At 37.1% G+C, this 72,089-nt stretch overlaps 3 protein-coding genes and 1 long non-coding RNA gene across 10 annotated transcripts; 3 read left to right on the forward strand and 1 right to left on the reverse strand.

Annotated features, from left to right (window-relative positions):
* Positions 1-15,623: 15,623 nt before the first annotated feature.
* LOC110802646 (pentatricopeptide repeat-containing protein At1g08610) lies at positions 15,624-25,403 on the forward strand. 7 transcript variants are annotated; one of them, XR_008918928.1, is made up of 6 exons: positions 15,631-15,784; positions 15,870-15,982; positions 18,379-18,419; positions 19,464-21,377; positions 22,437-22,580; positions 25,136-25,403. XR_008918928.1 is itself a non-coding variant. In XM_056826934.1 (3 exons), exon 2 carries the CDS (start codon positions 19,562-19,564, stop codon positions 21,338-21,340), a length of 1,779 nt encoding a protein of 592 aa, XP_056682912.1. In that variant the 5' UTR covers positions 15,633-15,982; positions 19,464-19,561; the 3' UTR covers positions 21,341-21,377; positions 22,437-22,585. The 7 variants fall into 7 exon arrangements, 1 of the variants encoding a protein (XP_056682912.1); XR_002537268.2 differs by lacking the exon at positions 15,870-15,982 and having other exon boundaries at positions 15,624-15,784; XR_002537266.2 differs by lacking the exon at positions 18,379-18,419.
* LOC110802647 (pentatricopeptide repeat-containing protein At3g04760, chloroplastic-like) lies at positions 23,221-25,233 on the reverse strand. Its single transcript, XM_022008081.2, has one exon. It carries the CDS (start codon positions 25,231-25,233, stop codon positions 23,488-23,490), a length of 1,746 nt encoding a protein of 581 aa, XP_021863773.1. The 3' UTR covers positions 23,221-23,487.
* Positions 25,404-50,648: 25,245 nt separating the features above from the next.
* LOC110802643 (uncharacterized) lies at positions 50,649-51,464 on the forward strand. The gene has a single exon (XM_022008078.1). The coding sequence runs from the start codon at positions 50,649-50,651 to the stop codon at positions 51,462-51,464; it is 816 nt and encodes a 271-aa protein (XP_021863770.1).
* Positions 51,465-56,292: 4,828 nt separating this feature from the next.
* LOC110802648 (uncharacterized) lies at positions 56,293-58,340 on the forward strand. Its single transcript, XR_002537270.2, has 2 exons — positions 56,293-57,809; positions 58,113-58,340. It is a non-coding gene; the product is annotated as an uncharacterized lncRNA (long non-coding RNA).
* The last annotated feature ends 13,749 nt before the right edge of the window (positions 58,341-72,089 follow it).

Consider the following 72,089-nt stretch of genomic DNA (forward strand, 5'->3'; position numbering starts at 1 on the left):
AATCTCCTGCTACTCTTTATCCTAGCACAGCAGGCCGAATTACTAGTGAATTCATTTTGTTTGTAGCTTTGCTTAGAATTCAAAATGTTAGAATTCAAAATGTTACTGGTAGAAGCTACTTTGCAGACCACTTGTATTAAACATGGTTGTTACGCAACTTTCTTTCTTTTGATAGTATAAAACTTACTGGACTAGCCATTTGAATCAAATTCTGCCGTTTAAAAGCAGTTTGGGTATTTCGTGCAAACAAGTTTACAAGTAGGTGTATATTGTGTAATACGTTTATAAATAGGTGCATTTGATGAATTATAAACATGACTTAACGGAGGACTAACGGAAGGTCGGCTTAGGGGTATTTGGTGCAAACTTAGGCAAAAATAGGGGTATATTATGTGATTCAAAAGACGCGAGGGTATTTGGTGCGTTTTTGCAAACCTCAGGGGCATTTCATGAAAAAACCGAAAAATAAATAATCATTCATAGTTTCTCTTAATAAACTTAAATTCTAGCATTCATGCATAATTCAATATTTATTAAGCATTTTATTCGAGTTTTGTGTTCTGACAAGTGTGAATAAAATGAATCCAAGATCCTAAAATCATTGAAGAATTAAGCACATTATGTATTTAGACTCAATTCTAAAATATTTTAGGTAAGCAAATCCTTTGCTAATAGTTTAGAAACTACTCTTGGTTGATAGGTACGTCTAAGAACTTATTAGCTAAACCTATCTCATTTTCCACGACATAAAAGGACTCCTTACTTATATCGTTGAGTTTCACCAAAACTAACATGTACTCACAATTATTTGTGTACCTTACCCCTTTAGGATTAACAAGTAACACCTCGCTATGGCGGAAAACTATTACCTAGATTGATGTAAAGGTTATCCAAGTAAGTGTTATTTTGGCATGGCAGTTTTTAACTCAATTTTTAAAGTTTGGAACTTAAGGCTCTTACTATGTTGGTTAGACTTTAAGTGAACTAAAATCCTTAATCATGCAACATAATCAAGCCATAATCTCATGCATAATTAAGACATATTTAAAGCAATAAATAACTTAAAGCATAAGATTTAAATGTGATATAGTATGGTCCGACTTCATCTTGAAGCTTCAACTTCAAACTCCGTCTTTGAAAATGGATTGGAAACTCCGTCTTGAATTTCACCATGGGAGGCGCCATTTTCTTCAAATAGGATATGCTATAATTAAAACTAATTACAACTATTTGATGGTACGCAAACCATATTTAAAATAACAACTTTGGTGGATTAGACCAATTTTACATTCAAATTAATGGTACGCATACCATATTTTCTATCCTATTTGGGCCATACTAGTCACTTTCCATAACCTGCAAAACAGTACATTTATAATATACCATTCACCCATTCATTTATCAATGAATGACCCACATAGAAAGTTAGTAGAAAAAACCATGCATCACATAAACATTTGCGGCAACTAATTAAAGGTTCCAACATTCTACAAATTATTCAACCTTATTAGTTCTAATCGAGTTGTTTTAACCTTAAATGAATGTAGACCTAATCAAGAGTTTAATGACTAAAAGCTCCCACTAAAACCAAGAAATTTACATGCTTTACAAATTTTAAACATAAATTTGTATTTCCTAGTTCAACCGAAAATTTTCAAATTTAATTAAAATTTAAAGCTCGTATAAAATTAATGTTTAAATCACTTAATTTTATTTTCAGTTGATAAAAACTAATTAATTTTAATTTTATCAAGGTTTTAATTTTAGTACAATAATTAGTATAAAATAATTTATAATAATTAAATTAATCAAAATTAAATTCCGAGAAAAAATTAAATTACGAAATTAAATTTAATTAAAATCGTTTTCAACCGAAACATAAACAAAACGGCCCATATGTGCCAAGGAAAGGCCATAGGCCGAAGCCCATGCCTCGCCTAAGCACCAACGCCGCAGCGCCCAGGGCCTGCATTGCTGTTGGCCGAGTGATGCACCACAGCAGCGCACCAGCTTTGTGTTGTGTCTGCTGGCTGCTGCTCGCTGGCTGGGCGATGGGCAGGGGCTTGCGCAGCGGCACGCAAGCTCCCTTACTCGTTGTGCTGCTGCCTTGCCTCGTGCCTTGCGTTACGATGCATCGTAGCCCTTTTTGTCGACCACCCGCACAACACACACCGCACAGGGCCTAGCCTGCCGCGCATGCTCGTGCTTGCTCATTGCTTCGTACCGCATGGGCGACGAGCTCCCTTGCTCGTCGTCGCATGCCCGCACTATGCAACACCCATTAAGGGTAACACTTAGCTTCCATTTCTTCGTGCGTGCAAGTTTGGTGATCGTTTTATAAAAATTAATAATTTTTATATTTTAAATTTAACGACAAATTAATAAATCATATTAATTTCACTAAATTAAGGCGAAAAATCGAAAATTTATTATTCAAATTAATTTCCGATTACATGTATTTTTAGGGATTAAAATCTAGGTCATAAAATTTTAAAACTTTTCAATTTTAACAAATTTTATGGTGGTTTTTAATCATAGGATCCTAATTAAATTGTCAATTAATTATGAAATTCAAAACAAATTCTAAATTAATTGAAATTCAACAAATTAATTACAATTACAAATTAGGTTGTATAATTAACAAGATTAGGCTTTAAAATTGTTAAACATATACAGTAGGTCAATCACAGATTCAAGATTTACATACAAGATTCGCAAATATTTAATTTAACATCATAAAAATTATAAATTTTGCATTCGAAAAACTAAAACCTCCGAAACGTCATAGTTAGGCTTCGAATTTGGGAATTCTGGGTTCGGCGTCAAATCTTTAATTTTTGTCAAAAATTAAAAACGTCGTTTACATGCGAAATTAACTATAAAAATATAAGATTTCGACCATTATTGACAAAACTGCCGAAAAATCCTGCGAACATATAATCAAATAATCGCACGAATTTGCAATTAATTACATACACGAAATTAATTAATTGCAAATTTATAAATTTAATCCATGTTAACTATAATTGATTATGGAATTAATTAGAGGCTCTGATACCACTGTAGGGCTATGAATAATACAAACAATATAATTCATGCGGAAAAACCATAAAGCCAGGAATCCAAATTAATTGTCACATAGTCAATTAGCATAATTAGTATACATACAATGTGATGCGTGCCTTCCCTAGCTGCTCCCGAACCGAACAAGAACAAGTATAGTACACAAGTGTCGCTCCTCCGTAGATAGTCCACAGCACGTTCGGATCCGCCTTAGATTCAACCAACTAGAGTATTCTCTAAGGTTTTATGTGCATTGGGGAAACTCACAATAATGTTAGGCAAATACTAAATTCTCTCTTGAACTTAATAAGTTAGAATAGTATATTGAATTTCATTATAAATTGTGATCATGAACCACATATTTATAGGGTGGAAATAGAGGATTTTGAATTCTATTAGGAATTGATTAACTAAATCCATTAGCATTCTAATTAATTAATAACATTAGAATTCTAGGGATAGTCAAATACTAAGTATTTCAGATTTACCTAAAACATCTAATTTTAGTAGAATTAGGAAAACACGATTACTTGACTCGCAAGCAATCCTAGCCGGCCAAGGATTTATACGTGTGGCCTTGAGCCCACGTTGCTTGGTCGTGCAACACGCAGCCCGCAGCCCACGAATAGGCGCTGCTGCCTTGCTCGGCTCATGTGCGCTGGGCGTGGGAGCAAGCAGCACGCGACCCACTCGTTGGGCGTTGCTGCCTATGCTCGGCCCATGCCTCGCTGCTCCGCGCGGGCTTGCTTGGCGCTGCGCCTGGCGCTTGCGCTGGGCCTTGCGTCTCGCAAGCTCGTTCGTCGAGCGTTCGCACGTCGCGCTTCTGATTCGTTTTCCGATTCCTGAATTCGTTTCCGATTCGAACAAATATTTACGTTTCCGTTAATATTTCCGATTCCGGAATTTATTTTCGATTCCAAAAATATTTCCGATTCCGGTAATATTTCCGTATCCGGCAATATTTCTATTTCCAATAATATTTTCCGGTACGAACCATGTTTCCGTTTCCGGCAACATCTACGACTTGAATAATATTTTATATTTCCGTCATGATCCATATTTCTGTTTCCGGCAATATCAACATTTCCGGAGCATTCTATATTTTGCCTTATGACGATTTCAGCTCCCATTGGAACCGAGATCTGTCGTTTCCGAATGTTCATAAATAGAGTATTTAATGAATAATATATTCACTTAAATACTTGATCCGTTCACGTACTATTTGTGTGACCCTACGGGTTCAGTCAAGAATAAGCTGAGGATTAATATTATTTATTCCACTTGAGCTGAACCGGCCTCTCGCTAGGCATTCAGCTTACTTGATCTCACTGAATTTATTAACTTGTTTAATAAATACTGAACCTCATTTATTAGACTTAACATTGAATGCATACTTGGACCAAGGGCATTATTTCCTTCATCTACAACTACTAATTTACGACAAAAGCTACCCAACCACTAATTTACCGCTAACCGTCACCTAAACCGCAACATTGTCAAACACTTACAATTTTTAGAACTAGCATCTTGACCAAGTCAAGACGCTACCCGTTACCTCAAGCGCTAACGCCGAACACACCCTAAGTTGTGCTTGAATAATATGATTTAAGTCAATATCCACTTTAAAAAAAATAGAGTTACTTTGACTAAAAAAATGGTTATTATATCTAAAAGGAGTGTGTTTAATTATTAAAGTCACTATGTAAACCATAGAGGTCATTGTGTATGTAAAAGTGTTGTTATAATAAATTGTTAGATTTGGGACAACACTAATATTATGGATCAAGTCCACGCAATAACAACAAGGTGTTATAAACATATTTTAGTGTGAATGCCCATTATACCCTTACCTTATATGATGTACGTCTGTGTATACATTATGCCTCTAGAATAGTAGATATCTGATAGTTTTTAATAAGGCAACATTTCAAGCGCATTATGAAGCATTGCATTGTTTAGATAACAGACATTCAAGGGGGGGGGGGGGGGGGGGAGAGTGTTAGAAAACATATTATTAGTGTAGATGCCCATTATACCCTTACTCTATGTGATTTATGTCTATATATTATTCGTCTGGAATATTAGATATCTACACTTTTCTCTCTTTCTATCTTCTTTTTTTCTCTACTAGCTTTTTATGCATGCAATGCGTGTTTGTAATTAAAAAATACACACACAACAAACTTAATTTTGCCATTTTTGTCGATTTTTCATTGATTATATTCTACGAAGTATGTTAATATAAATGAATATTTGTCAGAAATGATCTTTTATAGTCCGAAAATTGTGATTGACAAATTTGTATCAAAAAGCTTGAAATTGATTCAGAGATTTCATTTAGTTTTTATTTTGAGCAATTTGTTGGGCGAAATAAGCAGAATCGAGGTATAATAAGGTATGAATTTAGATCCTTTGTTGAAATTTCGTAGTTACTTTCATGTTGAAATTGATGATAATTTGAAAGAAATTGAGCCAATATTTGTGCGTGAATGATTTGGGTATGTGAATTTTATATTTTGGTTTGCTGAATTATCAATTCAATCAATGAAATTTACCCCAATTTTTCCCAAAAAAAAAGTTAGGGTTCATATGAAATTCAAATTGGGGATTGTTGAATGCTTAATGTATTTACAAATTGAGGTTAGGTAATGTTGATTCGTGTTATTAGAAACTAATACAAATCTTTATTTAATGTCAATTGTAGGAGCTCATGTCTACATTGAGTTTTTCACCTTCAAAAGAGAAAAAAATGTGCCTGTGGAGTAAATTCAAAGCTTGTCATCTTATGATGTTAACTGGTTGGACTAGGGAGAAAGAAGAAGAATATGCAAGCTCTATGATCCAATAACAAAAAAAAGGGATGCAAAGATTTTGAGTGGGTGGATGTCTACATTGTCGTTGTTGTTGCCATTTGCTGTTTTTTCATGATCTTAAGAATATTTTTAGTGATTAAGAAAGGCTAGTATTGTTGCTTAGGGTAAGGGGATAAGAATCAGTCATGCTCAAATGAAGTAGAGTATTTAAGTTGTTGAGTTGAAGTTGTAATGGGTTGAAAAATGTAAGCTTTTGGTGTTTGGATGAAATAAAACTTCAAGTTTCTTGTTTATTAAACTTGCATCACTGCTTGTTGTTTGATGTCTACGCAAAACAGATTCATGACCAAGTCAACCTAAGTCAATCGTGGTCATGGATTCTGGCCATTTGAAACACCACATGACAGGCTAAATCGCACTCCTATCAAAGATAAACCTAACGTTCACCAACTAAAAATATAGTAAGGGAAGTAGGATCGTATCCACAGGGAAACAATGTTCTTTCTACTATTAAAGTAAATGTCTAGACTACTGGGAACAAGATTATAGTTGGTTTGGATATTAAACTACGACGATAATAAAGCGGAAGAATTCAGATATCACTAGAGGAAAAAACATCATAAGTTGCCCTTAAAATAGGCTTATAAGTTGCCCTTCATAAGTGCCACCTTTGGGGGGGTCACTTTTGTAAAATTATTAAAAGTTGCCCTTAACAATGGCAACTTATAAGCTTCACCTAAGTTGCTCTTGTTGCAAACAAGGGCAACTTTTGAGTTTTTTTTTAAAAAAAAAAAAATCTACAATATAATTTCTGATTTTGCACTATAAAATTATGCATTATAATTTATAGAATACTGTTTCACCAAACATCAGCTTGACATTCCTCAAAAATGATATAAATTTCAAATTTCCAATAATATTACCGAATTAATTCAAATGTAATTAATTAAATCGATAAATAACAAAATAATGTAAGAGTCACGGACAACTACAAGCCTGCTCTATTTATTACACCGAGAGTAGTTCACAGTCGTTGAAGTAAGTAGCCCACTTGTCTCGAATTTCATCCAACTCCTCTTTGGTAAAGGGCCCCTCCCTTGGAGTTTTGAGAACTTTTAAAAGAACAACGTACATGCAAACCAATAAATTAAATTAAGTTTCATATGCGAAAACAGAAATTATATTGGTCGTGAAAACAACTTTCTGAGTGTACTAAGATTCATTTCAAGTTCTTTATGCACATCTAAGGCTCATTTGGCTCGATATAGATCATATTTGGCCAAAAATGGCATTTTCTATCCCAAATATCAACAAATGAACCTAAGGACACTTTCTAAATCTTTTTCGTGATTCATATGATTAGTTATATGTTTATAAGACTCATTTCAAGTTCGTTATTCACACCTATGGGTCATTTGGGTCGATATAGGTCATTTATGGCCAAAAAATGGCATTTTCGATCCCAACTACCAACAAACGAACCTATTTCCACATTCTAACCCTTTTTCATGATTCATATGATTAGTTATATGATAATAAGACTCCTTTCAAGATCGTTATGCAGCCCAAGGGTCATTTGGGTCGGTATAGGCCATTTATGGCCAAAAATGGCATTTTTGATCCCAACTACCAACAAACGAACCTATTTCCATATTTTAAACGTTTTTCATGATTCATATAATTAATTATATGTTTATAAGACTTATTTTAATTTCGTTATGCACGCCTATGGGTCATTTGGGTCGATATAGGTCATTTATGGCCAAAAATGGCATTTTCGATCCCAACTATCAACAAACGAACTTATATTCAAATTCTAAACCCTTTTCATGATTCATATGATTAGTTATATGTTTATAAGACTCATTTCAAGTTCGTTATGCACGCTTATCGTTCATTTGGGTCGATATAGGTCATTTATGGCCAAAAATGACATTTTCGATCTCAACTACCAACAAATGAACCTATTTCCATATTCTAAACGTTTTTCATGATTCATATGATTAGTTATATGATTATAAAACTTATTTCAAGTTCAAAAAGGGAAAACAATAATAATAGAAGAATAGGAAAAAGAAGGAAAAAAGAAAGTAGGCATACTCTCCTTATGGAAGTTGTTTTTGTGGACTATTAATTTTTCAACCTCAATGATCAATGAAATATCTCTCTCTCTCTTTTTTGGCATTCATGGTGGACAGGCTCTTCACCATATAGAGCTCTCTGCAAAGCATCCACCTCTTCTTTGTAAGTACTGCAAGTACCTGCAAAAGATCACAAAGAGGAACTGGAAAAGAATAATAATCCTTTTTTTTTCAAAGAGAAACTAAAGAAAATAAAATATATACGTGGTCTCAAAGAACTGGAAGTTCTTCTATACTCAAGAAAATAATCTAGACCACAAAATTAATAGCAGGAAATAAAACCATTTTCCCGGCAACGGCGCCAAAATTTGACAGGCTAAATCGCACTCCTATCAAAGATAAACCTAACGTTCACCAACTAAAAATATAGCAAGGGAAGTAGGGATCGTATCCACAGGGAAACAATGTTCTTTCTACTATTAAAGTAAATGTCTAGACTACTGGGAACAAGATTATAGTTGGTTTGGATATTAAACTACGACGATAATAAAGCGGAAGAATCCATATATTAAAAGGTTTAGGGCATAGGTTCACCAATGAACAACAATCCAGGATGATAAACAATCAATAATAATAAATAAAGCAGTTAATTAGACTAGCATGCTCTCTCGAATCGATACTAATCATAGACATAGAATTAACGGGCTCTCGCTACGTATTAATCCCAATTCTACCTACTGAAACAAGCCTAAATAACAAATTGCATCTCTCGAATCTTAACCTGATATTGCTAGACTAATACAATTAAATCTGCGCAAATCTAATCGCATAGTAAATGAAACCAATCAATAGGAATTTTCCACAATACCAACAATCAATAACATTCAATCATCCATTCATATTAATTCATGGATTCCCAAAACCCTAGAATATAAACTACTCACACATATTTAATTTTAGTTTAAACAAAGCAAACATGATTAATGAAAACATAATTAAAATTGAATAACGAAGGAAAGAAATAAGAAATACCAAATTGAAGAACAAAGGATGAAATTTAAAGCTTGAAACTTGAATTGAATAATAAAAGTAATTAACAAAAGTTTAGAGAGAGAATAAAAACTAAGCAATAAAGTAAGGTACTAGAAAATAAGATGCTGAAAATAAGATGTCTAAGGGCTATATTTATAGTCTTGCCCAAAAGTAGAAGAAAAAATCGGAAATATAAGCTAAAAATCGCGCCCAGGGGTTGTCGTCGCCTGATCGGGCAATGGGCAACCCGATCGGGCGATCTGTTCGTCAAACTGCACGATCCCGTATCTTAAAAACACCATATCTCCTTTGTTATAAGTCGGAATTAGGCGAGTGACTACTCTTTGGAAAGCTCTTAAAGTCCAGAATCCAACCCAATTTGAATCGATGAATTTGAAGTTGTATAACTTGAGTTATAATCAAAATAGTGGACGAGATTCAGTTTTCTACTTCTTTCACTATTCGCTTTGCTTGAAAATTCTTCCAACTCAATGTTTGCGCTCTCGTAAGTACATAATCTCTTGTAGTGATTCAAATGACTACAATGATGAACCTGAAACTACAAACACACTACAAGGAGCACATTAGTACTAAAAATCGCTCCGAAGAGCTCATTTGAGATAAAAAAAAGTACTAAGGAACGGGGGTAAAAACACTATAAAATATGAGCATATCAAACTCTCCCAAGCTAGATATTTGCTTGTCCCTAAGCAAAGAAATCATCGATGAATACATAAATCAACTTCACCCCAAACGCAACTTAAAGCAATGGATACGATTCAAGGTAAAATCCAACAAGTATGCATCAATGTTAACCAATCAAATCTATTCGACCATAAATCCTCCCTAACAATCGTCACGCAGAGCAAACCACAAGTGTACATGGAATACAAGACTATTGCTTTCACACTCTTCACTCATTTATGTGGCGGGTAAAAAATGTACCCGTTAGCTCTCCTCCCAACAATGTATGTGAACAATGCCCTCCCAAACTCACAACACTCGTGTGTTTAAAAGGACATGCACTCAACATAATAGTCGACTCGGAATATGTCATGTCATAACTTGCATTGATAAACAACTACTTTCACATTAATATGACTCTATGCATAAAGGTCGGAAGGTCTTCAAAGCTTGTAATGTTAGGCTTAGGTAAGGGTGTGGTAAATTTGGATAAAATGTGAGCTTAAAGCTTCAGCTTTGGGGAGCATAATTCCTAGCAAAACCCATGATCAAACATAAATGATGACCGCAAATCTCCCACTCAACACATGATAAAGTAACAAATGAACCACATCATACTTTTTCGCCTTTCTTCCACAACTAAAACAGATCACTCATAAAAATATGAAATTACAACACTCGAGTGAAATTATGCTTTGAGTTTTTCCGAAAGTAATGATTTTTTTTTCTTTTTCCGCTCAATTTCTTTCTTTCTCTTTCTTTCTTTTCTTTTTTTTTTTTTAGGAAACCTTCACATTTTCTATTCTTCTCATCTTTTTTCTTATCAATTTTTTTTTAATCACCACACAAGAACAAGAAGAACTCCCTTTCCTTTTCAATATCCAAATTGTGCTCAAATGAAGCACACTACAACTCCCTCGCCTCACTCACTAATAGCTCCCCCAAGTCAAGCTTGGGACTGTTAACCAATGGGGCTTAATGGGCTTGTAATGTGTTTTATCACCGAATAAAAGGGCACAAGCAACAACATGGGTAGAAAGAAGGGAGCAAATGTATCTAAAATCGCCTGAAGGCCACCTAAAAGAAGAAATACCTTCGTCCTCCTCAATGTGCATGCACGTGAGCCATAAAACATTACTAACAATTGCAAACCAATACTCAAAATCAATGACATACCAGGAATCTAACACACATTCCTAACCTAATCAACTAGCCAAGCACCAAGTCCACAAACAGTTGGTCAAAGTTGACTCATGCAAAGGCATCAAAATAGTCGAATCTCAAATCATGGTCAACAAATCAACAATGCTCGTCATAAAAAAACCAAGAATCAAAACAGTTTTCAATCAAGGGGCACAGGGAAGCATGTTTTTTGTATTCATCGGAACGTATTTTTGTTCTTTTTTTTTCAAAAGCGATAAACTACTCTAGAAAGCAATAACACATACCTCCCCCAAGCCAAACTCATCAATGTCCTCATTGCTTGAAGGAGTGGAGATTAAGGGTCTCAATCTTCATTGAACCCCTCCGGCTCTAACTCTTATGTGCCTCCTGCAAAGCGATTGGTTAGTAAATAACCAACCAACGAGGGCAGAAGCTTGTCATGCGCACTCGCACATCTTTCGTGCAACAAGACATGCACGATAATCAACAACAACATTTGCAAAAAGTCCGAACGAACTCGATGCCAGTAAGAACTGGGATGCCTAAAGGAAGAAGAACAAAAAGGGAAAACAATAATAATAGAAGAATAGGAAAAAGAAGGAAAAAAGAAAGTAGGCATACTCTCCTTATGGAAGTTGTTTTTGTGGACTATTAATTTTTCAACCTCAATGATCAATGAAATATCTCTCTCTCTCTTTTTTGGCATTCATGGTGGACAGGCTCTTCACCATATAGAGCTCTCTGCAAAGCATCCACCTCTTCTTTGTAAGTACTGCAAGTACCTGCAAAAGATTCACAAAGAGGAACTGGAAAAGAATAATAATCCATTTTTTTTCAAAGAGAAACTAAAGAAAATAAAATATATACGTGGTCTCAAAGAACTGGAAGTTCTTCTAGACTCAAGAAAATAATCTAGACCACAAAATTAATAGCAGAAAATAAAACTGTTTTCCCGGCAACGGCGCCAAAATTTGACAGGCTAAATCGCACTCCTATCAAAGATAAACCTAACGTTCACCAACTAAAAATATAGCAAGGGAAGTAGGGATCGTATCCACAGGGAAACAATGTTCTTTCTACTATTAAAGTAAATGTCTAGACTACTGGGAACAAGATTATAGTTGGTTTGGATATTAAACTACGACGATAATAAAGCGGAAGAATTCATATATTAAAAGGTTTAGGGCATAGGTTCACCAATGAACAACAATCCAGGATGATAAACAATCAATAATAATAAATAAAGCAGTTAATTAGACTAGCATGCTCTCTCGAATCGATACTAATCATAGACATAGAATTAACGGGCTCTCGCTACGTATTAATCCCAATTCTACCTACTGAAACAAGCCTAAATATCAAATTGCATCTCTCGAATCTTAACCTGATATTTCTAGACTAATACAATTAAATCTGCGCAAATCTAATCGCATAGTAAATGAAACCAATCAATAGGAATTAACCACAATACCAACAATCAATAACATTCAATCATCCCTTCATATTAATTCATGGATTCCCAAAACCCTAGAATATAAACTACTCACACATATTTAATTTTAGTTTAAACAAAGCAAACATGATTAATGAAAACATAATTAAAATTGAATAACGAAGGAAAGAAATAAGAAATACCAAATTGAAGAACAAAGGATGAAATTTAAAGCTTGAAACTTGAATTGAATAATAAAAGTAATTAACAAAAGTTTAGAGAGAGAATAAAAACTAAGCAATAAAGTAAGGTACTAGAAAATAAGATGCTGAAAATAAGATGTCTAAGGGCTATATTTATAGTCTTGCCCAAAGTAGAAGAAAAAACCGGAAATATAAGTTAAAAACCGCGCCCAGGGGTTGCCGTCGCCTGATCGGGCAATGGGCCGCCCGATCGGGCGATCTGCTCGTCAAACTGCACGATCCCGTATCTTAAAAACACCATATCTCCTTCGTTATCAGTCGGAATTAGGCAAGTGATCACTCGTTTGAAATCCCTTGAAGTCTAGAATCCAACCCAATTTGAATCGCTGCATTTGGAGTTGTATAACTTGAGTTATGATCAAAATAGTGGATGAGATTCAGTTTTCTACTTCTTTCACTATTCGCTTTGCTTGAAAATTCTTCCAACTCAATGTTTGCGCTCTCGTAAGTACATAATCTCTTGTAGTGATTCAAATGAGTAGAAAATTCACACAAATATGATAATTACTACAATGATGAACCTGAAACTACAAACACACTACAAGGAGCACATTAGTACTAAAAATCGCTCCGAAGAGCTCATTTGAGATCAAAAAGTACTAAGGAACGGGGGTAAAAACACTATAAAATATGAGCAAATCACCACACAAGACCAACAACAATGCATCACTATGGTTGGCAGAAACATAACGTAACGTAAAATTGGTTGGCTGAAGTAGCATGATAGTTATTGCATAGCATAGTAGCAACACTAGATAGTTATTGCATAGCATTGTATTGGTTTACAAGATACCTCTTTGCAAATAAACCTTGAGGCACTTTCAGAATATTACCAAAGTTGATAGTATTCTGTTGAAGTACATCAAACGCAAGGTTTCTTGATGATATTTCATCTATAAATTATGTCATAGTTGAAATTAAACACTGATACAATGATATGGTTAACTTATATGCATTTTTAGGTATAGAAAACTTTATCTTACTATTTGATATCTTAAACCATTTTAAGATATGACAATTTCTTGATCCTAACGTCAGCTTATCCTGTTGATGCTATGTTGGAATGTAAACTGGATGATGTAAATGGTAGTCAAATTTTGTATTTGTATATGCTTCTTCTTGCCTCAAACGTTACCTTTACAACTCAAATGAAGAAGAAAATCAGAATTATACAGCTCCACTACAAACCAAAACTAAGCAGCTCCATGACAAACCATAATTATGAATACAATAGATCGCACAGCAAATCAGACAACAGATCATACAACAGATCAAACAACATATGCAGCCGATCAGACAACATATGCAGCAAACCAGACAATATATCAAAAGATCAGACAACATATCAGCATATCAAAAAGCAGCAGCAACAGAACTAACTGCAACAGACTTGTATAAATCAACTTTGGTACAATATAGGACGCCACACATAGGCTGCAAGTGAAACAGAAAAATAAACGTGCCTGAGCAAGAATCATAACTGAGCAATGACATAAATATATCTGTTTTTCTTAGCCATAAATAGGCCATACATTAACTACCATATATGAATAAGTTGTTCACTTAACTTTTCTCAAAACAAAATACATATTAGATGATGTAGTACATTGGTTTCAACATACATAATAAAAAACCGAGAAACCTAATCTAATCATTGAGTGATCCTAACTACTGAAAGCTTAGAATTAGTTTGAATTCTTGGGGGAGGTGTTGTGCTTGTTGATGTTGTCTAGTTGCTTCTGTAGGTTGCCTTTCTTGGGGAAAAGTCTTGTTAGCGATGTTGTTTGGCCCCGTCCCTTGAGAAGCCTGTGGAAATGAGAAAAAGATAACCGGTTAGAGTATGATCATAAACAAGAACAACCACAAAAAACACAAGACATATGCAATTTAAGTTGTTCCTTTAAAGGTTGAATTCATTATAAGAAAATATATAGTCTGACTTTGTAAATTATATATGTTATAGTATACTTCGTATAATTATCATTCATTTAAGATATACTGGTTTATTAAACTTAAAACTTCAAGGAAAATAATGAAACAAAAATATGAAAGCATTGGGGAATGGACATACCTCCACTAAGACAATGCATAAGGCCAAAACAATTGGACCAAACAAACAAATTTTTTTACTAACTTAGCAGCATCGGAATACATAATAGCATCAACAGAAGGGTAGTAATAGCAACAACAGAATAGAAGAAACAAAAAGCAACAGAATAGCATCAACAACCGCTACATATATTTCACTCACTTCAGCATTTTCTCTAGCTGCATTCCAAAACAGTTCCTTGAATGTAGTTCCCATTTGTAAATACATTAAGCATTCAACAAGTCCCCAATTTGAATTTCATATGAACCAAAACTTTTTTTGGAAAAATTGAGGTTAATTTCATTGATTGAATCGATAATTCAGCAAACCAAAATACAAATTTTGCATACCCAAATCATTCACACACAAATATTGGCTCAAATTCTGTCAAAATTATCATCAATTTCAACATGAAAGTAACTACGAAATTTCAACAAAGGATCTAAATTCATACCTTATTATACCTCGATTCTGCTTATTTCGCCCAACAAATTGCTCAAAATAAAAACTAAATGAAATCTCTGAATCAATTTCAAGCTTTTTGATACAAATTTGTCAATTACATGAAAATTTGATGAACACATTAGTTGAAGAAGCAGGTTAAGAAGCAGTTGAAGAAGAAGCCCGTTGGAAGTGGGCCCACTTAACGGAACTGTTAACAAAACCGTTAACAGGTGGTGAAAAAGAAAAAAAGGAATATTTATAGGTGGCTATTTAAAACTTTGAGATTTTAAGGTGGTAAAACATAAAGTTGGGTTTTTTTTAAGGTGGTAAAACACAAGAAATCCTAATAATAATAATAATAATAATAAAATGCTAAAATAAAGTACGAACAAGTTGTTGACTTTATTTTAAGACATAATCCACAATAAATTTAGTGTGTACCACGTTCATTAAAAAATTATGGAGTAATATTTAATTAAATACCATTCGGTTAAGCTTCAAAGAACGGGCTTAACTCACGTGTACATGGAAGAGTACAATGTTGTTTTTCATCTTTTGGGTGGGTGCACCAGCCCCGTTGAAAGTACAAACCCTCCTTAATTCTTTCGTTCCCTTTCTCCCACCGTTTTCTTCTCGTGCACAGCCCTCCCATCACCGAAGTTTGTATTGTGACGACCCTACAACAGTACGGCACCACCTTCCAACGCTGTCATTTCCCGGTAAGCCGCCACAACTCCCTCCTATATAGAGTATTGTGTCCTTTAATCTCATATACTGTTGCAATCCTCCCCTTACCCCAAATAGCGCCGCTACCCTGCTGCGGGGAACCACCGGTACGCCACCGTATATATTTCTCTCTCCTTCTATTTCCTCCGAGTGGAAGTTGCCTCTGCCGCCTTCTCTTCTCTCGCTTCCGGGTATTTCCCTCTCCTCTGTTCCATTTATTAAATTGAGCAAGTGAGCAGCCGTCCCTACTGTTGCTTCTGCGCTGCTTCTCACTCTTAAGTTTTTATTTTTATTTTTGGTTTCTACTACTAGTAGTTTCCACCGCCTTGCGAGTGGACTAATCTCCCGCTGGAGTTTGCATGAGAACCTCTCGATGGCAGTATCCCCGCCAGTTGAGATACTCATACCCACCTCAATGGGTCGTAAAACATTTTTTTTGGAAAATGATTTGCCCCTTTTTGACCATTTAACCATTTTACCTTGTTTAGTTTGGAAAAAAATAAAAGAACAAATTTCCAAAACTCCATAAAGTTGTAAACCTTTGAAAGGGATGGATAACGCTTTTCCTCCTTTCTTTCTTTATCTTTCTCTCCTTTCTTGCCCTCAATCTTCACCATTTCTTTAAAGGAACCAAATAAAAGGAAACTGGCTTATGAATTTTATACTGAAAACGTTTTACAACAAACAAACGGAGGCTTAATTAAACTACTTCAATAGCCATCTTCAATAGCCATTTTCATTTTTTCATACATTAATGTTTAATTATTAAGAATGTTGTTAAATTTAGTTGAAATGACCTTGGGGTATTCTAAAGTGACATCTAATTTCCGTTGATGTTATAGGGAAATCTATACTAATATATTAAAAGGCGTTGGGGAGAAAGTTTATGTGCCATGTAGAACTCTATTATTTACGCCTAATCATCTACCCACCAAGGTTATGAGCTGTTGTTGATAATAAAAAATCAATACAATAAGGTTCGAATACAAAAGCTCAAGTTTGGAAAATAACTCTCGTTACCATCTTAACTAACCACTAAATGTAGTTTATCTATGCACATTAACTTATAAATACATGTTAACATGAAGTTGAAAACAACTAAGTTTTTAGGTTACCATTTAGTATTTCTTATGGGCAATACTGGAATAAAACTGACAATTAAAGCATTAGGGAAAACATGAATTAAACATGATATCATAAGTCTCATAAGCATTGATTATAGAAATGTCTTGCATATATCTAATTAATTTAGTGATTATTAATTTGAATCACTTAGTTCCATCAGAAAATAACTTAAACGAATTCTACGATGATCTAATTGAAAATTACTCGGCATAGTAAATGACGTAGTGTACATAAGTAGTTTATGAACTTAATACTTTTATGGACTATATGTATTTTGGTCAAACATTGAGCTGAAGAAGAATCTCGAATTTTAATTATTCAAAGTAGCAATCAGGGCATCATTTCAGGCCACACACTAGTGTATTTATCAATAAGTGTGATTTGCGAACCGTGCCAAAAACATGGCATTTTCGCAATTATATCGACAAGAAAAATGATAATAAGGCGGAAATAAAAAAACAAAAAAATGAAATGAATAAATTTGAGATTATATGAATAAATTTTGAGCTTAAATGAATAAAATTTGAGCTTAAATGAATAAAAATTGATTTTTTTGGGCAAATAAATGAATTTTATTAACCAAATGAACAATAAAGCTTTTCAAAATGTCAAAGAAACAAGAGAAACAAAGAATCAAAGAAAGCATTAGAATGAAGACTTCCCTACCTTCTAGGAAGGGCTGGAAGCCTCACCCTTCATTTGCTACTGACCAAACAACCAAAACCAAAAGCCAGCAGGCTTACAAACTTAAGCTAACGACGTAAATCTTTGTTGATCGTTGCTCTACACGCCACCTTAAATTTGACTTCTTTAACGACTGCATCAGGGCTCTTGCAAGATCTTCTGGTTCCTTTGAATCCATATATTGTAAACACACTTTGTAAAGAACATCACATAAAGCTTGTATATCTCCAATCTTCTTGCCATAGCAATTGAATTTAAATGAATAAATATTGAATTTAAATGTATATCTTGAAAGTCTATTTATTTACAATTGTGCTATGTGATTAGTACTCTTCATCAATAACTGTTATTGATTTGGAATCACCCATATTATAATGACCTATGTTACTATATATATTTGATATTTGTATATGGTAGTATGGATGGGAGAGTGTAAAATGATAGTTTTCGCCATTGTAAATATGTAGTTGTAGTAAATAACTTTTTTAAGTGAGTTTTCAATTGGTTTTATTTTCTATCTTAGGAACACTGATTTAAAGTTTTCTTTGCAAATCTGGATAATTTAGATTTATGAGCAATTGAGCTTTGTATTAACTTTGGGGGAATTAGATCATTTTTAGGTGGAAAATTGGTATATCTGGGTATGAGGAGGTTTTCCTTTGCTCTTGAGTTGTGTGGAATAAGGAAATTTTAATGCTTGTGATTTTCATCGTATATCATGTTCGAACTTTATTCCACATGTGTAACTTGCTTGGCCTTTGTGTTGTCTTTGATGCAGACGATGCTGATTTTTACATAGAAAATATTAACAACCATGCTGTAAGTTATTGTGGATATGCTAGTTGGATTTGAATCTAAAGAATGATTTTATGTCATGACTTCCGCACCTACTTTACAGTGTACTTTCATTAGTTGTAATAGATTTTGTGTTTGGCATCGAGGTTATCAACCATGGGGGAGTGAGTAATAAGTCTTGTCGTATGATTTGTTGTGTTCTGAAATGAAGTTGGACTATATAATTTTTTGATAAGGTGTAAATGAATGGATGTTGTTTGGTAATCTTGCTTTTTGTTTTCCCCGTGTTAGTGGAGTAATCTTCATGGTTATGAATGGGAACTACGTGGTAGAGGTATCTCTGTAGACCCTAGAATGGTGTATGGTTTATTTAGAATCCGTGCGTAGGAGACATTTGATGGTAATGAATGTCATGTATAATATGGGAGCTCGAATGGTGCTTGAAATGTGTATATGTGGTGTTGGAATTTTGTTGACTAAGATGTAACTTTTAAACTTTAATGAGAAAATTTGTGAAGGAAAAGATGATTTGAGGACCCATCTTGAAAGTGAGGAGAGATGGAACTTATTACTCAAAGGTAGACCATTGACACCATCTGTCGCTGAGCTTCTAGTAGAATAATTATTGAAATTATGGTATTATTTTGATGTGAATCTTCCTTCTAAATCATGGTTTTTGTGTGTGTGTGTGTATGTGTGGTGGTTGGGTGGGTGGGGGGGATGGTTTCACGTTTGTGACTGTATATCTATATGATTTATTATACAAAATTAATTTGGATCCTTACTTTTCATGCATGTGCTTGCTTGATGTTTTGTGTATGGAATGAATTTGGAGATTACCAGGTACTTCTTTCTCGTTATTTGCTTGTTGGCATTTGTTTTTCTTTTCTTGTTTTTCTATTTACTGGTTGATTTTATGGAATGGGTAATTTTTTGGATTGAGAACTAGGCATGCATTTTCTTATTTCAATATTAGAGGGGATTATGTGTAATTTATAATTGATGTTTTAAAGTTTGGTATTTTCTTTGAGTATTAATTTTAGTTTGTTGAGCTTGTGTTTCTTGCAGGTATTAAAAAGTCGAGGATTGTTGGATAACACTATTTAAGAGATTGAAGGAATTTTATGGAATTTATTATGGGATAGTACTGTTGACTACTGAAATTAATGATGGCGCTTGCTGCTGCTTCTCAGCATTATACAGTTGGAATTCCTTGTTTACAAGGACTGGATTCATGTACTAACAGAAAGGAAGCTAGTGCTAGTTTTGTCCCTTGTACAATTGTGAAACCATCTCAGTCCAACTTGGCTTCTCTGTCAAAATATAGCGATAAACTTGAATTATGTTTACTAAGGTCTGGATTTAGTTTTGGGAGAAATAATTTCCGGTTGAAGTGCAGAGCTCAACATGGTAATGTCTGCATTGACGATGTCGATGAGATTGGACGTGATAGATGGAAATGGAGGTCTCAAAGATATACATCTGGTGTACAAAAGAATGCTAGACAAACTAGTTTGAAAAGGACTGTTTCATCATTTGAAGGACCCTTTGTTGAGAATAATGAGCTAAAAAACAATGATATTCTTCAAAAATTCTGCAGCTATGGAAAGCTGTTTGAAGCAACAAGGTTGGTAGAGGTCATGGCCCGTCAAAGTCAAATTCCTCACTTCCCTTCTTGTATAAATTTGATACGTGGTCTCGTTAAACAAGATCAGGTTGAGAAAGCAGCAAAAGTCTTGCAAATTGTGGTCATGTCGGGTGGTGTTCCTGATGTTATAACATACAACATGTTGATTGGGGGATTGTGCAAAAGTGGGCAGTTAAACTCTGCCATTGAGTTCTTGGAAGATATGAGTTCAAGCGGCTGCTCTCCAGATGCAATCACATATAATACAATCATCAGAAGTTTCTTTGATAGGGGCTTGTTTGATCAAGCTATTGCATTTTGGAAGGAGCAACTTAGGAAGGGATGTCCTCCATATGTTATCACATATACAATTCTGTTAGAGTTGGTTATGAAACATTGTGGGTTAGTAAGAGCTCTTAAAGTGTTGGATGATTTTTCTGTTGAAGGCTGTTATCCTGACCGGGTCACCTATAATTCACTGGTAAACTCTACTTGTAAAAAAGGAAATTTCAAAGAAATGGCTTTGGTGATGCATAATCTAGTATCTCACGGTTTGGAGCCAAATGCTGTGACTTACAACACTATCCTCCATGCTATTTGCAGCCATGGTTATTGGGAAGAAGCTGATGATATTTTGTCCATCATGAATCAAACTTCTCACCAGCCAACAGTTGTTACCTATAATATCTTAATCAATGGTTTGTGTAAGTATGGGCTCCTGGATCGCGCCATAAATTTTCTTGATCAAATGGTTAGCAATAACCTTTCCCCGGATATAATCACTTACAACACCCTATTAGCAGCTGTTTGTAAAGAAGGAATGTTGGATGAGGCTCTTTGCATTGTTAGGCTTTTAAATGATAGAAACTGCTCTCCTGGCTTGATTACTTATAATATTGTCATGGATGGTTTGGCTAAGAATGGTTCTATGAAGAAAGCAATGCAAGTGTACAGTGAGATGATAGATAAGAGGATTAGTCCAGATGATATAACTCATCGTTGTCTAGTCTGGGGCTTTTGTCGGGCAGATAAATTTGATGAGTGTGTGGAGGTACTCAGGGAGATGGATAGAAGAAACCACAAGATTTTAAATAACTTTTACAGGTTTATGATTCTCGAGTTGTGTAAAAATGAGAAGATGGATATTGCAATTCAAGTTCTTGAAATCATGATATCCAATCAGATCAAGCCAGATGCAACTGTTTATACCAGTTTAATTAGAGGAATAGCTGCTTATGGTATGATGGAAGAAGCTCAAAAACTCTCTTCTAAGCTTGTTGAGTGGGGGGTTTTAAGAGGAGGTGTTAAGCTAAATTGAGATGCAACATTTGATATCTTCAACATTCTGAGTACAAGTATGCATCGTCTTCACTCTATGATTTTACCTAAGATACTTGAGTTTCTTACTTCCGCCAAAAATTGAGTATAAATAATTGAAAATTGACTTGATTGAGACATGTGGAAGCACTTAAAGCTCATGCTGCCTATACTCTCTAGAACCTTCTTTTCTTTTTGTAGGATTAGTATTCTTGGTGGTGTTGTCTTTTGCAGTTTGTGATTTCCATGTAGAATTGTTGCTGCTTGTATGAGGCATGTTAGGTTAAATTGGATCATGCAATGTGATGTATGGAAGCGTGGGTGTTTTTACCCTCGTTTATGTTTTTATTAAGGTGTGCCGTGATGTTGGTAACTTCCCAAGGAGGCATTAGTTGACGTGTTGATAAAATGTACTGGTATACGTGTAAAAGCAACTGCAGATTCATTTGGCTGACAGATGCACTTTCTTCTGTACGTGAAAATCGAGCCGCATCGGTTGCCGATGTGAAAGACAGAGTAGTGAGGAAGTGAGGAATCTTGAGTAACCAACTGCACTTTTTTCCATATTTTTGATTATCTTCATATGATGTATATAATCCTGTGTGTCTTTGTCCTCGAGTTTCCCCCTTTAGTCCACTAATGCACTGTGTTCCCTATTTTTGAAAGACAACAGAGAGGAACTTCATTTGTTCTTTTGGCTGTGGGATGTGATGGACTAAATCAAAATGACTCTTACTACCTCTTCGCTTCCTTTCCATGAAGTAGAAGATGGTCGTCCCGTTGTTGTCCCGTTATCGCTTTTGGGTCAATTGGAAACAACCTCTCTGCAATTGCAGGGGTAAGGTTGCGTACGTCCGACCCCCCCCCTTACCCCGCTTCTTGCGGGAGCCTCTTTGAGGCAATGGGGTAATGATAATGATAATGATGAACAGAGAGGAACTTCAACTGACTATGTGCTCTACTTATTTTCTGCCTTTCAGTTATCTTCTTGTCTGTTATTTCATGGTGTTACCTTATACATTTGAAATGTTCCATCAAAATTAAATCACTCATTTCATTACTTCCAGCTATATCTAATTAATTGATTTTGATGCCAGGTGAGCATCTTCATTCATTTAATATCTCCTGGTTTCAGACCAAGTATGGTTCCCCAACTTGATTTTGTGCCAAACAAAAGATTCCAAACATCAATCTTCACGTGGCCGATTCTTCTGCGTTGAGTACATCAATTTTCCTTCTCGGTAAACTTTCTTTCTGTCACGTTATGAAAAAGTTTGATGGTTATTATATAAGCATTTTACCATATGTTTTCTTCTGGGACTTTTTGGATAGCTCTCTATTTAAATGTAAGACTGTAAACGTCAAGACCTTCTAGACCCTGCTTAAGTGCTTATGAAGTAATTTATATTGGGTTTTAACTTTAAGTTATTTATTAAATTTGCGAAGGATTAGTTGTTGTGGAAAAAGAAAGACTTGTATAAACTCCCCTCTTTTCCATTTGGAAGATAAACAGAGTTATTACTTTGCAAGTTTCTTTTTTAAGTGGGTTTGTTTGACGTAGTGTTGTTCATGTGAAATTGTTCTAGCAAATGCTCCAGGAAATGTTTCTTGCATGTTGTTGAATTTGTATTACTGGATTTTTAGCCCATTAATTGGTAGCTTGTAGCTATGTCTGCTGATCTTCTCTTTGATGTCTTTTTGGCAAAAAGGATCTGTTGGTTTAGTTTGTGTTGCTGTTATTCCTAGGGACTAGGTTCTGACTTGGGTTTATCCTCAGCATTCTGATGCATTTCACAACGCCGATCCCCTTGTTTTATTGTAGTTGGTTTTACCCTGCCCTTTGACTGATATAACAGGTATTTCAGAGAATAAAACAGAGGGTGAGGGAAGAGGTTTTCTTCTGAATTTTAAATACAACTTTTACAGGGAAATACATGTGATGTAAGTAGAAAGAAAAATATTTACACTTATACTGAAATAGTTCTGACATATGAGAGAGTAATGGCAAACTTCAAACAGACATTGAAGGTCTTCAGAAGTAGCTGCCAACATTAAACATGTGTATGGGATTGTGGTGCTTTCAAGAAGTAAAGTTTATATACAGTATTTTGTCTTTAGACATATTGAGACAATGTTGAAATATTTAGTTCATATTCCATAGGCTGCATGTTCTTTGTGTGGAGAAAGAATAGGAAAGGCCTTACTTAAGCGTTTGAAAGAGTCAGCGGAAAGAGCATCCATTTCCATTAGGGAGTTTGCCAATTCCATAGCCTCATGACGCCATCCTGCGAATCCTACTCCTTCAATCAACAAAGTATAAGTTGTTTCATTTGGCTGACAACCCTTTTCTACCATTCGTCCCAGCATTTCAACTGCATCTGTCAGCCTTTGTTCCTTGCAAAGACCAAGTAGGACCATATTGTAGCTAATAACTGTTGGTTTAATACCAAAGTTGTCCATATCCCTTAGTAATTTCATAGCCTCATCGACCATCCTATCTCTGCAAAGACATGATAGAAGGGCATTGTAAGTGATCTCATCAGGATCAACCCCATTCTTAAACATATCCTCTACCATTTTCATAGCCCTTGTTCGTTCTCCGACATTCCATAATGCACTTATCAAACAGTTGTAGGAGCTTGCATCTGGATCACAACCCACCTCACTAAGTTTATCAAAAATTTCAAGAGCTAGATCAGCCTTCCCATTCTTGCATAAAGCTGCCAAAACAGTGTTATAATTGACAATATCAGGCAAACAGCCATTAGAAGTCATTAGATCTAAAACTCCAATTGCCAAATCCAATTTCCCCTCCTTACAAAATGTTGAAATCAGAGGATCATAGCTATAATTATCGGGTTTCAATCCTTTTTCCATCATGACTTTCAGCATAGTTAGAGCCTCCTCTACCTTGCTTGCACGACACAATGCACCTATCAGTATGCTGTATGTCACAACATTAGGCTCGCATCCTCTAGATAGCATCTCTCTCACTAATTGCTCCCCTTGTTCCCATTTTCCTCGGTCTAATAGCGCCCGTAAGAGGATGTTGTATGAGATCACGTCTGGATGAGAACCTTGGGAGGGTAAACTGCGAACAAAGGAAAACGCTTGATCAGCTGACCCTTCTTTGCACATCCCTCTAATCATGGTGTTGTAGACATACATGTCGGGTTTGAGCCCTCTTGCTAGCATCTCATGGAAAACTTTCATTGCTTCATTGGTCCCGTCTTCGTTAAGAGTAGCTTCTATCAAGATAGTGTAGGTAACAACGGTTGGTTGACATTCATCTTTCAATAGTTTTTCCAACACTCTTGAGGCCATATCAAGCTTCCCCCTGCTGCAAAGGCTACCAATCATGATATTGTAAGTGACTATATCAGGAGAATATCCTCTAGCCCTCATTCTGTTAAGCAGGTTATTAGCATCTTCAATCCTATTTACCTTGCAGAAACCGCTGATCATAGCATTATATGCAAACAAATCCGGCTCGCCTTTTGATTCCAACATATTCATCACTTGTACTGCTTTATCAACCTCTTTGCTGTTGAAGAACCCTTTAATTAGCTTTGTACTAAGGACTAAATCAGGCTGGTAACCTCTGCTCACCATATTCTGAAGATAACAGAAAGCTTCATTGAAATTCCCGGCTTTATACAATTTTTTGATTGATTTCAACAACTGATTCTCTTTGAGATCAAGTGGTTGTGGAAATGTCGTTCGAGTTTCTACAGAATATGCTTGGATTTTTGGTATATTTCTGTAGTAAATCTCATTTTGAATGGTTTTTTTGCAGGTAATTTGGCAATTCTGATATGAATGTGGTGAAGGTACTCTGAGCTCTGTAATGTAGGGAAGGCAATTAGGGAATACTTCAGTTGTATATATTGTCATTTGGGTTTTTTTGGTATTTTGTTTTTGTTGAAACTCAGTTTGTTAAACATTCGACTGCATATTTCAAGAGAGAGAAAAAGGAAGATGATTCTTGTAAAAATCTGTCACTACCAGTGGTTGTGGACTGCTGAGGGTTTTCTTGTATATTTATTTATTTTTTTTCCTTTTAATTTTTTTTTGGTTCTTGGGTAATAATCGGAATAAAGAGCTCCTATTGGTATAGAGAATTGAGATTCATGGCACTAAGATAAGGGTATCCACGTAGATGTCTTAAAGCCCAACACTTTGCTTAGTTTGGAGTCTTGGGAGTATGGGAGTATGTGTATCAGTATTACCCCATGCACAATTCTGTGAATCTATGTCGACCACGAATCTATTTTCCTTTCTCATTGACATGCTAGCCTAAACTATTGCGGGTTGCATCTTGTTCTTAGATATACCTACAGCTAGTATATGCGTGTACCTAGTACTCCATCCGTCCTTTAATATTCGCCTGCTTTTCTTGTCTTTCCTTAATACTTGCATTTTTTTTTATAATTGACAAACTTTTACTAATATTATACTTCTTATGTTCCTTAAAATATTGCACCATGATTGACTTTACTTTTCTCAATACATACTTTGATTCTTAATATCTCGAATATTATAAAAAATATATATTTAGAAAATATATATTGGTACAAATCTGACAAGATCTCATATGGTTATAATTTTTCTTAGGTAGGAATCACAAAAATTCAACAAAGGTATAGTGTGAATAGTTTAAAAAACAAGATGATGCGATATTTATGGAACGGAAGAAGTGTCATTTCTCTCACTTAACCAAGTAAAAAATATATTTATACTTCCTAAAAAAAACGAGCGATTTTCGGTAATAATGTTAGAATATAAGTATATTCCCAAAATACGCCACATTTTAATTTATTTCACAGTCTACTCTGCACGTCAGCAATAAAACCGATTTAATTTTTTTTAATAAATCGGCAAAAAACCCAACTAACATGGCGGTTAGAAGAGGAAAACCGTTATTTCAATTGGCGATTTCTCCCTATGTTGAACCGCCATTTCATTGAGCGGTTAACATTTCATAAAGAAAACAATACTCAGGCTTTTCTTTCTTTCTCTCTCCTATCTCAATTCCTCGCTCTTTTGAATCACCCCAACAACACTTCAATCACATTATTCACAACCCAACAAAGCCCATTTTGCCTTGAACCCGTCACCCTTAAGTTACTACAACACCTTGGGCAACACCCTCTTCCTCAAATCCCCATTTTCTCTCTAAAACACCCGATTCCACCGTCGCCGCTAGGCATAGGCAACACCCCATTTGCGCGTTCAAGTCTTGTTCAATTCTAACAATCTTCGAATAGGATACTTCTTTTGTTGTTGTTATGTTTGGTTTCTCCTCGAACTCTGAGATTTATTGTGATGTTTCAGTAGTCACCGAACCTCCACCTCAAATAGCTATTTGATTTTGGAATAAACTGCCTTTTGAGTTGACAGTTTAGAGAAGATAATCGCCAATTCAATTTGCGGTTTATTACAAAAGAGAACCGCCATTTGAATTGGCGGTTCGATGTTGAATCGGAAAAAAATACTTTTATTAAGTTTTTGCTTACGTGGACGGTAGACTGAGAAACCAATTAAAATGTGACATATTTTTGGAATTTACTTATCTTTTAGCATTATTGTCGGAAATCGCTAAAAAAAACCATTAAAAAATTTAATCCTCCAACCCTCGCCTCACCCCTCACAATATATTTTTGTGATCTCATACACCCCCAACCCCTCCCCCTCAAAACGTTAGACTTTTTTCCACTAATCAATACCTAGTATTTAAAAAGCATAACCATCTCCATTTCAAGGACACATAAGCAACATCATTTTGAAGACATGTGGCGGACACGTAAGCAACAACATTTTGAAGACACATGGCCTTCAATCCTCCCTTTCAGCTTCTATAACCTCCAAATTTAATTCAATTTAATTCAATGAAGTAATGAATTAATTTATTCAATTCCTAATTTTCTCCTCTTCTCCCTCCACCTCCCCTTCCAATGTAACTGAATTGAGTTTGTCATTTAACTCATAACATCCCTTACAAATTCAACATCCCTTATAAGTACCTCATTTGCAGATACTCACTTGGATTGCATTTCTCATCCCAAACTATCAAGGCACAATTGAACGTTGTCGGCTGCCTCAAGATCTCTAATGACTTTCTATCTCTTTCACTCTATTTTAGTTGAATTCCATTTATATGTATATATAAGCAGTTGATAGTTGATATTTTTACTGCTGATTCATAATTATTATTGAAATCAATGTGCAGAATTCATCAATAAGATATTCTATCAAAGGATTGGATTATAAGGTGAAAATGGACCATGTTAAACAAGAGGGTGATGAGAGACTGTTTTAAATTTTTGGAGGTTTCAGTTATGAGAGACTATTTTCTACAATTTTAGACAGCAAAATTATTGATCCATCTTAGATGAAACCATTCTTTTGCGGGTTTAAAGTGACATTCTCTTTGTAAATATATGCATTCATAGGTAGATTGCCGTTCTTTTTTATTTTAAGCATTATAATAACAGCTTGTGCAATTGTGCTTCATGTAACTTATCATTTGTTTGAAAAATTGTAGTTTCTCCCTCAAAAAATAATTTCAAGTTTCAAGTGAGTAAAAGCCCGTGCGAAGAACGGGCCCAAAAGCCAGTTGTATTAAAAAAAATACTCCACTATCAACTTCCCTCCATTCCTTATTGTTGTTCCCCTAAGGAATGTTGGGTGGTTTTTAAGAAAACTAGAATCTTGGATTGTATTGGGATATGAATAATGATTGGGTGTAAGAATAATGATTAGGTGTAAGAAATTATATATTTAAAATAAAGTAAAGAGAGAGAAAATATTAAAGAAATAAGATAAAGGGGAGATATTTTATTATTAATAACAAAAAAAAATTCGAATCTGAAAAAAAAAAAAATCGACAAAAAAAAAATCAGAAAGTTGGACAAAATTCAACCAAATACACCCAGAAAAATCAATAAATTCGTCCAAATATACCCTGAAAAATCAACAAATTTCGAACAGAAAAACCTAGAAAATTAGACAAAATTAAATCAAATTCAACAAAAAAACAAAATTCAACAAAAAAAGCCCCAGAAAATTAGACAAAATCAACCAAGAAATTCGACCAAAAATTCGGCAAAATCAACCCAAAGATTCGACCAAATTCAACCAAAAAATTCGACCAAAATAAAGGCAAAAGTTCGACCAAAGCAACCCAAAAGTTCGACAAGAACTTCAACCAAAATCAACCAAAACATTCAACAAAAATCAACCCAGAAATTCGACAACAATCAACCCAAAAATTAGACCCAAAAAAATCCAAACATTTGACAAGAAATTCGACCAAAATCAACTCAAAAAATCAACAAAATTCAACCCAAAATTTGACCCATAAATTCGAGAAAATTAAACCCATAAATTCGACCAAATTCGAGAAGATTCAACCCAAAAATTCGAGAAGATTCAACCCAAAAAATGACCAAAATCAACCCAAAAATTCGCCCCAAAAATCGACCAACATCAACCCAAAAATTCGACAAAAACCACCCAGAAAATTCGACAAAAAAACACACATTTTTTTTTTAATAACCACTTGATCCTTAATAACACTCACGATTTTAAGGATTTAGAGGTGAAATTCGACCATGAAAACTCTAGATCTAGAGTTTTAATGATCGAATTTCACCATCTAAAGCCAATTTTCCATATTCTACAACTTAACCGGAGGGTGGTGGCGGCGGAGGAGGTTTGGTTGTGGTGGTGGCGGCGATCTCACTTCCAGATTTGAAGAACAGAGACATGTTTTAGAGGAGAGAGAGTGAAAACGTGAGAGGAGGAGAGAAATGGAGTAAGAAAATGAAGAGAGAGAGAGAGAGAGTAAGAAACGAGAGAGGGTAAAATATGAGAGAGACAGAGAAATCAGAGAGGTGAGGGAGGGTGAAGTGAATAAGAGAGGAGTGAAATGGACGGGTAGTGGGGTTGGGTTATGGGGAATAGGTTTAATAATTAAATAAGGGTGGTTGGGAAAAAGAGGGTGGGAAAAGGGTAGAATCTTAGGATTCTTTTGGTAAATAGTGGAGAATCTTAGGGTATTTTGGTAGAAAAACAATGGCCAAAAATAGTAAAGATTCAGTAGGAGAACATCAAAAATAAATGCCCAAAAAGGAAAAGGGAACAACAAAAAGGAATGGAGGGAGTACTACCTAATTAAATAATAAGTTAATTAATTTGCTTTAAACTCTATGCCGGTCAAAACGGAGCGAATATTTTGAGACGGATAGAGTGATTTGCATTCAGTATTTTTTTGCTTATATTAATAACGTTGCTCATTTTGAATTCAACAAATGAGCGAAACTGATTTATGGATAAAAATTAACACCTTTCAATCATAAATCTAACTATACCTTGGAACTGGAAGTCATGGAACCCAAATTGTAAAACACCAGAATAATGTCAAAATTAGGGCGTATTCCACGGTAGTGTATAAGGTAGAAGGTAATTTGTTGACCTATTTAAAATGCTACTTGTAAAATTTGTATTTGTTTGGTAAGGTAGTAGTTAACAGTAGAGCTAACGGCTGGATAACACTTCTCAAACTTAAAAGATAGTAGCGTTCAAAGATGATAAATTTATAGTAAAGGTTTAAACTATAGCTTTTATTGTAATTTACAATCTCAACCCCTAATTTTACCGAACACATATACTAGTTGCTACTTTGTCAGCTAACCGTTATCCGCTACTATTCACCGTTACCCGCTACTCATCCATTAAATGCTACCCGCTACACACGAAAAGTTGATATCTTACCATCTTAGCCAAACATTAGATGTGATCTTTATTGCACATAAATAATATAACTTAGAATATCCAAGTGTATAATATACACAAACTTTTTAAATAATGCACACCGTAATACATGATATTCAAAGTAGTAACCCAAGGCATCCCTCGGGCCAAACATTAGTTAATCAATTAAAAGTAATCATCTTACGTAAAATTAGTTAAAAGCCCATTTTCACAAAAATAGCTCCCACCTAAACCAATATTACCTTGAACTTTAATTTTACGGATTTTTCATGAAATACCCCCGAGTTTTTCCATAATACACCAAACGATCATAAAGTTTCAATAATTCATAAAATACCCCTATTTCTAAAATTAAATCCCCAACTACCCCTATTTCAATACTTAATACATCAAATAGTTTTAATGACGTCATCAACCCTATAATAAACCACTTAACATCTAATTAACTCACTAATCCTTAATTAACCCCTTAATTAACTCCCTAATCAACCCGGCCACCCATTAAACCACTATCCCACCCATGTCTTTTTCTTTTCTCTCTCCATCTCCTTCTTCCCTTTTTCCATTGATCGGCCAACACCAGTCCACCACCATAACAACCATCACCTTCCACTCTCTCTCCCCCGCCTTCCACCCTCACTCCTCCACTGGATCAAAAAATCTGCATTCGCATAAAAAACCCTAGAATTCTCTACTAAATTGTCAACATCTTTCTATTCACTTCGATTTATTTGTCCTAGATATGTTCCAGAAAGGGGGAAATTTCTTGAAATGATATCGAATTTGAGATTGTAAATGTTGATATGAATGAGTTGCTGTTGAAATGAGCGACAGAGGCAAAGATTTTGAGCAACATAGCACAAAGAAAGTAGCAGAAAATGAGGATTTTGTGTGCGTGATTGCGAAGATTGCGGTAGCTCAACAGAGGCACTCCGGAGATTTCCGGGGAAACGAGGAAAATTTTCGGGGAACACTCGTGCTCGTGTTCTGTACAAAAGGGGCACTCCTAATATTGATTTGGGTTCGGTTCTGTGGCAGGGGACTTGCATTTGAAATCAGAAGGGCATATGGATCTTGGTGGGGAAAAAATTACCCATTTGTTGTTATTTTTGTCTTTCCTTAATTCTAGGTTTTGGGGTGACGGAGAAGAAGCAGGTTGTGATGCCATAGTTTTTGTTCTTGTAATTTGTGAATTAGAGTTCTTGTAAGATGGGTTCAATTCAGGGGTTCCACAGTGATTTGGACATTCACCGTTCGCTTGCGAAATCGGATACGGTCCGAGAGATTAGTCAGTATGTAGGTTTAGTTGAGGGAATTCCATTTGTGTTTTTGCTTCCTAGGTTCCCGGTTTCGAGGGTGGAAGGCGAGGGAGAGAGAGTGGAAGGTGGTGGTTGTTGTGGTGGCGGTGAGGGCGTCAGAAACGTTGGTGGTGGTGGTCAATTGGGGATTTGGAAAGAGGGTGGAAGGGGGCATCCATGGAGAAAAGGCCAATGAAGAAGAAAGGGGAGACAGAAAGAAAAAGGGGTGAAATGGGTTAATGGGTGGGTTAATTAGGGGTTAGTGGGGTGAATTTGGGGTTGATGACATCACTAGGGTAGTTGGAGTTTTAATTATTGAAATAGGGGTGTTTTATGAATTATTGAAACTTGATGGGAGTTTGGTGAATTATGGCAAAACTCGGGGGTATTTAATGAAAAATCTGTTAATTTTAAGTGTTTAACTTACAACCCGACCTAAGTTAATTAAAAAAAACTAAAATATTAAAAGTCCAATTCATTAGCCGCTACGTGCAATCGCAAGCCCAACCCACAGTTGGGCCTAGGCTCGATGTCGCACAAAACCACGCAAACAAATCAACACAACGAGTCCTTGGCCAAAAGGCCTCGACCATCGTTGTTGTGCAGCCGTGCTTAACTTCCAACCCACAACCAAAAGGTCGAATGGCCTTTGCTTGTCGTGGCGTGCGTGAAGGAAATAATGCCCTTGGTCCAAGTATGCATATAATATTAAGTCTAATAAATGCGGTTCAGTATTAATTAACAAGTTAATAATTCAGTGAGATCAAGTGAGCTGAATGCCTAGCTAGAGGCCGCTTCAGTTCAAGTGGAATTAATTATATTAATCCACAGCTTACTCTTGACTGAACCCGTAGGGTCACACAAATAGTACGTATACAGATCAAGTATTTAATGGCATTAAATACTCCATCTATGGATATTCAGAATCGACGGATCTTGGTTCCAGTGGGAGCTGAGATCGTCAAAGGCAAGAAATGAATACTCCGGAAACGATGATATTGCCGGAAACGGAAATATGGATCGTATCGGAAATATAAATATTATCCAAGTCGTAGATGTTGCCGGAAACGGAAACATGGTACGTATCGGAAATATTATCGGAAATGGAAATATTGCCGGAATCGGAAATATTGCCGGAAACGGAAATATTGTCAGAATCGGAAATATTATCGGAATCGGAAAATAATTCCGGAAACGGAAATATTAAATATTTGTTCGAAACGGAAATTAATTCCGGAATCGAAAATATTAAATATTGTTCGTATCGGAAATAAGTTCCGGAATCGGGAATTTAATCGGAAGCGTATCGTACGAATTAGCATCGGACGAGGCCTGCCAGACTAAGGCCCAGCACGAAGCCGGGCCATCGCCCAGCAAGCCAAGCGCGCCACACGAACAGCCAAGGCCACGCCAGGCCCAGCGCAAGGCCAGGCCCAGCAGGCCGTGGCAGCGCGCGCAGCTGCGAGTAGTGGGCTGCGAGCATTGCTGCTGCTCGCGTGGGCTTGTAGCTCGCGTGGGCGGAGCGGCCGTGTGGGCTGTGCGCGGGCATGGCCTGCACGCTTGCGGGTCATGCTCGTGTAGAGTTTGTGTTCACATACGAAACCTAAAGAGTATAGGATTTGTTTAATGATTAAATTCCTAATCCTAAAAGATAAATTAATTAAATAAGAGTTCTACTAGGATTCTAATTTAATTCGTATCCTAGTAGGATTCGATTACTTATTCCATGGCCTATAAATATGAGTTAAGGGCTCATAACTTAAATCGAGAATTCAAGTATTCAAAGTGATTTTTGAGAGCAAAAATTCAGTCACATCATTGCCTACAATAGCCGAAAATTTTAAGTACCTTAAGGGCGATTCTAGTTGGTCAAGCTTAAGGAGGATCCGGATGTGCTGTGGACTATCTACGGAGGGACGACACTTGGAGTCCTAAAGACTTGTTCTTGTTCGGTTCGGGTGCAGCTAGGGAGAGCATGCTACAAAGTGTATGCATCTGAATTATGCTAAATGATTATGTGTTAATAATATGTTTCCTGGCTTTATGGTTTTTCCGCATGATTTATGTTTATTCATATGTATCATAACCTAACAGTGCGTTGGCGTGGAAATGGGCGCTAGCCCATCACCCGCTTCGTCCAACGCTCATGAGAAAAAAGAACAACAATAACGTGCTTCTCCGCTTCCTCTACTCACCCACGCCTAGCGGCAACGCCCACACAACCACTCGCCCCCTACGCATCCCTCGACCACACAGGCTCGCAGTGTAACACCCTAATGATTCCTTGCCTTTATAAAAGCATTTTCCAACTTAAAATAAAGGAATTACTAAGATATTACCGCCACCGTGATAACGGTTAAGGCTATTACCAGAATTCCGCAGCGGAGATAACTAATTTTTAAAACATAATTAATAGTTAATGACCTCCATACAAACTGGAACCATAACGGCCCAAAACCAAAATGTTTAAGTAATTAAAATCCATTAACTAGCAAATTAAATAGTTTAGTCTAGACTAATAAAAATAGTAGAGTTTAGAATGCAGGAGAAAACATCGCTCACCACAATCCCATGCTAGATAAATTCTCCCACAAGTTATCTCTACAAATCTGTTATTCAAAATCTACTCCCCAACAACGCAAATGCAATGGTGGATCATCATAGGGTCATTAAGGCAAAGGCATAACCAAAAGAAACATGAAGCACGTAGTTAACGAAAGCTGGGTACGAACAAGCTAGAATGAAATCCTAGTCTAACATGCTTCACTCAACAATATAAATAATCCACATGCAAAGCCATTTAATAAACACTTAATCATGGAGACAAGACTCGACACTTGACGCGACTCTTGACACGACTCTTGACTCATAGATTAATTAAGAATAAGCTTCGAACGGGCCCAAAAGAAATATCCATAAAAGGAAGGGTGTTGGGAGCCCACCAAACACAAAAATAAATAAAAGTAACCAATTGTCGGACCATACCGACAAAATTCCAACGCATAAAAAGAATGAAACAACGTCTTGTATCATTCGTAGGAGTACAAGTTTTCCGGCAAGACCCCCCCCATTGTTCATACTCAAGGTATATACGTTCAAAGAGTTTTGAAGCTTGTTCTGGTTGCAATTTACGTTAATTAATATTTTATTCAGATGGTGAACTCAAGACACAACAACATGACATTGAATAAACAAGCAACCAACAACACTCCTTTTTAATGCATTAGGATTTGTGATCAAACATACACGACTCAAGTGATATTACTCCCATTGTTCCTTCTCGATATACTATTGAGATAACCCGACATGCCTGTTAACAAGCGGGGTGTGCACAAGGCACAAAAAAATCCTTAGTTCAATTCATATAGACTTCCCAAACATAGCCTATAGACGGGGTAGAATAAATAGTGCAATGAGGCACGGATACTTGGCTCAAAATATGCTAGACATTACGTACAATAGCATAATAATAATCCCTTGCATGTGAAATAACCATACATGCATAAAAATACTTGAACAACATGCTTGATATTAAATTCAACGATTATAAATAATCACAACATGCTTGTTCACATAGAATTCATAGATTCAATAATAATCCACAACATGTTCGTTCACAACTTCAAACATGAACCCATAATAATCCAAATCACATGATTCACAATAATAATGTATCACAAGTATCCTCATGTAAACGGTGGTCACCCTAGACATGTACGTACCTCGAACATCTAAGTACGGGGGCACGTTGCGAATCAAGGCTCTAGATTAGAAATCACCTCCTATCATTAAAGTAATGAAATTTAATTATTATTCATACTCACTAAATTTCTAGCAACTTTTATAAATTCTAAAACCTTTGCATTAGTTAGAAATTTACTGTCTATTAATAAATTAATAGTCTCAATTGAAAAACTAAAACCCTAGTATGATAACAATATTTTTTACGTTAAAGGCCATTAAAAAGTGACACTTTAAGCCTTGAAATAATTCTGAAAAATATAATTGATTTCCTTAATTGAAATTAACATTAAATTATACAAATCAATCAACCATTAAGTTGGGATTAAAACCCTAACCCTAATTCAACATAAAAATCAGCTTAAACCTTTAAAAATCGACACTTTATTAAATAAACGAATCTGAAAATTATTGTACTTCAATTTAAAATATTCCTCAATAATCCAAGTATAAAAGTCATCAAAATTCGGTGTTTATAGCCGATCCCATCATTTTAATTAATCAAAACCAATAATAATAATAAATTTTAAAATACGGTATTTTTTTTTTTGGCAAATAAAAATTTTATAAACCAAAAGGAAAGAGCAACAGCTCAAAGATTACAAGCACCAGAACAACTGGAGCACTAGTTCCCCAACAGGAACAAAACAAAACCACCTAAACTAGAACCTGACAGCAACAGGCCTAATACAGCAACAAAGCAATGTCTGAATCTCTACATCTGCAAGCAACCTTAAACACAATTTCTTTAACAATTTGCTCAGCTGATTGAACATGACCAGCAAAGACTCTTTGATTCCTTTGAATCCACAGGCAATAAACTGCTTCAGCAAAACCAGCAAGGAGAAGTTTGCTCACAGCAGTACATTTTTTACTCATTCTCATAGCAAATTGGAGCTCCTGATCAAAAGCTTGGCTGCTCCTATTGATATTCAGAATCTGTAGGAATTTCTGCCAGACTTGTCTAGCATAAGAACACTGAAAGAACAAGTGCTGCACTGATTCTGGATCAACACCACATAAACTGCAAACACCATCAGTAGCTATGCCCCACTGCATGAGTCTGTCTTTGGTAGAAAGCCTCCCATGAACAGCAAGCCACAAAATGAAAAGACTTTTAGGGCTAGCAAAGTTATTACAAACCACTCTCCTCCACTGAACTTTAGGAAACTGACCCAGCAAACATAGGTACATCTTCTTGATAGAGTAACCACCAGTAGCAAAAAACAGTTGCTTGCACATAGGATCCCTATCCAGCAAATCTCTACACCCCCAAATCTTCTTAAGAACCCAAGAAGCAGAACCTGGCAGAGCCATGGTGAACAAATCCTTGCCCTTGATATAGTATGCATTGACCCATTTAACCCATAGAGCATCAGGTTTGAAAGCCAAAGCCCACAAAAGCTTCAGAATAGCAGCTTTGTTCCAAAGATAGAAGTTTTTCACATTTTGCCCACCAGCAACTCTAGGTTTACACACTGAATCCCAAGCAATGGGAGCTTTCCTAGAGGTTTTGGTGTCACCAGTCCACAGATAGGTCCTACAAATTCTTTCTATCTCTCTGAGAACCTTTTTAGGGAGCATAAATATTTGGCTCCAGTAGGTTTGAAGGCTAAACAAGATCACCTTCACCAACTGTAACCTTCCAGCATAGGACAATTTCTTAGCAACCCAAGAAGAAACTCTAGAGTAGAATTTATCAATGAGAGGTTTACACTGGTTAATGGTAAGTTTGGCACTAGAAAGTGGAACTCCTAAGTATTTAAAAGGAAGACTGCCTTTAGAAATACCAAGAGAAACCATAATTGCATCTTGTTCCCACTGAGGTACACCAGAAAAATAGATCTCAGTTTTCTCCACATTAGCTTCCAACCCAGAAGCTTGAGAAAAATAGGAAAAAGCTTTAAACATAAGCTGCAGGGAGATAATGTCACCTCTAGCAAAAAGCAACAAATCATCTGCAAACATGAGATGAGTGAGCTTGATCTTCTCACATTTAGGATGATAATTGAAATCAGGATTGATAGCCAAGTTCTTCATACATCTACTCAGATACTCCATGCAAATGGCAAACAAGAAAGGAGAGAGAGGGTCCCCTTGTCGAAGGCCTTTCTTTGCAGGAAAAGGCAGCATAGGTTTGCCATTAACAAGAATTGAATAGCTCACAGAAGTAACACAGGAGTGCACCCACTGAATGAACTGCCCAGGGAAGCCAAGCTCCTGTAACACCATGAAGAGAAAAGGCCATTCAACAGAATCATATGCTTTTCTCAAATCTACCTTAACCATACACCTAGGGGACATATGAGCCCTATTATATCCCCTAATCAGCTCAGTTGCAACAATAATGTTATCAGATATGTTCCTACCTGGCACAAAACCAGCTTGATATTCAGAAACCACTTCAGACACCACCCTTTGAAGCCTAGCAGTCAAGATTTTAGAAATAATCTTGTACATGGTAGAACAACAAGCAATGGGCCTAAACTGAGTAACAGAAGTAGGACATGGGACTTTAGGGACCAAAGTCACTGCAGTACAGTTAAACTTGCCATACAAAAAACCAGAATTAAAGAAATCCATCACTGCTCTATATATATCATGTTTTATAATAGGCCAACTTTTCTTAAAAAAGAATGAGTTGAAACCATCCAAACCTGGGGCTTTGGAAGAGTCAATGCTAGCCAAAGCATCATCAATTTCACCTACAGTAACAGGCAAGCAAAGCAAAGCCCTAGAATCAGAAGATAAGACATTTCCATTTCTGATAGTAGGCACATCCAAGCCAGGCAGAGAAGAAGCAGCTGAACCCAGAAGCTGTTTATAGAAATCAATGATCTTGGACTGAATCTCAGTAAGATCAGTGATCTCCACTCCCCCATCTCCATGAAGCAGATGCACTTTATTTATACAGAATCTCTCTTTCATAGCAGAGTAAAAGAACTGGTGGTTAGAATCTCCCACTTTAACCCACTGAACCCTAGACTTCTGCTTAAGAGCTTGTTCTTCAATAGCTAACCACTTTCTGAGATTGCAAATAAGCTCTTTTTCAGTACTAAGCAAGTGAGGACTGTTATCACTCCTCATCTGAGTTTGCAAATTGTCTAACTCACTTCTATAATACTCAATTTTCTCAGCTGTATGAGAAAACTCCTCCTTATGTAATACCTTTAGCTTGTGCTTAACTCTATTCAGCTTAAACCAGATTTGAGCCATTGGTCTACCCCTATCCTCTCTATTCCAGCACTCACCCATAATACTCTCAAAAGAGGAGTGATCTGCTAAATAGTTCAAAAATTTGAAAGGTCTCCCACCAGAAGAAGGGTTAGTAATGCAAGGAATGATAATAGGAGAATGATCAGATAAGGAAGGATTCAAGTATTTAGTAGACAACTCAGAAAAAGAGTCCATCCACTTCATGTTTCCAAATGCCCTGTCAATCCTGCTCCATACTCTAGGGTCATCTGTACCCTTGCTAGACCAAGAAAAAAACCATCCAGTGCTATGCAGTTCATTTAGGTCACAATCTGAAATACATTGATTAAAATCCCTAGTTTCTGCATTACTCACAGCATTTCCATTAATTCTATCCCCAGAATAAAGAATAGAATTGAAGTCACCAGCAACCAGCCAAGGACTAGCTGAACTACTAGTACTCAGATGGTTCAACTCATCCCACAAAGCTTGCCTATGCCCTACACTATGCAAGCCATAAACAGTAGTAAAGAAAGAAGAAAATCTATGGTCCTTAGTGTGGATCCAACAATGAACATTTTGAGAGGAACTACTAAGAATCTGTAAGTCCACATCAGCAGTCCTCCAACCAACCCATATTCTACCTTTTGGAGAGTGAGGATAGTTGCAGAACCAAGTCCAAACCCCCCCAAATCTCTTCTGAACCTTCTCCTTATTTCCAAGCCTTACTCTTGTTTCTAATAAAGCTACTACATGAATACTATGATTATTAAGGAACCTCCTAACTTCATTAGCTTTGAGAGGCTCATTAAGCCCTCTTATGTTCCAAGTACAGATATTCATGGATTAGGAGGATCTTTTCCAAAACCAACTACCCCATTCCCAACATTCTCATCTCCCTCACAATCAGATAAGTCCTCATCAGACTCTTGTTCCAACACAGCAAAAGAGTTCTCTACTCCCACAGCTGTACCACCTCCCTTGCTCTGAGTCTTCCTGGTAACAACCTTCCATCCAGTGTTTGAGTCTGGAGTAGGAAGACCTTGATTACAAGGAGTGACAACTTGAGCAGCAGCAGTAACAGGGTTCACTGGTTGAACCTTCTTTTGCACCCAAACTCTCTTTGGTTTCACAACCTGCTTTGGTTTCACAGGAGCTGTCTTAGCACAGTCATGCCCCACCTTGTTGCAGGATTTACAAAAGGGGGGAGTCCAATCATAAACAACCTGTTGTTTCATCAGTTTACCTAGCTCATCTTCTATCCAGACACAATCAGGCAATGCCAAAGTGACATCCATTTCGATTAAAACCCTGGCAAAAGAGATTCTGTCCTGTCTAGTTGTGCAAGCATCAGCAAATAAAGGAACACCCAAGCTGCTACCTATCCTACTCAACGAGTCAGAACTCCAACAATTGAGAGGAAGATTAGGGAACTTCACCCAAATGGGAATCACCCTAAGAATTTCTTCACAGAAATCAAAGTTTGCCTTCCATGGCTTAATAATCATGGCCTTGCCAAAGAAAAGGTGAGGACCATCTGCTAACACTGCATTCTTATCATCAATAGACATGAATTTCACCACAAAATATCCATCGTCATGAAGAAAAATCTTAGGCATGCTCACATAGGACCAATTTGCAGCAACATACTTAGACAAAGAAGCTATAGTAGGGGTATATCCTACAACATACAACACAATAGATTGCTGCCAGTGCTCATTCAATTTATCCAATTCTGAGGGTTGCAACTTAATCACTTTCTTTCCATCCTTAATAACAGGAGCAATAAAAGAGAGAGGAACTCCTTTACCTGCAAGTTTCGACCCTGCAACAACAGAGGACCACGACGTAGGCTTCTCAGGTTGTTCCATCTCCAATCTCCGATTAACTGGAGCATGCTGACCAGAAGCTCTCTGATACTCCGCAATCACCTCAAGCAACTCACGAGTGACAGGTCCAGTACTTGGATGAGGAAGGAATTTTGGATCTATATTAGAGGTATCAACAATCTCCTCCCCTCTAGCTTGATTCTCAATACTTCGTTCAAGAGAAAGAGCTACTCTCCTTATGCGTGCCGCTGTTGTCTCCTGTAACATCTCCATAGAAGAAGCAGCTTGAAATCCAGTTGAAGGGGGAAACCCAGAATTCAACCCAGAGGTCGAGTTCAGACCCCCAACCCCTCTCATGGCATTATTCGACCGATTTTGATTACCAGAAGAAGATGGCAAACCTTCCTGATTAGTTTTGTTAGAGTGAAGCTTCTTCCTCCCTCCCATTAATGGCGAAACGGTTCACGTTAGCTGAACACCCTAAACGTGCGCCGAGAGCATTTCTTGAGAGAGAAGAAAAGTTTTAATTAAAAATACGGTATTGAAATAGAATAGGTAAGGAAGAAGAGAATTATACCAAACCGGCCTATATCACGGTATAATCACGAATTGGGTGTGATTGGGCGCAAAAAATCGAAAATATACGGAGTGTAGTACTCGGCAACACACAGCCAAGCTTGATGCTTGTGCGTGTGCGTGTGTGGTGTGACAGACAACAATAGTAGGGGCAGGGGGCACGCGGTGCTGTGCGAGCAAGAGAGAGCATGAGGGTGTGCGTGTGGTTGGGCGTCGAGTGCAGCGATGAAGTAAGGCAGCAGCACTCGGCAAGGTGGTGCGAGTGCTATGCGGCACAAAGGGCGATAGAGAGCAGCAGGAGAAGCAACACTATGCGAGGGCGAGAGGGAGTGAGTGCACGGGTACGCAGGGGCAGGCGACGAGAGGAGGGGGTTCTCGAGCAAAGACGAGCGAGCAAGGGTGTGCTCGGCTGGCTGTGCGCGGACGAACAAAAGAGAGAAGGAGAGCCGGGTGTGAGGAAGAAAGAGAGAGAAATTAATGAGGGTTTTAATGAGGGGATCAATTGAATGTAAAGGGTATATTTATAGGCTTCCCCCAATCCCTAATGGTCTAGGATTAGGAATTAAATATTGGGCTTGCTTTGATGGTAGGGTTTGAATTAAGAATTGAAATTAGAAATCTTAGTTGGGCTCAACTATTAGAACAAGTTGGTCTTAGGATTAATTCAAACAATTTAAATATCGAAACCCAATAAATTTCCCGACTTCAAATAAAAAATTCATTTCGTAATTAATTAAAATAAATAAATATTCTAATTAACTAAAAATACATTTAAGTAATATTTAAATGCGATTTAAATTCTAAAAATCGTAAAAATTATTTATAAATATAATAAAATATTTTATAAATACAGAAAAATACGAGGTATTACACACAGGCAGCCCAACCTATGTGCTTTTGTGCGTGAGACAACAGCTATCGCCTAGGCGATTTGCTTGCTCATCTCCGATTAAACCAAAGATCTAAGTTTTTTCCGAGTCGATTTATTTGGGTTTCGTAATTTCATTAAATTAATCGATCCAATTATTAAAATTATGAAAATAAATTAATTAGACGAATTATAATTTCCACAAATTCCAATTCATGAAATTAATCAATTTAGGCTAACATGATTCGGAAATATGAACAAGTCCAATTATCAACATTTTTTAGTACTATGATAGTATAATCCAACAATATAACTCATTCCGAACAATTAAATTTATATTTTGATCAATTGTAGTTCAGGTGAACAATTAAAACTAACGAATCCAATCAAAATTTTAATCTTTGAATTTTCAAATGATAAATTTACCAATTATTTTTCCCCCTACTCACCTAAGCATAATTTATGATCTAACCAACAAATCCTTGCAATTTTCATACATAAAACATTGATTTTTAGTTTTTTCGGAATTAGGGTTTATGATTAATTTTGAAGAACAAATCCAATTAAATTACATCAAATAAACATAAACATTGCAATAGGAAAATCCAAAATTAATTATACAATGATTATAAATCATAATTAATTTTTAAAATTCGAATTATTCAAGAATTTAAAATCCCGAAACTTAAAAACCTCAAAAAACCACTTTCCGAGTAGAATTTGGAAATCTAAAACTAGGGTACAAAAATAAAATTTGGATCATTTTTAAAACCCGTTTCTACCCATTTTGTAATTCGTCAAAGAATCTAAATGAGATTCTTCATCTATATTATATATCAAAATTTACATGGATAGAATTCAATTGAGAATTATTTTGCAAAAGAATTGATCATGTATAATATAATATGCGGATCGCCAAAATTGTATCGTATGTCTTTAGGCATGACGAACACATACCAATCTATATTGATTCTTCACCTATATTATATATCAAAAGTTACATGGATATAATTCAATTGAGAATTATTCAACAAAAGAATTTATCATGTATGATATAATATGCGGTTCTTAAAAATTGTATCGTATGTCTTTAGGCATGACGAACACATACCAATCTCTATTGATCTAAGTGAAAATCAACTAGATTGAGATTAAGAAAATCCTTTGAAAAGGTAATATGAGTTGTTCTTGATTCAAGAAAATAAAGATGTGTTAAATTTTGATGCTACACGCATAAACACTGGCAAAGGATCAGGCAAGATTCCTTTGGATTTAACCATTGGAAAGAACAAGCTATATGCATCGTGGTTTGAAATGGTAACATGGATTGAAGACCATGATTTATTGCGTGGGAAATTAAACATTAATTTCTATGTTCTAAGATACAACTGAAAAGTCTTCCACAAATATGTGAACTGTTTGGAAAAGCAGAATCCAAACATAGCATCACTAACAACCTACATAGTTGAAGTAAAGTACTTATTGCCTAAGAAGAAATAAAACAAAGTTGTTTATGTTAAAGAGTTCTTCAAGAGTTCTTCACTGAACTTGGGTGGATCACATGTCTGATGACTTAACGGTTCTTTATTCCAAATACGTAGAACCACTATTGAAGAAATAAAGACTAGATCACGTAATAAACATACTCAAAAGATATTGTCCTCCTATTTCGAAAGGCATTCGATCAAAAGGATATTAAGATTAGAAAAACATGATAACTAAACCTATGCAACAAGTGAGATACAACACTCACATTGTGGCACTGGAAATCAAATATAGTTTTGAATTCCATTAATTATTTTAAAGTCGGGTTAGAGGCCCATGGTTATAAAACACTCGGGTTGAACATTCATCATAGATGAAATGAATTTCCAAATTCCATTTAATATTGGTTTAATATTAAATGACGAGTCCTTTCAATTTGACTATATATATTCAAGATAGACTGTCAAGACCAGTCTTGTGACTAAGAAACGTACATCAAGTGATGTAACACCCTGGTAATTCCTTATATTTATAATTACCTTTTTCCGACTAATATAGAAGAATTACCAAAATATTACCGCCACCATGATAACGACTAAGGCTATTTACCAGAATTACGCATCGGAAATAACTAACTTCCAAAACGTATTTAAATAGTAATGATCATTAAAACAACTTGGAACCATCAAGGCCCAAGCCAAAGTAATAAACCGTTTAAAAAAATAGTGATAGTAGTCATGACTATAAATCAGAAATAGAGTTTATAAATGCTAAAGATGAAATAGTCTCTCATCACTATTCCCATGATAACTTCTCCCGCAAGTTATCTCTACCAACATGCTTATTGAAATCTACTCCCCAACAATGCAAGTGCAATGATGGATCATCATAGGGTCATTAAGGCGAAGGCCATGACCGAAAGACATGAAGCACGAAGTCAGCAAAAGCTGAGTACGAACAAGCTAGAATGAAATCCTAGTCTAACATGCTTCACTCAACAATAAAGACAATCCACATGCAAAATCCATTCAACTAAACCAATTAGTCATGAAAACATACTCAAGACTTGACACGACTCTTAACTCATTGATTAATAAGAATTTAGCTTCGAACGGGTAAAATATAATAACAAAACCCACTAAGGGAAACAAGATCACTAAGGGAAACTGAGGGTGTTGGGAGCCCACCAAACACCAAATAATATAGAGTCGGGCTTTCTACCGACAGTCGGACCATACCGACGAAATTCCTGCGCATTTAATAAGCGAATAACCAAAAGAATGAAACAATGTCTTGTATCATTCAAGGAGTACGAGTTTCTCCGACCCGACTCCCCCCATTGTTCATTCTCAAAGTATATACGTTCCAAGAGTTTTGAAGCTCATTCGGGTTACACTTTACGTTAATTAGTATGTTAAGTTCAAGACTCAACCCAAAGACATAACTCACAAGTAATTAAACAATTACACACATGAATACTTAAACAATGAAACTTAATATTAATCCTTTAGGACTTGTGATCAAACATAGGACTCAAGTGAATTTACTCCATAGTTCCATCTCAAAACACTGTTGAGATGACCCAGCATTGTCCTTTTTAACATGCGGGATGTGCCCTTAGCACGAAAAGTCCTTAGTTCAATTCACACAAACTCTTTAAATGTATTCTACACTTGCGGTAGAATAAACGATGCACCGAGGCAATATAATAAACAATGCACTGAGGCAATATTCAATAGGTTCATTGTATGCTAGACATCCCATACAATAGCATAATTATAATAACTTGCATGCGAAACACTTATACACGCATACCAATTTGAACAACATGCTTGACATAATTCGACGATTATAAAAGTCCATAACATGATAGTTCAATAGAATCTACAAAGCATTAATCAATCCATAACATGCTCATTCACATATATTCAATAACAATTCTCACATGCCTGTTCACACATCAAACATGAATTCACAACACTTAAGTTCACATGATTCCCAATCAATATACTTCATACAATCCTCATGGGATGGGTGGTCACCCTAGTCTTGTACGTACCTGGAATACCTAAGTACGGGAGCCATTGTGTGAATCACAACTCAAGCTAGAAATCAACTCCTATAAACACAAAGGAGAAACTTAATTATTATTCATGTTTACTAAATTTCCAGCAACTATTTAAGAATCTAAAACCCTTGGTTTATTTAGAAATTAATCGTTATTCGTCAATTTAATAGTCTCACATAGTCAACTCAAGTCCTAGCATAAAAACATTGACTTTTGACCTTAAAAATCATTAAAAATCAACACTTTAAGCTTTATAATAAATCTAAAAATTTAAGTTGATTCCCATAATTTAAATTGTCATTAAATTATGTGAATCAATCGCTTGAACAATCGGAATTAAAATCCTACTAATATGTCATTAATAAAACCATGTTTTGACCTTAAAAATTGACACTTTAATTAACCATTAAATCTGAAAATCATAATTCTTTTGAATTAAATACAATCTCATCAATTCAAATACGAAATATTAAAACACAGTGTTCATAACCGTTCCCAGCAATTTAAATAATCCAAACAATTAAATAATCGTAATTAAATAATTAAACAATTTAAAACCTGAATTTGGGAAAGTTAAAAGTATACGGTTTGATTATCAACAACAAAAACACACACACGCAACAATTGATGTGTTGCGTGTGGAGGCAGCGTTGTGAGCAACAGCACAGCACGGCAACAACACTCGGCTGGGCAGCGTGCACGAGCAGCGCGCGCGCGCAAGACCGCAGGGGCGAGGGCGAGCGAGCAGACGAGAGGTGCGCTGCTGCTGGGTGCGAGGGCGAGCGAGCAGGCGAGGGAGTGCGCTGCTGCTGGGCGCGACGAGAGCGACGAGGGAGTGTGGGTATGCGCGTGAGGCGCGGGCTGGCAGGCGAGGAAAGGCACGCTCGTGTCTTGGGGCCGAAGGAAAGGGCGGACGAAAAGAAGGAGAGAGAGGGAGAGAGAGATTGCTGAAAAATTAAGTGGGGATTTAATGAAGGGAAGGGGGTATTTATAGTTTTTTCTTCCTTCATGGGCTAGGTTTTAGGATTTTAGGTTGGGCTTGCTTACGGGCTTTATTAATATTAACTCCTTGCAAGCCTTGTTGGGTTTGATCATGAAATTTGACTGGGCTTTGATTAAAATTAAATTCGTTTTCAAAATATGACCCAACAATTCCCGATTAAATAAATTCGTTGAATTTATTTAATAAAATCTGGTTTTCGCAAATAATTAATAATTAAATTGTTTAAAAATAAAATACATTTAATTCGCATTAAATGCAATTAAATTCGTAAAAATCCTTATAAATATAATAAAAATATATTTATAAATTACGAAAAATACGAGGTATTACAGGCTACCCTCCTTAAAAGAAGTTTCGTCCTTGAAAATCAATCACACAAGCTCTTAGAATATTCTCTAAGGTTTGGATCGTCCTTTCGGTTTGTCCATTTGTGGCTGGATGGAACGCTGTACTCATTTTAAATGTCGTACCAAAGTTCTTCTGTACACTCTTCCAGAAATTCGAAAGGAACCTAGAATCCCTACCTGACACGATATCCTTAGGAACTCCATGTAATCTCACTACATATTTGCTGTAAGCTTTGGCAAGTTGTTCCATTTTCCAGGTTTCTTTCATTTGTATGAACACTGCCGACTTAGTCAACCTATCTAATACTACCCAAATGGCATCATTTCCACTTTTCGACTTGGGTAAACAAGTGACGAAGTCCATTGAGATACAATCCCATTTCCAACTCGGAATTTCTAAGGGTTGGACCTTTCCCTGAGGTCTCCTATTGATCGAGGGAAAAACTAGGTCGTTACTAGTCTCTCCTAATCAAAAAAATTACCTAAACTAACCACTAAACACAAGTAAAGCGGTAAGCAAGGGTCGGAATCCACAAGGAATAAGGTGCGCTAATCTATGCTAATCGAATAACAAGCTAGGTCAAAACAAGTTGGAAAGTCAACTAACCAACTAAAACTAAATCACCTAAACTAAGAAATCAAAGGTAAACGAGATTAGGGAATGGGTCAAACAACAACAAATCATGGAATGTACATAAAAGAATTGAAAACGGGGAAGATTCACAAGCACTACATGATAAGCGTTGAATTCACAAATAGCTCCAACCATCTCCCGATGCGCAAACAATTTCCCTAAGCATCAAGGATGAACTCCCGTTCTACCCTATCATACCCGGGGTAAATCAAAGTCCTAATTCAACCAAATAGCCAAGCTTAGGTCTTTAATCCCTTTCCAACCCAACTAGACTACTCCAAGCAATCATGGAACTCTTAATTGATCAAGTTAAATGCAACATGTATTGGAAATGCTTAAACATATAATAATTTAATCATGAAAATCCCTAATTTTTATCACAAACACCCAAACCAATCAATGTTGAGTTTTCACCAAACCCTAATCAATAAACTACTCAATCGACATAAAAACACAAAATTTATAGTAATTAACAACTAAAAACATGGTTCTAAACAATAATAGTAACTAATCTAAACATGAATCGTTAAACTAAACAAAAATAATTAAAATAATTAAAACGATAAATAAATAAAGCATTAAATGAAGAAATAAATGAAGAGAGAGATAGAAATTCTCATTGATTGGTTGTTGGTTGCTCAATACAAATTGTTACACTTGAAATTGAAAAGCCCCAATTTTCCATTGATTTTCTTCACTTTATCTCTAAAAATGAGATAAAACTAAATATTTACATGGTGATAAGTCATGACCCAAAATTTGGTATTTATACTAAAGCCTAAAATGAAAATAGAAAAAAGGAAAATAAAAAAAAGAAAGGAAAATCTGAAAATAGTTAAAAAGAATTAAGGGAATGAAAAGAAGAGTTGTTTATGGCTTGGAGGAGTAAGTGGGAACTACTGGAACTTCCCTTCCATGGTTCGAGATTCACATGGTCCAGTAATAGAATGAATGAGGAGTGTATTTTGGAAAGGTCAGATAGAGGATACTCAACTTCACAATGGAAAAATCTCTATCCAGAAGCAAGCATTGTAAATTTACCAATCTTAGTGTCTGACCATGCTCCTATTTTATTGGACACACAGCCTGCAACAAATAAAAAATGTAGAACCCTTAAGGTTGATGCTTGGTGTTTGGACTTCCAACAAGTAGCAGAAATTATAAAGAAGGGATGGAATACAAGTATGGATGGTTCTCCTATGTATTCTTGTTCAAGAAAATTACAACAAATAAAATATTCTCTTGCAGGGTGGTGTAGAGAGTTTAAGCTAACACACAACATAATATGGGACGACATTAATCAGAGGTGTCTTAACAATCAGGAGAGCTTGGAGTCCATGGATGACATTGAAGAAAGTAATATCAGAAGAAATGAGGGTCTTCAGGAAGCTGTAATTATGCTTGCTTACTGGAAGCAAAGAGCTAAGGGCAAATGGTTGGCTCTAGGGGATTCAAACACCTCTTTCTTCTACAAAAGTGCCAAAGCAAGAAAGGTTAAAAATGAAATCAGATTTATCCAAGATAGATGTGGTAATTGGATAGCAGATCAAGCTCAAATTGGAAGAGAATTAGAGGATTATTTTAAAGAGTTATTCCATGCCAATGATCAGCATAATGTGAAATTGGATATCCCAGTGGAATTGGGAGATCTCCCTATCAGGTTGACTGCAAGTCAGAAAGATATTCTAAATAAGCCATTCTCAGAGTTAGAAGTTAGAGATGCAGTTTTTCATATGGGAGGATTGAAAGCTCCAGGTGTGTAGATGGTTTTCCTGCTATGTTCTTTCAGAAAGCATGGGATGTGGTTGGACCTGATATTACAAAAGCTGTTCTTCATTTTTTCTCTTCTGGTTATATCCTAAAGGAATGGAATCAGACTCTAATCACTCTCACTCCAAAAATTGAGTGTCCAGAAAAACCTTCTCAATTTAGACCTATGAGCCTCTGCAATGTCATATACAAGGTGGTGTCTAAATGTCTTACAAATAGGTTGAAGATAATTTTGAAAGACCTTGTTGGCCCGTACCAGAATGCTTTTGTCCCGAAGAGATTAATGGGGGATAACTGCCTACTAGCCCATGAAGTAATGACCTATATCAAAAGGCAGAAGAAGGGTTTCAACATGTATGCAATTTTGAAAATAGACATGAATAAGGCTTATGATAGGGTGAGGTGGGATTTTGTTGAATGGTTGCTGAATACAATGGATTTTCCTACACAGTGGAGACATTGGATAATGCAATGTGTTACTACAGTATCCTATTCTATCCTTGTAAATGGTGAACCATCCCAAGCTTTCAAACCGAAATGTGGTTTGAAACAAGGGGACCCTATCTCTCCATATATTTTTATTTTAGTCATGGAGCTATTATCGAAAATGATGATCAAGTTAGAAAAGGAAGGGCATGTTCAAGGGGTTAAAATTACAAGGGGTTCTCCAAGCATTTCACATTTGTTCTTTGCTGATGACTCCCTATTTTGTTTCAAGGCTGACAATTTCTCATGTAAGAAGGTTAGAGAAACAATTGATATTTTTTGTAGAGTTTCAGGTGAAGCAATTAACTTTGACAAATCAAGTGTGATATTTAGTCCTAACACTCCTGCTCCTCTTAAGCAAGTTCTTAAAGGGATTTTGGGAACACCAAGCTCAGATACATTGGGTAGATATTTAGGGTGCAATGTTGAAGTGGATGGTCGATCTTCTCAAGATTTTCAGCCGCTGATGGAAAAAGTTCAGAAAAAGATCACTTCATCGAAGCACATATCCTTATCTCCTGCAGGTCGTCTCATCCTTATAAATGGTATCATGGCTGCTTTGAGTTCCAATATTCTGGCTGTTTTCTTACTCCCTAAATCAATAACAAAAAAGCTGTCCTCAATGTTGATGCATTATTGGTGGAAGGGAAGTGAGAAGATTAAAGGAATTTGTTGGGTTAAGAGATCAACACTGAATATGCCAAAAGGGATGGGGGGAATAGGCTTAAGAAATATGGAATTCTATAACAAAGCTCTTCTGGTTAAACAAGCTTTAAGGATTCATCAGAATCCTCAGTTGCTAGTGGCTATAGTTATGTTTTCAGCCTATAAAAGGTCGTCTTTGGAAGCTGGTTTAACAGACTCAATCCATCCTAGAGCGTCTTGGGGCTTTAGAGGCTTGGCAAGAAGTATTCATTCTATGAAGGATGGATTTGGTAAAGTTATTTCAAGAGGAAACTCCAACATTGCTGCAAGAGATTGGATCCCTTCAAGGAATATACAGTTCAAACAAAATCGAATTGAAGAAGTTCAGATGCCTATCCTAGTAAAGGACTTGTTTTGTGCGAATGCAAGAGCCTGGAACACACATCTAATTTGGAAGACCTTTGAAAGGTCTACAGCAAAAGAAATCTTGAAAATCCATGTGGCAGTAGCAGATTTTGAGGACTAGTATCATTGGATAGGACTGCGAAATGGTAAGGCTACTGTTAAATCTTTCTATGTTTTCCAAATTATGAAGAATGTGGGAGCTACGAGAAATAATGGTTCTATTACTTTCTGGAAAAAGCTTTGGAAGGGAAACATACTCCCAAAATGGAAAATGTTCTTATGGAAATTGGTAAACAATGCTCTTCTAGTGAGGAGGGGTTTGAAGAGAAGAAACATCATTCAAGATAGTCTTTGTGTGATCTGTAGCCAAAATGAAGAGTTTGAGAAACATTTATTTTGGGACTGCTGGCTTGCTGCTCATATTTGGAAATCATGTCAACTTGGAATCAATACATCTAGTGCATTTAGCATCCCTATGTCAAGTTGGGTTAAGAATTTCCTGATCTTTCTATGGAAAGAGGACGGGCATGAAAGCTCGAGAGTTAACCTGTTCATTGCTGTTATGTGGGGAATTTGGATTCAGACCTGTCCAGCTACGCTTCTTAGGTGGATTCAAGGAATATTGAAGGAAGTAGAGCAGGCAAATTGCGTAAGTAAAAAACACACACAGGTAAGATGCATAAGACAGGAAGTACAACAACATAGATTGGAAAACCAAAAAGTTTGCCTTGCAGGTCAAAGCGATATACATTCTGATATCCTCCTTGTTGATGGTACATGGAAAGCGAGTAAGGGTACAAGGAATGCTATAGCTGCTGTTGGTTGGATTCTTGTTCGTGCACAAAGTAACACCCATGAAGGAAGTGAATGTGTTTATGCTCATAGTGCACTGCAAACTGAGGCTTTAGCAGTTTCGAAGGGCTTAGCTTATGCTAGACAATATGAGGTGGATAGCATAATTGTTAAAACTGGTAGCAGCAAACTGGTTCAAGCATCATGAGTAATAACTTGGAAATTAACCCCCAAGTTTCCTCTCGGCGCACGATACCTTATCGTGCACCGTTGCCATGGCAAGGAAAAAAGGTGGGAAATCTCAAGGCAGCAAGTATGATGATGCAAGGAAGAAGCCTCGTGGTCCATCCTCTGATTCGCAAGCGCTCAAAACTCGTTCGATTGATGAAGTTTTGGGGGTCGAAGCATTGGAGTTTCCATTAGAGAATGAAGTGTTTACGCCAAAATCGGGGTTGCAACATTTGCAGGTGAGATCGGAATTGCGCCATACATTCAATGAGTGGATGCAATCGATTCACAAATCCTCTGGACATCTGAATACCAGCTGTGCTAATGTAGATGTTGGTATGATTACTGTACCCATTTTGCAACAATTTGATGAAGTATATGAGAATACGACTGAGCATGTTCATTGTACTGCTGATGATGTTAGAACAATAGAATCAATAGATGATGATGATTTTGAAAATGCTAGCCCTGTTCAGATTGATATTGATGATATTCAGGAGGAAGTGAATTTCTGGCATTCGTCCACTATTTGCTACGTTGTGGGAGCTAATCCACCATTACATGTAATGGAAGGATTTATCAGGCGAATCTGGAAGAAATATAATGTGGATAAGGTAGTTTTGGTGAAGAAGGGGATATTTGGTTCGTTTTTTGACCATGGATATGCGTGATAAGGTCATAGCTGGGCACCATTTTTTTGATAACAAACCAATGATTGTTAAACCCTGGAATGTTGAGATGGATATGGAGAAGGAAGAGATTAAATCTGTACCAATTTGGATTCAGTTGAGGCTGAATTTCAAATATTGAAGAGAAAAGTCTTTGTTTAAGATAGTAAGTCAAATAGGTAAGCCTATTAAGAGGGACACTGCTACTGTGAGTAGGGATAAGTTGTAGTTTGCCAGGGTGTTGGTTGACATGCCTATAACACAGAAGCTGCCTGATCAATTAGCCTTTGTGAATGAGCATAATGAGATGGTTCAAGTGCCTATATCATATGAATGGAGGCCAAATATCTGTGAGAAGTGTAAAATGGTGGGTCACTTAACTGCTGACTGTAAGTATGGCAAGGCTAAGAGAGTGTGGGTGCAGAAAACTGAACCTATACAGAAGCAAAGTGTACCAATAGAGAAGAGTATTCCGGAGGTTGATCAGGAAGGGTTTCAGAGGTCTCTCAGACCAATAAGGGTTAGGCCTACTAATCCAGACCCAACAACAATTACTAATCAGTTTCAAATGTTGAGTGATGATGACCACAGTGTCTGCAACACAACAGAAATGGAGAGGGATGTTGATACAGAGGATGTAAGCCCAGGAAGAGGGAACTCTTCCAAGTCTTATGGATAGGATTCTTTCTTGGAATGTTAGGGGTATCAATCTATCCCAAAAACAAGATACTGTGAAGCAGTTTTTGCACAAGTATCAAGTGGGATTGGTTGGACTCCTAGAGCATAAGGTGAAGCTTCCTAACCTAGGTAAGCTTTATCAAAAGGTGTTTTCTGGTTGGTGTTTTACTAGTAATGTTAGTTTTCATGAAGGGGGTAGAATAATAGTGGCTTGGAACCCTGGAAGGTTCTCAGTAAATATTGTTGCTGTTTCAGATCAGTTCATTCACTGCTATGTTAGTCCAGTGAGTGGATTGCCTGGTTTCTTTTGTACTTTCATTTATGCTTTTAATGAGAGTAAAAAAAGAGAGAAGTTGTGGAAGGATGTGAAGGATCTTAATACACAGGATGCATGGATCTTATGTGGGGATCTGAACTGTGTAATGATTGTGGGGGAGAGGATTGGAGCTCCTGTGAGGAGTATGGAGATGGTAGATATTTGTGAGTGTATGCAGCATTGTCCGTTAGAAGATATTAAAAGTGTGGGGAATTTCTATACCTAGAACAATAAACAAACAGGGAGTGCTAGAGTCTTTTCAAAAATTGACAGAATTATGTCAAATCCTAAGTGGCAAGGGTTGTATCCTACTGCTGAGGTTTGTTTTATGAATGAGGGATGTTTTGATCACTCTCCTGGTTTACTGGCTGTGTATCCAAGAGATGTAAGGGGGAAAAAGCCTTTCAAATATTTTACAATGTGGAAGAATTCTCCTCAGTTTATTTCCACTATTCAGACTCACTGGAGTAGTCAGGTGCAGGGTAGTAAGATGTTCTGTGTGGTTCATAGGCTGAAGAAAGTGAAAATGGACCTAAAGGAGTTGAATAGAACAGGTTTCACAGATGTTCAAGCAGCTGAGTTGAAAGCTTATCAAGACATGATTGTAGCTCAGAAAGAGATGCACTTACATCCTGATGACCAGAACATTGCTGATTTGGAATTGTTGGCTGTCTTTGATTACAAGGTTAAACATCAGGAATATGTAGAGTTCCTGAAGCAAAAGGCCAAAGCTGCTTGGTTAAAAGATGGAGATGAGAATACATCCCTATTCCATCAAAGTATCAAGGCTAGAGCTATTCAGAACCAGGTGTATAGTATACATGATATGGATGGTATGTGGAAAGACAAGCCAGCTGAAGTTTCTAAAGTTTTCTGAACTATTACACTACTCTGTTGGGTAATACTCAGTCCAACAGGAGGTCTGTTCTAAGACATATTGTTCAAGTAGGGCCCCTTGTAACTGAACAGCATAAGTGTATTCTTAATGCACCTTATACTGCAGCTGAGGTTAAGAAGGCTTTGGTCTCTATTCCTGGTTTGAAAGCACCAGGACCTGATGGATTTGGTTCGTATTTTTACAAAGATGCATGTCACATAGTGGGAGAGGATGTTGTAGCTGCTGTATTGGATGTTTTGCAAAATGGTAGACTGCTGAAGGAGCTCAATCATACAGTGATTACTCTCATTCCTAAGACTAAATGTCCAAAAAGTGTGAGTGATTTTAGGCCCATCTCTTGTTGTAATACTATGTATAAGTGTATTACCAAAGTCATCTGTGGGAGACTTAGACAGATTTTTCCAGATTTGATCTTAGAAAACCAAGGGGGATTTGTTCATGGAAGGTATATTGTGCATAATATAATGGTTGTTCAGGATCTGGTAAAGCATTATGGGAGGAAAGATGTCAAGCCAAGCTGTATGATGAAAATTGATTTACAAAAGGCATATGACACTGTTGACTGGGGTTTTCTTAAGGAAATGTTGGAGGCTCTGGAGTTTCCTGGTTCTTTTGTGGATTTGATTATGGAATGTGTTACAACTCCAAAGTTTTCCTTGATGCTTAATGGGACAATGCATGGTTTTTTTAAGTCTGGAAGGGGCTTAAGACAGGGGGATCCTATGTCTCCTTTGCTGTTTGTTATCTGTATGGAGTATCTCTCCAGGATTCTTCATAAGATGAGTGAGTTATCTTTGTTTCAGTTCCATCCAAGATGGAGAGAAACTAGACTTACTCATTTATGTTTTGCTGATGATTTAATTTTGTGCAGTAAGGGTGAGTTCCCTTCTATCTACCTCTTACTACAAGCATTCAAGTTGTTTTCAGATTCTTCTGGTTTACAGGCTAACAAGCATAAGTCTGATATATACTGTTGTGGGATGGATGAGACTGAAGTAAGGAGAGTCTTAGATGCCTCTGGTTTTGCTAGGAGTTAGCTGCCTTTTAGGTACTTGGGAGTTCCAATTTGTGCTAAGAGAATCACAGCTGCTTAATGTGATAACTTAGTGGACAAAATGATCTCAAGAATCAAAGTGTGGAACTTATCCTACACAGCAAGGATGCAACTTATCAACTCTATTCTTATCAGCATGCATTTGTATTGGTCCCAAATCTATATTTTGCCTAAGAAGGTTTCGAAAGATGTTGTTAAAGTCTGCAGGGCTTTTTTGTGGAGTGGTAATGCTTTCACCAATAAGCCTAGCAATATTTCATGGGACAGCTCTTGTTGGGATAAGAAATATGGTGGTTTAGGCTTCAGAGATATTTTTATTTGGAACACTGCCAACATGGGGAAGTATGTTTGGGCACTTGCCTCTAAACAAGACAATGTTTGGACCAAGTGGGTCAATGCTGTGTATGTAAAGGATGGGGATTGGTGGGAATACCAGCCTTCAGCTAATGCCAGCTGGTATTGGAGGAAAATTTGTGCTACAAAGGAGCTGATCAAGCTGGTGTATACTCAGAATGAGTTCAGTGCTATGCCACACTATTCTGTCAAACTTGTGTATGAAAGGGTTCAAAACCAATGGTCCACTGGGATGTTATGGTCTGGAACATGCTTAACACCCCTAAACACAGATTCCTTTGTTGGATGGCAGTTCAAGCCAGATTGCAAACTACTGCCAAATTAGCTAAGATTGGAGTCTGTCAATCTGCAGCTTGCTTATTGTGTGGTCAACAGGATGAAGATCATGATCATCTGTTCTTTGAATGTCACTTCAGTAGCACCTGCATCAGTGAGGTTAAGCAATGGATTGGAATCACTTCTGCTTCTTATAATCTGCATCAGCTTATGTGATCAATCAGACAGAGTAGGATGTCCAAGTTTAGGAAGCAGGTTGGGTATGCAGGGCTAGCAACTGCAGTTTATCTCATTTGGCAAAGCAGGAATAGAAGTTTTTGGGAGTCTTCAGTACCAACTGTGCAGAATGTTGTGGCTAGGATTAGGCAAATTGTTAAAAATAGAATTTGGTCTGTAATGCCAAAGAAAGTAAGTAGAAGAGACAATTTGTGGTTTTCTAACCTTTAAAGGTTACTTTTGTTGTTAGTATAGCTCCTGGCTAAAAGGGGTCCAACCTAGTTGGTTTCCTTTCCCTTGAGTTAGTTTGGTTGTAATTGGTTTTGTGAATTTAATATTATCCTTACTTGCTTAGCAAAAAAAAAAAAAAACTAGTTCAAGCTTTAATTTTTTTTTCCGGACAGCCCGTTTGATGTTGCTAGCGTCTGCTATGATATCTTAAATATGGCTAGGTCTTTTAGAAATTGTAGTATATACAGGTGTTCAAGGGAACCTGTTAGATCTGCTCGTATTCTAGCTGTTAAATCTAGAAGAGGAGGTTGATGTTTGTTGTTTTTTTGTTCTGTGTGTAATTACTATCAAAAAAAAGAAAAAAGTAAAGAAGAAAAGAAAAGGAAAAAAAAAGAAAAGGAAAAAGAATAAAAGGATAAATAAAAAGGAAAATAAAAAACCAAAACCAACCAAATCCCCCCAAATTAACGAGGAATCAGCCCCCCATCTTTTGTCTTCGTTCTTTTTCTTCTCTTTCGCCTTCCCTGCTTCGCATCCCTTTCAAATCAAACCATCATCAATCTATCATCGTCCATCATCAACAATGCTTAATCATCATCTTGCCGTACATCTTAACCGTCTATCATTATCAACAATCGCAGATCATGGCCATCAATAAATTACTTCAAATCGCAGCCGTTGGAATTCATTATTTCCGTACAAAAACTTGACTGCCCAAATGTTCGGTCGAACCAGAAAAAGGTTCGGGCGAACTTAATTGTTGTTCGGACGAACTCCTCGATAGTTTGAGCGAACCTAAACTCGATCATGAACTTTTCTGAATTTCGGGTTCGGTCTGGGTTCGGTCGAACTTAATACGGGTTCGACCGAACCCAATTACTCTGCTTTTTGCTCTGATTTGGTTGCGATTTTGCTGCGTTGGTGTTGTCTTTTGTTGTTGGTGGATGTAGCGTTGGTGTTGCGTTGGAGATGGAGTGGCTTACGGTGGGGAAGAAGGTGGGCTGCGGGTGTTGGTGTGGAGAAGCAGGAAGGTTGGGCGGTTGGCGAGGAGACAGGGGTGAAAGAACGCTGGTGCTGTGGTGGTTCTGCGTAGGGCTGGCAAAAGCTGACCCGACCTGATAACCCGACCCGAACCTGACCTGAAAATAGCGGGTTTGAGTTGAGATTTTCAACCCGATTAATTAAATGGGTCGACACGAATCCGACCTGAAGTTAAATGGGTTAGGTTAAGGTTGAAAATTTCAACCCGAAACTAACATGTGTAACCCGATTAATTAAATGGGTCAATTTCAGATCGGGTTAACCCGACATGATAACCCGAAATAAAAGGAGAATGCACGAATTTCCTATTTAGTGTACCGCAAAAGAGATGTCGGTCATTTCATTTTACAATAATTTAGATTTGGACCAAAGGCCCAAAACCCAAATGTATTAGTTGGTTAATTTAAATAGAAAACCCTAACCTTTTCCCTTCATTTTCTACTTCTCAGCCTCCCATCTCTCTCTCTCTAGATCCTCTCTCTCTCAATCCAGCGGTGGCTTCTCTAATTCATCACTTCCTCAGTCAATTACGTATCTACTACTGCAACTCCCTCTCTCAGTGTTCCTCCTTAACTAGGTGAACGGAAAGAAAGGTATTGTTTAATTTATTTAAGAATGATTCATGTCTTTATTTCAATTTATGTTCTAATTACTTCATTATTGCTCATTTTAGAATACTAACTGTGTGGATTTGAATGTTTATGTAAGAATAATTTTCTGGATTTGTATGTTTGTGTAAGAATATTTTCGTCGAATTTGTATATGAATAATTTCGTTGATTTATACGTTTTTCTAAGAATAATTTCGTGCATTATAATTTCTCCGATCTAATTTTTGTTTCCGATTTATTTCTAAAAATGCTAATATTATTATCTTTTGTTCTTTTTTGTGTGTAGGGCTATTTATTCAAGGGAATTTTGGCACCCTGTAATCGTCAAAACGCTACGAACTTGGAGAATCCTACATTTTAGATTTTAAATTTTTAGATCTTATATCTTACTTTGGGTGTATATAATTTTTAATTGATTCTTCGATTTAGTTGTTGTATAATTTTAATATCTAGATCTTGCACTTGTGTTTTGGTTTTATGTTGTTGATGGGTAATCAAAATCATTATTTCTCAAGTTCTTGGTATATCTTCTCCAGATTTGATGATAAAAATAAAGGGGTTTAATTTAATATTCTTTTTCTGAAATAAGTAGGTTAAAATGAGTTCGGGTTGACCCGAAATAAGCAGGTTAAATGGGTTAACCTATTTATATGTAAAAATAAATCAGGTTGAACAGATCAGGTTCGGGTTGACCTGATTAGAGACAGATCAGGTCAGGGTTTAGATTTTCAACCTGATTACTTAAACAGATCAGGTTCAGGTTGGAGGTTTCCAACCCGTTTAAGTCTGACCCGAACACGAACCCTACCCAACCCGATCTGATTGCCACCCCTAGTTCTGTGGTGGAGATATGGTGGTGCTGCGGTGTTGGGAGGAGAGTGGGGATGCAGGGGCTGAGGTTGGGATGAATGTGGTTGCCATGGTGTGGTGTAGGAAAAGAGAAATGGTGCTATAGAATAAGATGGAGAAGGTGATGGAGAGTAGTTGGAACTTGGAAGCATGGAGGTGCATTGGAGGCCCAAAAACAGCAAGGCGCAAACTCTATTCCTTTCATTCCATGATAATTCAACACAATTGACTTGTTGAACTCGTGTCCGACCTCAAAGTACTCGGCCAACTACACACATAAAAACAAATACGAGGGGGAATCACGAAATAAAAATAAAACGAAAATAAATAAATAAGTAATAAAAATAATAATAATAATAATAATAATAATAATAATAATAATAATAATAATAATAATAATAATAATCAGTAAATAATAATAATAATAATAATAATCATTTGATCTTTGTAGCTTGTTAAGCTTGTAACGTTTTGGTGTTTTCCCATAATAATAATAATAATAATAATAATAATAATAATAATAAATATCTTGAAGTTCCACGTTTTCTCTCAACGGCGTAATTATGGCCAATTAGGGCATACGTTCCACGTCCACAATCCGGCGCCGGTGGCGTAAGGTGGTCCGGTGAATGACTCAGGCAGTGTCAGGTGGTGAAGCAGCAGTTTTCAGGCGGTATTTCAGGCGGTTTTAAGGCGGTTTTCGGGTGGCTATTTCGATTTTAAAGTGCAGTTTGGGTTCGTTTTTCGCGCGGCGGTACAGGCGGTTTGCAGGGGGCTTCTCAGGCGACTATTGTGGGGCTTCTCAAGAGAATATTGTGGTGCAGTTTTGGTTAAGTTTCAGGCGGCTTTCGGGTTTCGTGGGGGTGCAATTTGGTCGTGTTGTGTTTCGGCGGGTCTTGTTTCTGGTGCGGTATTACAGGCGGTGGTTTCTGGTCCAGATTCGGCGACATTTTTCGACAGCAGTGGGTCTGTTTTTCCGGCAGCTTTGGGTTTGTCTTCTCAGGCGTGTATTAGTGGGGAATCAAGCGGCTTATACGGGAGTTTTGGGTCAGTTTCGGGGCGGTTTGAACTGGGTTTCTTGGGCATTTTGTGATCAGTTTGTGTGCGTGTTGTTGCAGGGTCAAGAGGTCTTGTTGTTGCAGGGTCTTGTTGCAGGGGCATTTTGTGGTTTTGAAGTGGCAGGGGTCTTGCGTGGGGTTTTGTGTACTCCATTTCCTTTGGTTGTCTTGTTTATTTCGGATAACCTTTATACAGTTGAAGTGCTTTGATATGGCGGCTTCCGTGGAGAAGTTTCATTGCCCTTTTGTGGGTCTTAGCGGGTGCCAGGATGGTGGTGGGCGTGGTTTGGTGAGGAGTTCTCTGCTTACTCACTTACGGGATCGTCATTGTTGCTTTGGTGTGCGGGATGTTACACGTCATTCCCTTACTACCAATTTGCAGGTTTTTTCTTCGGCTGAGGTGACCTTTCGTCGTATGGGAATTTGGCTATGTGGAGATTGTTTCAAGACTCATACTCATCGTACTAGGTGTCGACATGGCAGTGGTTCTAGTACTGTTTTTGTGGACCCTCCTGATTCTGGGGATGGTATTCCCCGTTTTATTCTCTATGGTATTCAAAAACCCCTAGCTCCTACTTCCGAGCTGCCTTCTTCTGATGCGCCTCGGGAACATCATTTTTCTTTTGATGTTGCTCTTCTAGACTCTTTGTTGTCTAAGCGGTTGCGTTCTGTGAAATCCATCCCTCCCAAATGTCGTTTGGGTTTTTCGCGGGTTCTGAAAGGGGCGCTTGATAAGGTGATTTGCAGATCAGATGACATCGCTTGTTGGGTTCAGTTGCTCGTGTTACCTCTTTGTGTCCTCACGACTTTTTCTCCGAGGAGTAATCGTGAGTGTTCATCCGGTGTTAGGCGTCGTCGTCAGGAAGAGAGTATCACCGCTGCTATTCGTTCTTGGGGTGTGCCTGGTGGTTCTGAGCAGCTTGTTATGGACACATTGGCTAGCGTGTCTCCCCCTCTATTGGATGTTGGCGACGACCATGATTTGGCGGAGCGTAATATTAAGCAATGCAAGAGAAAAATTTCTGACGGTCACTACACGGCTGCCGTTAGAGTTCTTTCGTCCTCAGGTCTTGCCCCTTACAATGATGCTACTCTTGCTGATTTGCAAGCAAAGCACCCTTCAGTTCCGGAACCTACCTTTCCGGATATCCCAGTTGATCATCACCTTACTGCTTCCACCGTTGTTGTGTTGGAGCAGATTAGGGGCTTTCCGCGTGGTACTTCGTGCGGTAGAGATGGCTTGCGTGCTCAACACCTTTTGGATTGCTTGGGTGGTGCTGCTGTAGCTGTTTCTGATGAGTTGGTGGACTCTATCACTCAGGTAGTTAATCTCTTTCTTGCTGGAAAGTGTCCTGCTGAGCTTGGTGGATATATTGCTAGTGCTCCTCTTACGCCACTTGTTAAGCCGGGTGGTGGTATTCGGCCTATTGCTGTGGGCACTATTTGGAGGCGTCTTGTTTCTAAGGTTGGGGCTGCTATGATTGGTCCGCGTTTAGGGAACTACTTTGGGGGGCTTCAGTTTGGAGTTGGGGTTCCAGCAGGTGGTGAGGCTATTCTCCATGCTGTCAATCGTTTGGTTGAGGCTCGTGGGGCCGATGTTGGCCTCTCTATGTTATTGGTGGATTTTCAGAATGCATTCAATTTGGTTGATCGTTCGGCTTTGTTGCGTGAGGTTCGGCTACATTGTCCTGCTCTTTCGCGTTGGGTTGAATTTTGCTACTCTTCTCCAGCACGGTTGTATTATGGGGAGCATACCTTGTGGTCTTGTCAAGGTGTGCAGCAAGGGGATCCTCTCGGCCCTTTGCTATTTTCTTTGGTTCTACATCCTTTGGTGTGTCGAATCAGGGACTCTTTTGATCTATCTCTGCAGGCGTGGTACTTGGATGATGGCACTATCGTTGGTGACAGTTTGGTGGTTGGAAAGGTCTTGGAGTTGATTTTGGAGGAGGGTCCTCATTTAGGTCTCCATGTTAATGTTGAGAAGACAGAGGTTTTCTGGCCTTCGGAGGACCCACGCAGTCGTCTAGAGGGTGTCTTTCCTACTGGTATTGCTCGTCCCGCGCTTGGTGTTAAGTTGCTTGGTGGTCCTGTCAGTACGGATTCCTCTTTTTGTAAGGAGTTGGTTTCGCGACGGGTGTCGAAGACTGTTGTGTTGATGGATGCTGTAGCTAAGCTTAATGATCCCCAGTGTGAGTTGTTGCTTCTTCGTGCGTGCACTGGAGTTTCTAAACTCTATTTTGCTATGCGCACTTGTCCACCTCATCTTTTTGAAGCGGCCCAAGTATCTTTTGATGTGGCTCTTCGGGCTTCTTTAGAGCGTATCGTGACTGCTTCGGGACCTGGGTTCGGTGACTGGCAATGGCGTCTTGCTACCTTGCCTTATTCGTATGGAGGATTGGGTGTTTATTCAGCTGGTGATGTTCGGCATTATGCTTTTCTTGCATCCCGTTTGCAGTCTTCTGGTTTGCAGGATTCGCTTCTTCGGCTTTCAGGTGTTGACGGTCCGGGGTCGGCCTTTGATGAGGCTCTTGGTCTTTTCAATAGGACCGTGGAGAGCGACCTTATGAGTAGCCCTAGTGAAATCGCTGCCCCCACTCTCATGAAGAAATTGGCAGACATATATTTCACGAAGGTTACTGCTGATGCGGTATCCGCCTACTCCTTATCTTCGCGTCATGTTGCCCTTTGGAAATCCCAGCAGGGGGATCACTCCTCAGCTTGGTTGCGGGCAGTCCCCATCTCGGGTTTAGGCCAGACTATGAACGGTAAGACTTATCGTTCGGTTCTTTGCTATCGGTTGGGTATTCCGTTGTTCTCTGATTCGACGCCGTGTTCTGCTTGCTCTCGGGTTTTCGATGGGGATATTTATGGGGATCATGCCGTGTCTTGTGCTGGGATCGTGGGTATCAAACATCGACATAATGTTGTTCGTGATACCCTTTTGGATATTTGCTATCGGTCGGGGATTTCTGCTCGAAAGGAGGTTGATGTTGGGCTGACTAGTGAGAGTGATGGAGCTCTTCGTCCTGCAGATATATTGCTTTATTCTTGGGATGGCGGTGTAGATGTGTGTGTTGACTTGACTGGGTCTTCACCTATGACGCAATCTGGGTTGTCAGACTTCGTTCCGGGTCGGGTTGTGGCGGTTGCTGCGCAGCGGAAGCAGGTTAAGTATGCGGCACGTTGTAGGGCTTTGGGTTACGGTTTCTTTCCTTTTTCCTTCTCTTCTTTTGGGGAGTTAGAGAAAGGGGCTGTTTCGTTGCTGAAGCGGGTCCAGACGTACTCCAGGGCTCAAGACATAGGGGCGCGGGCAGCTGCCCACATTTTCAGCAGGATCGGGTTCGCCATAGCTAGAGGAGTGGGGGCCCAGATTGTATCTCGGCTCCCCACCAACTTCTTGTAGTTTACTTGATCTTTGTAGCTTGTTAAGCTTGTAACGTTTTGGTGGTTTCCCATAATAATAATAATAATAATAATAATAATAATAATAATAATAGTAGTAGTAATATAGAAAAAATAAAAATAGAAAATTAATAACGGAAACTAAAATAATTAAACTATAAATTATAAAACAAATAAAATAAATAAATTACGGAATTACGACCTAAAAACTAACAAAAAATAGCTAAAAACACCAAACTAAGCTATAAACAATGAAAATAAGAAATTAAGGGAAATAAAGATTAAAAATATTAAAAATAGAATAAAATGACTCAAATATTATGCCTAAATTACTACCCTATGAGCGACATAAATGTCACTCATCACCTATGCTCAATCTTAACCTTCTGACAGTCAAGCATCTTGCCACGAAATCAGCCACTTCATTCTTGGCCACCAATAGACCCTTTTCAGATCCTTATACAACTTATCACCTCTTGGGTGAACAGAATATGGTGTATTGTGACCTTCTCTCATCAACTTTTCCTTTAGTTCACTGCACTTTTGAGGCACGCACCATCGTCCTTTGTACCTCAGACTTCCATCATCGTGGATCTTAAAATCCATCTCCTTTCCTTGCGAAATCTTTTCCTTAATTCGCTCTAGCTTAACATCTCCCACCTGATGCTCCCTGATTTCATCAAATACAGACGGTTGGATAGTTAAGGCATTCATCATTCCTTCAAGGCATTCTCCATTTACTATCTCTAGATTCAATCGTTGCATGTCCTTGCACAACTCGTTAGCAATTACTAACACATTCACACCATGACTTGATTTCCTGCTCAAGGGATCTGCAACTACATTGACTTTTCCTTCATGGTATTGAATATCCAGATCATAAACCTTGATCAACTCCAACCACCTTCGTTGGTGCATATTCAAATCCTTCTGTGTGAAAATGTATTTCAAACTCTTATGATCCGTGAATATCCTACATTTCACACCATACAGATAGTGTCTCCATATCTTTAATGCAAACACTATGGAGGCTAGCTCTAAGTCATGGGTAGGGTAATTGGATTCATATGGTTTCAACTGCCTTGATGCATACGCAATCAGCTTCCCGTCCTGCATCAATACACACCCTAAGCCATTCTTAGAGGCATCACTATACACATCATAGGTGCCACTCTCATCTGGTAAGGTTAACACTTGATCGGTTATCAATCGCGTCTTCAAAGCTTGGAATGCCTCTTCACACTGGTCATTCCATACAAACTTTGCTTCCTTCTTCCTCAAGGTTGTCATTGGTTTGGCGATTCTAGAAAAGTCTTGCACAAAGCGTCTATACTAACCCGCTAAACCAAGAAAACTCCAAATATCGGTGACACTCTTAGGTGTAGGCCACTCACTAACAACTTTTATCTTTGCAGGATCCACTGCAACTCCTTCCTTAGACACAAATTGTCCTAAGAATGAAACTTTCTCCAGCCAGAATTCACACTTCAAGAATTTGGCGTACAACTGGTTGTCTCTCAGGGTACTCAACACTGACCTTAAGTGTTTAGCATAGTCCTCCTCACTTTTGGAGTATACTAGAATATCATCTATGAAAACCACTACAAACTTGTCCAAGAATGCATGGAATACTCGGTTCATTAAGTCCATAAAAATTACAGGCGCATTGGTTAATCCAAAAGGCATAAATGTGAACTCATAAAGACCGTATCTAGTCCTAAATGTAGTCTTTGGTATATCGTGCTCTGCGATTCTCAACTGATGATAACCTGACCTCAAATCGATCTTTGAAAAGATTCCCGCTCCTTTCCACTAGCCAAACAGATCATCTATCCTAGGCAAATGATACTTATTCTTGACTTTGACTTTATTGAGCTCCCTGTAGTCTATACAGAGTCTCATGCTTTCGTCCTTCTTCTTCACAAACAAGACTGGCGCTCCCCAACGCGATGCACTTGGTCTAATATAACCTTTCTCTAGTAACTCTTCCAGTTGGCCTTTCAATTCACTCATCTCTGCCGGAGCCATCCGGTATGGGGCTTTCGAGATAGGTGTAGTTCCGGGTATTATGTCTACGGTGAAGTCAATAGGTCGATTGGGCGGCATTCCCGGGATCTCCTCTGGAAACACGTCCAAGAGCTCATTTACCACTACAATGTCCTCTGGTTTCTCTTTCATCACATGCTCTAAGTCTCTCACATTATATAAGAAAACAGGGTTCCCTATACTGACTAACTTCACGAGTTTCATTATCGTGATGATTCCTACACTTCTAGGTTTTCCAAAATGACGATAGGATACTACCTTTCCTAAACTAGACTTTAAGTGAATCTTCTACTTCTCACAATCAATCTTGGCTTTGAACATTGCCAACCAATCCATTCCCAAAATCACATCTATATCTCCTAACTCAAACTTGATTAGGCTAGACAAGAATATGGTCTTGACTATGGTCAAAGGTACATCTCTATGGATCTTAGTGCACTTCACAATCTCACCGGTTGGTATCACTATGGGTACTTCCATTCTTTCGGGTTCTTTCAACTCTAACTTCTCTAAGATATCCTTTGATATAAACGAATAAGTCGCACCAGAATCAAATAGTACTTTAACTAAAAAAGGAGTGAATAGAAAAATTACCAGCTATGACGTCGGACGAGGTTTCAACTTCCTGCCTAGTGATTACATTTTGCTTTCCTTGGGCAACTCCTTTGTTATAGCCACCTCCATTGGCATTTCCATTGGTGTTTCGGTTCCCATTTTGCTGATAGTTTCCCGCAGACTTTCCATTACTCTGGCCATTGTTGCCACTGTTACCATTCTGGTAGCCCTTTTGGTCTCCACCATTATTCCCTCCATTCCGGTTCTGGTTATTCCGGTTGTTGTTCTAAAGGTTGCCTTAGTTGGGTTTCCCGTTCTTGGCCCAACACTCATATTCTCTATGGCCTAGTTTCTCACAGAACCTACAAACAACTGGGTTTCCATTACAATCCTGTCCTGGGTGATTATTATGGCAACGTCTACACTCATAGACTCTCGTTCCATTCCCTACAGACTGGTTCTTATTCCCATTGTTGTTGTGGAAATTTTTTCTGTTTCCACCATGATTTCCCTTAAACTGGAAATGATTATTCCCTTTATTCTTCTTAAAGTTTCCCTGATTCTGCTGGCGTCCACCTTGATTTTGGTTACCAACATTCTTCCTCTTTTCACCGACTCCATTCCCCCTTTGCTGCAGACCATACAGATGGGCAGCTTTCCCGTACAGGGTGTCAAGAGAGGTAAAGGTCTCTCCAGCAAGCATCATTTGCAAATCCATAGTTAATCCACTCTCAAATCTCTGAGCCTAAGATCCTCCGTTGCCACCACTTCAGGTGCAAACCTAGACAGTTCTATGAATTTAGAATAGTATTCCGTTACAAACATCCCTTCCATCCTTAGCTCAATGAACTCTTGGGCTTTCTGCTTTTTCAAATATGGTGGATAAAACTTGTTTCTCAAGGAAACTTTGAATGATTCCCATCCAAATCCAGGTGTAGCTCTTAAAGCATTCTCACACATTTGCCAATACAAATCAGCCTCTCCCCTAAGGTAATTCACATCACTATTAACTCTAAGGTCTTCTGGGAAATTTACAGCTAGTATAAGCTTATCGAACACTCTTAGCCAGTTCTCAAGTACAGATGGGTCTACTTCCCCTTGATACAAAGGAGGCTTACTTTGGGCCACCTTCTTAAACATTTCACCAGCTGGATCAAGTCCTTGATTGTTTCTATTCTGTGCTAAGGTCTGCACTACTTCAGCTAGTTGCCTAACCACATCGGCAATCCCTTGGGTAGTCATGTCCCTTCTCCTGAATAAGACAAAAGGCTAACTTTAACAACTAGGTTGGACACTACCTTGCTAAAGCATTGCACTAACAAGTCACACAACAACACAAATTATGCAATAATTTTAGACCCTTAAGGCAAGATTAGCGCCTATTCTTGGGCCAATTCTCGCTTTAATCCGCATCACAAAGTTTAAGTGGTGAAGGATTGAACCACCTTACAAGTACGATTTCATTGAAGAAATACATGTAGTTCTTTTGTGAATATTCGCTTAAAGAAAATGTAAAACTTAGAATTAGAGGTAATAAAAAGAGTTCTAAACTTTTATTGCTTCCATGAGAAATCATACATCCTTTGGATAGTACTTTATTCGAGAAACCACAAAACGAATTACTAAAACCATAGATAGTAGCTTTCTACTTTATTACTCCACTAAAATAAGCATTAGCTATTACATTAGAAAAGTTTTAAATTCTAGAGTCATCTTGACGATCATTTCTTTCTTTGTAGTGCTCTGGAGTAAAGTCTTGATCATTAGGATCGTCAAAGTCTTCTTCCGGATCGGATTCATAATCCATATCCTCATTATTCTGTTGTAGCTCACTGTTTACTTCATCATTTGTTTCAGGCTCAACTTCAGTGTCACTAGAAATCTCAATAGTGGGTTCAGGAATGATAGGATTAGGGTTTTCAATCTCAACAACATCATCATCACTGTCCTCATCCATAAGGGTTTCCGTATCACTACTAAACTCTGTGTGGTTGATACTTTCCACCATCTTACCATCCTCAAAGCATTGCTCCGCCATCTCTAGAATAGTGGTCATAATCTCCATGTCATACCTCCACCTACCATCTGGAGTACCATACTTGAAGTAATTAGGAAGGCCATTGGCCCACTGCTAGTATGCATATCACGGAATTGTTGCTTAGACCTATATATGGGTTCCTATGGGGCAAACAGTGAATAACCATCTCGGCCATGACATCCTTTTTCCTTAGTTTAGGCCCTTTCTTGACCGTAGCAAAATAGTTGCAAGCAAACTCAATCTTCTGTGCGTAAAATGTATGGGGTCTTAATCCTAGGTTCGCGTACTTTGAAAGCAACATCTTAATCCTGAAAGTACACAACTAGAAGTCTAACTAATACGTTGCAAAGCAAAGTAAGTTCGTGGACCCATACAATTTCAATGCACATATACATGCTTAATCATGGATCGTGATGCAATTAATCACATAAAGCAACATAAAACATGATTAAACTTAAAGGCATAAGCATACAATTAGTACTTAACACTTAGCATTTAATCACATGTATACTCATATAAAATGCATACTTAGTCTAAATGTACCCTTCTAATCTACCCTTTCACATAGAAATAGGAATAATTTTCGAAATGAATTAAATAAATAACTCCAAATATAAGAGAAATTATTAAAAATTAAAATCGAAAACTAAAATAATTAATCGAATAATTAAATTTATTAATCCGATTATTTTCCGAAAATAATTAAATAAATGAATAAATAATTCGGAATTTTTTTTTTTTTTTTTTTTTTTTTTTTTCATTTTTATTTTTAATTTTTTTTTGAAAAATTGGGAAAATCAGAATATATATATATATATATATATATATATATATATATATATATATATATATATATATATATATATATATATATATATATATATATATATATTCTTAAAATTCCGGAAAATAAATGAATTCGAAAATATTAAATAAATTTTTAATTCGACTCATCCGAATTTAATAAATTCGAAAAAAAATATTAAAAAAATAATTAATTTTCAAATAACTTTAAGTAATTGGTATTTGACTTTTTCGAAATATTGAGTACTCAAAAATAACATTTTGACTTTAGGAAAGAAGTTTTAAAGAAAATCCTAAAGTTCCGCAAATCGTAGTTTAAGGATTTACCACTTTGCACTATTAGTTAATGCAAATCAGCTCTTAAACTAAAGCTATGCAAATACCAATTTGTAACACCCTGGTAATTCCTTATATTTATAATTACTTTTTCCCGACTAATATAGAAGAATTACCAAGATATTACCGCCACCGTGATAACGGCTAAAGCTATTTACCAGAATTACGCAGCGGAAATAACTAACTTTCAAAACGTATTTAAATAGTAATGATTATTAAAAAAAACTTGGAACCATCAAGACCCAAACCAAAGTAATAAATCGTTTAAAAAAATAGTGATAGTAGTCATGACGATAAATCAGAAATAGAGTTTATAAATGCGAAAGATGAAATAGTCTCTCATCACTATTCCCATGATAACTTCTCCCGCAAGTTATCTCTACCAACCTGCTTATTGAAATATACTCCCCAACAATGCAAGTGCAATGATGGATCATCATAGGGTCATTAAGGCGAAGGCCATGACCGAAAGACATGAAGCACGAAGTCAGCAAAAGCTGAGTACGAACAAGCTAGAATGAAATCCTAGTCTAACATGCTTCACTCAACAATAAAGACAATCCACGTGCAAAAGCCAATCAAGTAAACCAATTAGTCATGAAGACATACTCAAGACTTGACACGACTCTTAGCTCATTGATTAATAAGAATTTAGCTTCGAACGGGTAAAATATAATAACAAACCCCACTGAGGGAAACAAGACCACTAAGGGAAACTGAGAGTGTTGGGAGCCCACCAAACACCAAATAATATAGAGTCGGGCTTTCTACCGACAGTCGGACCATACCATCGGAATTCCTGCGCATTTAATAAGCGAATAACCAAAAGAATGAAACAACGTCTTGTATCATTCAAGGAGTACGAGTTTCTCCGACCCGACTCCCCCCATTGTTCATACTCAAGGTATATACGTTCTAAGAGACGTTAAAGCTCATTCGGGTTACACTTTACGTTATTAGTATGTTAAGTTCAAGACTCAACCCAAAGACATAACTCACAAGTAATTCAACAATTACACACATGAATACTTAAACAATGACACTTCATTTTAATCCTTTAGGACTTGTGATCAAACATAGGACTCAAGTGAATTTACTCCATAGTTCCATCTCAAAACACTGTTGAGATGACCCATCATTGTCCTTTTTAACATGCGGGATGTGCCCTTAGCACGAATAGTCCTTACTTCAATTCACACAAACTCTTTAAATGTATTCTACACTTGCGGTAGAATAAATGATGCACCGAGGCAATATAGTAAACAATGCACTGAGGCAATATTCAATAGGCTCATTTTATGCTAGACATCCCGTACAATAGCATAATCATAATAACTTGCATGCGAAACACTCATACATGCATACCAATTTGAACAACATGCTTGAAATAATTCAACGATTATAAAATTCCATAACATGATAGTTCAATAGAATCTACAAAGCATTAATCAATCCATAGCATGCTCATTCACATAGATTCAATAACAATTCTTACATGCTTGTTCACACATCAAACATGAATTCACAACACTTAATTTCACATGATTCCCAATCAATATACTTCATACAGTCCTCATGGGATGGGTGGTCACCCTAGTCTTGTACGTACCTGGGATACCTAAGTACGGGGGCCACTGTGCGAATCACAACTCAAGCTAGAAATTAACTAATCTAAACACAAAGGAGAAACTTAATTATTATTCATGTTTACTAAATTTCCAGCAACTATTTAAGAATCTAAAACCCTCGGTTTATTAAAAATTAATCGTTATTCGTCCATTTAATAGTCTCACATAGTCAACTCAAGTCCTAGCATAAAAACATTGACTTTTGACCTTAAAAATCATTAAAAATCAACACTTTAAGATTTATGATAAATCTGATAATTTAAGTTGATTCCCATAATTTAAATCGTTATTAAATTATGTGAATCAATCGCTTAAACAATCAGAATTGAAATCCTACTAATAGGTCATTAATAAAACCAAGTTTTGACCTTAAAAATTGACACTTTAATTAACCATTAAATCTGAAAATCATAATTCTTTTGAATTATAAAAAATCTCATCAATTTAAATACGAAATATTAAAACACGGTGTTCATAACCGTTCCCAACAATTTAAATAATCCAAACAATTAAATAATCGTAATTAAATAATTAAACAATTTAAAAACTGAAATTGGGAAAGTTAAAAGTATACGGTTTGATTATCAAAAGCAACAACACACACACGCAACAATTGATGTGTTGCGTGTGGGGCAGCGACATGAGCAACAACACAGCACGGCAGCAACACTCGGCTGGGCAGCGTGCATGAGCAGCGCTCGCGCGAGGTCGCAGGGGCGAGGGCGAACGAGCAGGCGAGAGGTGCGCTGCTGCTGGGAGCGAGGGCGAGCGAGCAGGCGAGGGAGTGCGCTGCTGCTTGGCGAGACGAGGGATTGTAGGTGTACGCGTGAGGCGCGGGCTGGCAGGCGAGCAAAGGCACGTTTGTGCCTTGGGGCCGAAGGAAAGGGCAGACGAAAAGAAGGAGAGAGAGGGAGAGAGAGATTGCTGAAATATTAAGTGGGGATTTAATGAAGGGAAGGGGGTATTTATAGTTTTTCCTTCCTTCATGGGCTAGGTTTTAGGATTTTAGATTGGGCTTGCTTACGGGCTTGATTAATATTAACTCCTTGCAAGCCTTGTTGGGTTTGATCATTAAATTTGACTAGGCTTAGATTAAAATTAAATTCGTTTTCAAAATATAACCCAACAATTCCCGATTAAATAAATTCGTTGAATTTATTTAATAAAACTGGTTTTTACAAATAATTAATAATTTAAAAATAAAATACATTTAATTCCCATTAAATGCAATTAAATTCGTTAAGATCCTTATAAATATAATAAAAATATATTTATAAATTACGAAAAATACGAGGTATTACAAGTGAACTTGAATGTCAAAAGTTGAAAATGGTCCTTGGTTGGATGTTTTCTATAAAGGTGGACGCATAGAAAAAGTTAGATGATTGAAATGTAAGATACTTAGTATTTCTTTTTGACGACCTATGTAGACAAGGAAATGTCGCAGTCATTTGCAAGGATACTTACTTGATAAGATTAGTATCGGACATACCTATTAAACTTTACCGTAAGAGATGCAAATATGTCATAAGTAAATTTTATTATCT

This window comes from Spinacia oleracea, chromosome 4 (genome assembly GCF_020520425.1).
Source record: "Spinacia oleracea cultivar Varoflay chromosome 4, BTI_SOV_V1, whole genome shotgun sequence".
Lineage (NCBI taxonomy): Eukaryota > Viridiplantae > Streptophyta > Magnoliopsida > Caryophyllales > Amaranthaceae > Spinacia > Spinacia oleracea.

What these genes read in the sequence shown, in the direction of transcription:
- LOC110802646 (XM_056826934.1), top strand. Translation starts at nt 19,562, where the DNA reads ATGATGGCGCTTGCTGCTGCTTCTCAGCATTATACAGTTGGAATTCCT.
- LOC110802647 (XM_022008081.2), bottom strand. Translation starts at nt 25,233, where the DNA reads ATGACAATATATACAACTGAAGTATTCCCTAATTGCCTTCCCTACATT.
- LOC110802643 (XM_022008078.1), top strand. Translation starts at nt 50,649, where the DNA reads ATGAAGAATGTGGGAGCTACGAGAAATAATGGTTCTATTACTTTCTGG.